At 45.7% G+C, this 53,869-nt stretch overlaps 1 protein-coding gene and 1 long non-coding RNA gene across 6 annotated transcripts; both read right to left on the reverse strand.

The window, feature by feature from the left end:
- Positions 1 to 3,334: 3,334 nt before the first annotated feature.
- LOC138241857 (uncharacterized) lies at positions 3,335 to 15,189 on the reverse strand. 3 transcript variants are annotated; one of them, XR_011191127.1, is made up of 4 exons: positions 15,069 to 15,189; positions 12,827 to 13,608; positions 5,207 to 10,964; positions 3,335 to 4,364 (listed from the first exon to the last, which is right to left on the reverse strand). It is a non-coding gene; the product is annotated as an uncharacterized lncRNA (long non-coding RNA). The 3 variants fall into 3 exon arrangements; XR_011191128.1 differs by having other exon boundaries at positions 12,953 to 13,637; XR_011191126.1 differs by having other exon boundaries at positions 12,827 to 13,637.
- Positions 15,190 to 15,801: 612 nt separating this feature from the next.
- foxo6b (forkhead box O6 b) lies at positions 15,802 to 50,679 on the reverse strand. 3 transcript variants are annotated; one of them, XM_069195502.1, is made up of 6 exons: positions 50,471 to 50,679; positions 48,117 to 48,639; positions 17,516 to 21,719; positions 16,912 to 17,333; positions 16,735 to 16,819; positions 15,802 to 16,434 (listed from the first exon to the last, which is right to left on the reverse strand). In XM_069195502.1, exons 2-3 carry the CDS (start codon positions 48,612 to 48,614, stop codon positions 20,289 to 20,291), a joined length of 1,929 nt encoding a protein of 642 aa, XP_069051603.1. In that variant the 5' UTR covers positions 48,615 to 48,639; positions 50,471 to 50,679; the 3' UTR covers positions 15,802 to 16,434; positions 16,735 to 16,819; positions 16,912 to 17,333; positions 17,516 to 20,288. The 3 variants fall into 3 exon arrangements, with proteins under 3 accessions (XP_069051603.1, XP_069051602.1, XP_069051601.1); XM_069195501.1 differs by having other exon boundaries at positions 48,117 to 48,689; XM_069195500.1 differs by having other exon boundaries at positions 48,117 to 48,905.
- Between the last annotated feature and the right edge of the window lie 3,190 nt (positions 50,680 to 53,869).

Here is a 53,869-nt window from a genome sequence, read left to right on the forward strand (position 1 = left end):
GTTGACACCATGGGATCCTTTAAGCAAGAGACAGGTATTTTGTCTCAGACCATTGATCTATGAGCAAGATGGGCCTGATGGCCTCTTCTCCTTTGTATTTTTTATCTTATCCAACTATCCATTTTTTAACCACTACATTCAATCCAGGGGTTCGGGGAGCTGGACCGTATCTCATAGTTAACCACTTTGCCACTGCACCACCCCTTTTTTATCTTCTGACATTCTTAAATATTACCCTCCAAAGGGTTAAGGAGAGATGCACTATGGGTTCCCCAAACCAAATTTTTAAGTGGTGTTTTTTTCTTTTCTTGTAGATCTGTAGTGATGGATGTAGACCAAGTTTCTTTCAGGGATGTAAAGATCTCCAAATCTCATGATGAGAACAATATTTTGGTTGCTAAAAAGGTTGTGAATTAGACAGACCTTGTATTCCTTTCAGTCTAGTACAGATTGAGTTTCTTGTGATATGCTGCAATCGTTTTGAAGAAAGCCTGGAAGCTATAGAGGATTATTTCTGCAGGCTGGCACAACAGATCCAGTGTGAGACAGTGGCTCAGCCTGTTTCAGGGGAGTCGGCTCACATGCCGACTCTGGCTGGTGAGGGGTTAATGCAGCTACCCCACAGCTCTGACATTTCACCAGCGCTGTGTGGTAATTGATTCTCTCTGTCCCATTAGTCTCTGTGAGAGACACACTGACTGGAGGGGTCCTGTCGCTCAGGGCCTGGCATTGTGCCCAGCTAGACACACACAGAGGAAGATACACACACTGATTCAAACAGATACAGACATGAACACGTATACAAAGTCGCATACAGATGTGTACACAATGTAACACCCACAAAAGAGGTATACACACACTCAGATACACAACCTGAACCTTGAATTGACAGCAGACTGAGGCATACACACTCACAAAAGAAAGACATGTATGTTGTCGCCGATGCACAAACAGATATATCTAGGCCAACAATGGAAAACAGAATTGATTTCTCTGTAGCCAGGAGATTCACTAGCTTTCTCTGGGGACATGTGTAACTTGGTAATTTCTCTCACCTCTTTCTTTGACATTTTCTCCTTCATGCAAAGGATAGCCCAGTTCAGTCTTCACTTCACCTCATCTCATTCCCAGCAACACACAAGCAAGCAGATGAAAGATGTAAGTGAGGTGAGGTTCAGAACACATTGTGTCTCAAACAGCATTAACAAGCTCCTTGAAGTTGCTTGTCGGAACTCAAGCTGTGCCACCCCATGGCTGACAGGCTGAACAGTACAAAAGACCTAACATTAAATTACCAGAGGTAACAAACTCCAAGATCATGGAGAGGCTGTGTCTCGGGGCCAACACATTAGCTAACTCCATCCACCAAATACCAAAAGGGAAGAGGAACGTATTGAGAGTCTCAGAAACTTACGTAATCCAAACTCTTGAAACTGAAGTTTTACTCTAAAACAGGCCATACATGTAGGATCCAAGAATATAGTTTCATTGTCTTTTCCCAGTCAGTGAATATTGTTCCTGAGCCATCGAGAAGATATTTCCCAACCTCAGTGATTTCCTTGCTCAGTGCCTGACCCCAGGTACAAGAGACTACAGTACATGACCAAATCATGTGGGTGATGATTCACTAGAATCTCTTAAGAAACAATTAACAAGATTCCTTGGCTGCTTGACTTACTGAGAACAGAACGAGCAAAGAGGATTAAAGGGCTTCAGTTTGTTGCTCTTAATACTTCAGATGACAGCATTAATAGCAAGCCTACTGAAGGTTGTGTATCTGTGGTACACCATAAGCTACTTAACTGGGATTCAGATTTAATATAATGTTATTCAGTGGTGTTTTTCCTCTGTCAGGTATTTGGTGCTGGAATTTGAGCTGTCATTTCCGCAGTACCTCGTGATAATAAAACACAGTCTAACCAGGTCTGTTGTGTAAACCAGCAGGTTCTATCAGGTATGCACTGTGACTTGTCCATTGTACTCCACTCTTGCCAAATAGTGCCACAACCACAAACATACAGTACACACAATGTCATGACTGGTATCAGAAAGTAAATTATGTCAAGTGTCAAATTCTAAAATTGTGCTCTATTTTTTACTGTTACAGCTACAACGTGACTACCAGCCTTCAACTTACCAACTTAATTAATATGGATTAATTAACATATAATTGATAAATAATAATCCCCTTTCAGGGGATTTTGTGGAAATGCGTCACAATAAGAACAGGAACTTAGAAAATGAGAAAATTTCATCCATCTAGCTTGTGTGATTGTTGCAGCTAATGGGTCAAAGGATCTCATCCAGCTGTTTCTTGGAAGAAGCCTTCATAATGATGGCTGGGAAACTGTTTTATAGTCCCAGAAGACTCAGTGGAATGTAGTTCACCCTGTTCTCTACTTTAAATGACCCTTCACTTTTTTTCTTTTTGTGTCTTCTGGTGTATGTTTCTCTGTATGCACAGATTTCAGAGCATCTATGTATTTTTGTATTGTGGTGACCAAAACTGAGATCTTACTAATACATTGCACAATTAATGTTGCCCTATTTAAATTTTACACTATTAACTAAATATTCTAACATAGTTTCTCCTTTTTATTTCTTCCCCACATTCTATAGAAGATGAAAATTATGTGTCACCATAAACAACCTAAGTTATTTTAACAGGTGGCTTCTTCAAGCTTCATGTTTTACTGTAGATTTGTTGGTACTGGCAAACCAACCTGAACACTATGCACTTAACACTACTGCGTATCTATATGACTTATTTGTATGAAGTCACCTGCCATTTGAATACCCAATATGAGTTTTCTCTACAAAATTTTGAGTTTTTATGCAGCTTCCACAGTGTTAACTGGTCCTTTTTGGTACCACATTTGTGAACATCAGTAGCTTTCTTGTGCAATAATTCAGATCATGGATATACATCAGGAAGAACTGTGATCCTTATACAGTTCCTTGTGGTACTCCACTATTTACAGTTTGAGCACCCACCTGTTATTAATAGACATAATCCTCTAATTCCATAACCTTATGGGACTAAATACAATAAATAAGACTTATTGGTCTGCGATCACTTAGTTTGGTTTTGTTACATATTTTGTGGGTGCAAGTTACATTAGCCATTGTCCAGTCAATGAGAACTGTCCCTGAGTTTTGCTAATTGTCTCTAAATAAATTATCTTGTTTTCTTAATTAAAATTGGTAAAATACCATTAGACCCTGGAGACTGCTTAATATCATGTGCTTCCAGGACCTGTAACACTACCTGTTACATCTTCTATATTATAATTCTAAAATATAGGACTTTGTCTATATTACATAATATTAGCATTATAAAAATTGCCAATGACTATCCAAGTACGATCATCCTCATAATGCAGTGTTTGTCTCCAACACTTATCACTGAGAGGCCCTGTGTCGCTGCAGTGAGTGTAGTGTGGGACAGGCATCTGTAATATAAAACTCAATAGATTTCAAGAGCCAGACTAATGCTGGGCTTTTAATTACAGAATTCAGATCAGCACAGCTGCTGCCTAAGCAGACACCTACAGACACACACCACATTTCCTCATTCCGAATTGTCTTATTTTCTATCTGCATACACGCACACAGATACTGAAGTCTTAAGCCTGGCTTCATCCCCACATCTCTCATGGTTCTACAGACCTGATTTATAGTTTATTTAAAAAGTAACAGCCCTTTATATGCTATTAAAGCCGACAATAAAAAATACACTACAGAAGGCACTTTTTCTTTGCAGGGACAAGTTGTGAAAAACACCAAGGCACTGATGCGGGGATGCCCCCCTAAAGTAAACGTCTCTTTATATAAGTCAAATGACTCCTTCTTTTAAACTTAAAAGCACCTCGATCACTTGAGCGAGGAGTCTGAAAGAGAGGAGATGGGATTGGGGAATAACTGGTGTGTACTATATATCCCTAGTATAGAGGATACAGTGTGAGCGACCCTGGGGTATGGCAATCTGTGTTACATGTACAGATTCAAGCGCTCATCTTCAGCTTTGTTGATTACAGGCACATGCATGTGGTTAGATGTAGCGATGAACTCGCTCTCTCCAGCACTATTGCCTGAATCTGCTGTATTACTGGCTGTGGTGGGTGCACTGGTCGACAGGATGAGCGGCTGGGGGCACTGGTCTCGCTTTCCCTTCCTTCGTCCTCTCTCTCCGCAGGCCTGTCACCCCCTGACAGAATGTGGGCCTGAACACGGCTCTTCGAAATCTCATTAGAGCTAATGAGAGCCTTCGGCTCAGACAATTTCCATCAGTAATCCGATATTAGCGCAATCAAGGCCCAGGACGTACATCCTCTGCACTTCATCGCAGCTCTCCGCACCTAGGTCTTCAGAAATACAGCCTGTAAAAGCACCTTGCAGATTTGCTTTTACTTTTTTTTCTTATCTCATAAAACTAGATATTCAGCGAATATTCTGTCATTGCCCAGCAATGTTTACTGAAGCTTACCGAATGCCGAATGCTTACTGAAAGAGAAATTGCCTATTTTTTCTGAAAGAATTCCAGACCAGAGTGAGATATAAACTGTTCTCAACTGGCCTGGGAACCTGGCTGTTGACATTGGGCTTTTTAAGTCTGCCCTTGTGCTTCAGTCTTTAAACATGTCATATTTGTCTTCAATGTCAAGGGCTGAATACAATAACTCCAGTATGATTTAAAATCGAACCAGGTCATGTGCACAGGACACAGAAAAGGTAGCTCTGTAAGGAGCTGTTTTTGCAAGGTTTTGGATTCTATTATATTTGACAGTGAAGCGTAGTGCATAGATTGAGGGAGAATGAATTAATCTGGTGTTGATTCCGCCTATCATACAACATACATCCCCATTCAGAGCATGCATCCAGGGAGGCCAGGTGAGTGGAACGCACTGGGGTAGAGCTCTGTCCCCCAGGGCTCAAGATCTCAGTAACAACATCTGCTGATTTTATCCAGCTGAGCCGGAATATCACAGAGACACCCATATGCTTTCATTCTGCCTAGCACACACGTGGGTTTCAGACGAGAGGTGAAGCAGAGGGCGTCCTCTTAACAACTGAATTTCTTTGTAGTGACACCCGCCTGCCCTGTCAGCACTGAAGTGAAGTAAAAGCCAAGAAAATGAGCGCTAAAGAAACACAGTTGAAGCAGGTGGATGTCAGCTTTGGAACTGGGGGGGGGGGGCTGTCTCACCTTGTCTCTATCACGTGACGATATGATGTGGTCATTAGCTTCCACACGGGCTGTGATTCCTCCGGTTCTGGAAGCTCTGAACAGCTGTGCATACATCTGGGGACGTGTCCCCATGTCACACAGCAGCTGATCTCCAGGGGGATGGAGAACGAAGAGGCAGCGAGTCGATTCACGCACTGTCAGCTACAACAAATGCAGTGTGCAGAGCTACTCTCAGGGCACAACTAAAGAGAAGACATGGGCAGAGCCACAGAGGAACAGGGCTTTTCAGAGATTTAAACTGCCTGAACTGAAATCACTAACACTTTAAAACTAAAACAAAATTCTCAGATTATTATTTTCAGAATTTTAGATCACTGTAATTGGGGTTACTCTTTTTCATTTTTTAATTATTCGATTTCTTTAATTGCTAATCGATCCGGTTGCCTCTTACCACATTTCCAGCCCACGCAGTTTCTTAATTAAGCTCAAGAGAAAACCATTAATTGCAGGATGAGTTTCATTATTTGCTCTCTGCTGTTCACACAAGCCTTGTGCTGGTGTTGACGCTTAGAGAGAAGGCTGCCCAGTCCAGTTTTAAATACTGCTGTTCACACAATGTCCCAAGTATTCTGAACACCTCCTTACACCCATCTAATTTGACTAATTTATCTATTTTCTTTGACACAGGGGGAATCTTGACATAGCGAAACAAGTACTTAGTCTTACCAATATTACACATCTTTCATTTCATTTCAGAAGCAATACCCTTCACCAATAACCAAAACAGGATCACCCTATCTGTTAATTAGGCAGAGAGCAATGATTCGTGGCTATTTCTGTTTTCATCTGGACCAAAAAAATCCACATTAATCCCCCATTCTGGTAATCTTTTGACAGAAAACTGCGCTACCTGCACTTACTTTTTAAGTGAGCTGAACAGGTGTCTTTTGTCTGTCTTCCCTGTGGAATTCTCCTATAACCCATTGGTTAGAACACCTCTGCGTTTGTAAAAAAAAAAAAACTGCTGTGGTAATGCAAGGTTACCAGACTTTTCAAATATTTTTACTGACCATAAGCATCCTTCTTCTCAACAAACACAACTGAGAAGACCAAAACTCCCTTTCTCCCTTTGTGCATCAGAATGTGTAACAAAATTAATCGACATTTTATGGAATGTAAACAGGACACAGGACATTTTTACTGACAGTGAATTACAGATGGTTGGCAGCTCTGGTTTAATGTCAACCAAAAGATGGCATATTTCATAGTAGCCTCTGGCACCAGATAAAAAAGACGCCACCTACTGGGCCAGTTTCCTATCATTGTGAACTGCCAGAATCACTGAACTAAGCACGAAGAGAGACACAGACACATGTTAACAGCTGCAGTTTTCCACTGGTCTGGGACCCCTGTCCAGTGTGTTTAGACGCTGCTCCTATTTCCAGTTGTCACCTAAAACTTAATTTAGGGGTCAGAGCCATTCAAGCCAGGGCACATGAGTGCTGTCAAATCTCAGTGCAGTGTGGTTTTGAATATTTTATTTGATTTCAGTACCTATCTCTTTCTCTCTGTATACGTATACATATATATATTGCTCCTTCTCTCCTGCTCTCATGTATAATGGATGTGTGTCCTCATGAATATGATAATGCAGCAATAGGCAGAGGGAGGTGAGAGGGCTTCCCCGTTCCATCCTTCTGTCTTTCTGACTGAGGGGGAGTGGGCAAAGGAGGGGGGAGTGTGGGAAAAGGAGAGGAACGAGAGTCTGAGCGGGAGAGGGAAAGGGCGTGTTACCTGTTTGTCGCATTGGAACTCCGGTCTGCTGAGAGGCACTGAATCACAAGGCTGTTACACGCCAAACTCTGGGCATGAACACGCAGCTGGTTGGCTCCACTTGCAGCCCACAGCTTTGCCAGGTGGTCCAGCCGGGCTGTGAAACTTGTTAGGAACATTTTAAGGAAAGAACAACGATGACCGTAGCGGGTGCAGAAAAACAGCAGAGAAAGACTCATAACTCTCACCACAGTCATCAGCCCTGTGAAAAATAATGCAGCCTTTCTCCCAAAACATCTACCAGCCTCACGTCTTTTAAATACCAAACGACATTACAGCTCGTGTTCCAAGGAATCATGGGATATGGACAATATGTGGCATACTGTATTTGAAAATCTCTTCGACGCCTGCAGTTCCCACATAAGTAAAGAATCACTTTATGAAATTACTTAATATGAGCAACATACAAGCAAAAGGACAAAAGTATGCCTCAATTTAATCTAGAAGCGTGTTTTTTGAGTTTTTTATATGGTTAAACAGCAGGAAAGTGGTTTCTAGCAATTTGCTCTTGAAAGCTGTCTGCATAAAACGTGATTATGTAAGTGTGTGTGTATATACACCATTTCTGTTCATAATTTCAAATTATGATGTGTTGGAATTCAGTTGAATTGTAGAATTGGGTGTGCTCCTCAGCTGGCCGAGCTGGCAGCCAATCTGCGCCTCCTGTCATGACACATTTGTCTCTGACAGCTAGCCAGGGCACCACCTCTCCGTGCCCTGCTCCCAAGGGCAACCCTGTCCTTAGGAGTCACATTTCACAGCTGAACGGGCGAAAACTCTCTCCCATCTTCTGCCCGGCATCTGAGCGTGCTCTGGAAAAAAGCTTCTGGCTGCAAAAGATTCAGCATCCATCTTTATCAGTGTGCTGTAATGGACTGACTGATGTTGGAGAGAAGTGCTGTGCACAGACTTCTGAAAGGACATTTCATTTCGTTGACACCTCGGTGCAAGACACAGTCACACAGTGGAAGACCTTGCCCACATCACATGCAGCCTTACCTTCGAATGGCAGTGCTGTAGCCAACAGAGTGCTAATGGGGGTAAAGGCAATAATCTACATATGCAGAAAGTAACACACTGATGAACTCACTATCCAACACTACAGGATCTAAATTCAAAATACACACAAGAACAGTAGATTCAGGGGAAGGGAAGGGATTGCAACTTTATACAAATTAAGTATGAGTGTATACAACAACACCCTCCCATCCATATCGTATGAGATGATTCACTAAGGACCTTGAATAAATCCTTTCCAAGAAATTGAAGTGTTTGGAACCTCATCCTTCTAACAACCAAATGAGCAAGATGCCTATATAGCTTTGTCTGGTTTGTTACCTTTTTTTTTTTTTTTTACTGTTTTGGAAAGACAGGATTACATGTACCAGACAGTGTTATTGTGGTAGGCTTTGCTTACAGTCTGCCATGGCAAGCAAGCAATTTCATTAAATGGCATTCGAATGGAAGAAAATAAAGCCCAAAAAATGTGAAAATTAAACCAGTTTGCCTTGCAGGATTTGCTCCCCCACACCACCTGCCTGTCATTTTACATCAATTAGTCATTAGAAAATAAAAATCGAGATTATGATTCTGACAAGAACAGCCCAGAAAGGCTGATGCACGTCCGCTGAATACATACACATGTACGTACAGTACGCACAGTGTGACCTGAAGCTACTGGGACAGAACACCCCAACTCGAAAAAACATCTCCCAAAGTGCATTTACATCAATTAGTCCCCACGAATGGGAGTTCGGAAAAGCTCGGCAGCGCATGCAGGCAGGCACTGTTAGTGAAGGTGCTGCAGGGTACACAGCTAGCTGGCCTTCAACAGGGAGGGGGCTCTGGCTGTAGGGGGCGTGAGCGAACACGTCGCTTTTTGGAAGCCTGGGCCTACCCACGCCCACTGCGGGCAGACGTCACGAGGAAGACGGAACGTTCTGCCCAGTGCCTAAAACAGGGCTGGCAGGTTAGGTTAAACTGACTGATCAGGATGCAAAACAAATATCCTATAAAAAGTGACATTTGTATCGCACACCTTTTTTGTGACAGGGATTCTTATTTATCGTTTAGCCTAAAAGGCTAAAATAATCTGTAGGACATTAGAAACTAAAAATGCTGTGCCCCCTGGGGCCAGGATGGTTTCTTCAGCGCTGTGTCCACACGGATTATTAGCCTATTTCTAGCGTGCAGGTGAAGGTGCACTCGACAGGTTCGCTCACAGACTTTTGCCAGTTAATGAATCCACTTTTCAAGACAGCACGGTTCTAATTTATTGGGATTTAATTTGCTTGGAAAGAAAAGAAGAAGAAAATGTGCCGCTCTCTGCTGATCCCTGGGCTAAGTGGGATTTGCATAAATTTTTAATCAAAGCAAATTAGATTATCACAAAATTAAATTACACTTCCTGCATCCCCCCCAATATCACCCTCCACTCCCAGCCCCCAGTATTAACAGTAGAAAAAAGCTTACATATCAAACCACACTGAGCAGAACAGGAGACAGAACCAGTGAAACAACAGAGACATAAAATATGCATAAGTATAGCATGACAAACTTTTAACAACTTCTGCACATTTATACATACTTCCTTGGCATCTGGTCCATTTTGTGACAAAAATGCTCAATAACATCAGTGGGCTGTCATAACAAGGTCTTTATAAACAGCATTTACCTAATGTCACTTGGCTTTTCCTGTTGCTTCATTTCCTGTTCTGTTCATAAAGTAGTTGCATAGGTTATTTCAGGTATACCGTTGAACTTTTATATCAAATAAAAATCGATTCACAAATTGGCCAAATGCATATAACAGGAATCAGCAGGAGTCATTCACAAGAGCCACATGTTCGTTTGTTTTCAGTTACCAATTTGAAAACAGCCTGAAAGACTTCAGCTACTGGGGAGTGTTATATACAGTACAGCACTACAGTATTCTATATGCACGACTTGCATATTGCTTGTTCATATGTTCATGTGAAGAGCATAGCCATTGGCCTGTAACTTCGTTTGGTCCAGATCTTACAGGCCTACTGTGATAAGGAACATAAGGACCACATGTTGCCAAAGACATGACCATCAACAAGGGGTCGATCTCTATTTGGGTTGACTTGTAGCCCCCATGATGATCAAGCTGGGACAAATAACCTCCCCTGGTTTAAAACTTCCAGTTTTGTCTTGTCTATGTATGGAACAAAGACAAAAGGATGCTGTAAACTTTTATGAGAAATTCCAGAGCCAGTATCTCTTTAAGAATAGGTGAACAAAGCAAAAAGATGATCTCACACAACTAGGCACCCACGCAATTGAATGGAGACACACAAACACGAAGCAGATACATTTGCACCCACACAGTTACAAACACACATATAACTGATCACATGTACACCTAGTCACACATTTGTGCACGCACTCTCTCTCTCAAGCACGCACACACACAGACATGCAGCGCCTCAAGGCTTATTTGAAATGCAGACTCCTTTGTCACAGTAAATGATATTAAAATTCATATCATGAATAAATCAGCAGGCAATGGATTTCACTCCTGCAACATGACAAATCACATGGAAATAAACTAATATACACAGCATAGGTGGTGTATCTATACTGTTAATATGATTACAGTTGTTATATGTATTACTTTTATTTCATATTAGAAATATGTTAATAGCAAAAGGACCAGAACACCTCTTGAGAAATCAAATGCACTCACCGGTCATGGTAATAGACTGCTTAATTCTTCAGAGGCGGTGCTGCTGGCACATCACACATAAGCACTTACCTTTGATTTCTGGTCTAGCTTGTTGCATTTTCAGTGCTATGTTTTCACTGTGATGCCCTGATGTTGGCTCTCCTTTCTATTGCGGTTTTCCAAGCCTAAGTCTTCCATTAAAAACAGCTGGTGAGACTGGTGAGCTGGTGACTACCTGTTTTGAGGCTTAAAGCTCTGACGTGAAGAGGGAAATAAAAACAAGAAAGTATACAATCAACCCAGAAGCCATATAGGCCACTGCATAAATTAAGTGAAAATTTTGACCTCTACCCACCACTCACAAATTAAAGACCCATCAATACAGCTGTTAGTCTGTCTGAAGCTGTGCACATTCACTCAGTGGAAAGACACCACCAAGAACTATGAAATTTGATATTAGCAGGTGGGCCAAGATTGTGTACTGTGTATTTTGGTGTGTGAATTGTGTATTTTTTATCTCATTTGATTAATCATAAAGTTCTGGCAGAGTTCCTTGTGCGATACAATCGTGTTCTAGCCACATCACTGTGCTTATCCTGTACTCCCTTTTCAGGTAAAACGAGTGTTATAATGCCGAGGAAAGAGCAGTATAACTGAAAACTCCAGCCATTGAGAATTTGTACATCTAATACATACTGTACGTTAACCAAATGCTAATAATTTTGGCATCAATTATAGCATTTTGCACTGAAGAAGAGGGTGATTTGCAAACTTTTGTGCACCAGGATGAGTTGAACTGCCAATAGGTTAAAGCTGCCCGCAGGGTAGGTATCAAACTTTCAGATTTCTTTATCAATAATTCAGGCTTCGTGCTTTTGGGACTCGTCATAGCACTGTGACAGGTGACAGGGACGAGGCTCTAGGGCAACACAAGAGGGTAATTACAAGCACTGCGGAGACACGCACATATAAAGCAGCTTCAAATGCTCATATTAAGCAGGCCGTACTGCATTGTGTTACTACATGTTGCACTATTAAATCCCCCCAATAACTCAAGTGTTTGAGTGATAGTATGTATCTCGTCACATGTAAGAAAATCACAAGACCTATGACTGTTGGGGCTGTATCTGAGGTCAAGTCCATTTTATTACTTGTCCTTTGGATGGAGACTGTCTCTCTTGGTGACCTTTACCAACCTATTGCTAGAGAAGAGCCTGCTATCACTACTGACCTTGACAAAGAGGTCTTGACTTGACTTGATCACTTGACTGACCTTGACCTGCTTCACTTTAAGTGATCCCTGCTGTCATATTTCCAACTAACACAGTCACATACAACTTTGCCTTTCTCCCATTTCTAGTTCCCCGGAGGATGTACAGCTATACAGTCTTGCACAGCCTACCTTTGAAACTCAATCAGAAGAAGAGCCTTAATTGCATCTAAACTACAGGCCACAGCCAAACACATTTGGGGGGAGAGATCCTAAGGAAACTCCATTCAAAGCCATTTTTAAATCCAGGCTAGTATAAATCTGGGCATTGCACAAATCCTGTGCCACACGTTGACCCTAATAAAGTAGCCATAACAACAGAGTACTAGATTCAGCTAGAGACTACTCAATCCATATTTGAGAATTAGATGAGGGAGATACTCAGGCTTTAGGGCATAGTGGTTCCCACTTTACTTCCCTCTGAAAAGCGTAGAGAGGCCCTTTCAGAAAGTGGAAGTCGTTTCTAAAGGCAAGCCTCTCCCTGAAAGGCAACAGTATGTTTCAAAGCAGAACGCACAAAATCCTCTAAGAAACAAGTGAGGAACTGCCAATGACATGAAAGACTCCTTGGAATTCAGAATGCTCTGCAGGTAGCCTTGAAGTCCTGCTGATGAGTAAATTGAGCTGCATTTATCCCACTCAACACTGCCCCACACGTTAACCGGGGAGGGCTTATGCTATGATGAGGCCCATGTCATGACCACCAGGCAGCGGAGATCATCTCGCAAAAGAGCTAACCGGTACCAGCAGCAGTTAATAATAATAACAAGGTAATTGCAGCGCTATTTAAACCATCCTAACCCGCTTCCCGCTGCTCGGTATTGAGTCAACTCCCTGAGAGCTCTACCTGGCGATTCCTAAACCTTGTGTCACTCTGGATTTTGGGCTACCCCTTCTCCCTTCGACCACCATCTCGCCTCTCGATTCGGATTGTTCGCCTCCGGTGTCTGTCTTGGATTTCGACCCTCCTTACTCTCATTGACCACGATCTCGCCTCTCGACTTGGATTGTTTGTTGCCGTGTCTACCGGCTGATCCTGCGGCTGCTCAGGATCCATATCTCCTCATTAGTGTATCCTTACAGCCCAGTCTCTTTGCCCTGCTGTGTGCCCGGGCTTGGGCCGGCCAGCGCTGTCTGTTCCGTGACCGGGGAACCAAAGTGGGCAGAGAGAGAGAGAGAAAGGAGAAAGAGCAGGTTCTCTCTCTCAGCACTCATCTATATTTCATGGCTCTTTCAATTAGCGTCAGTGGAACTGGGGAGTGGGGAAGCTTCTCTGTCTCCACTTGCCGTCTGCGCTGGGTGACTCTGCCCCCTTCACTGGATTGTCCACACTGCACGGACCCTTGCCACCAATCAGGGAGGGATGGGGGAAGCCCACTGCCAACGGGACCGTGGGACGCTGGGGGAAAGCCTGTAGCTCTGAAGGTCACCATCCGCAGTGAGGCCTGGCCTCCACAGCTTGGTCCAGGGCTGGAGCACAGTCTATTGTGGGTTTCAATGTGTCTTCTCTTCATCACGCTGCCCAGGTTTCCTCTGTGATTATAATGCAGCTGTATTTTGTGTTTCAAAACAGCGCACTAAACACTTGGGAATTCTGCAGGACACCGGAATATCTTCCCCTCTGCGCTCCTAGGGGGAAGAGAGTGAGGAGTTGTGGTCTGGTAAAACACAAGGAAGAGATGAACCTGACACTCTGTGGAAAGCATCCGATTGAAAAAAACAAAAGAAAACTAAACAAAACACAGCCGGCAGAGATGTTGTGAGTGAAAAATGAATGATCAGCGACATTATACCTTAAAAAGTAAAGCAGCGAGTCTACCTGTCTGGGTACTGTATGTATGATTTTTTTTTTTATCAGTTCCTTCCCCTGACCTGTTTCTCAGAGCCTGGACAGTGCTGGAGCAGTTAGCTGTGTATGAGGGTCTAATGAGATGTCTATCACCTCAGTCTAGACTGCTCTTCCCTGTGAGTTCAGCCTAAGCAGCCTGAGAGATGATATCAGTGACACCCTGGGAATTGTAAAAAGCCCTGGCAGGGCTGGAGTTGCCTTTTCTGCACTGATTCCGGCGTGATGGATACAGCCTGTCTGCAGCCCAGCATGGCAGGATTTTCTGCCTGCCTGAGAGCAGATCGCGTCGCTCTGCTGGGACTCCGAGGCTCAGAAAAGCAACCCCCGAGCCCACCCCATTGCTCCACGTCCAACACGGAAAGTATCCAGGGAAGCGTCACAGAAGAGGAGCCGGTGGCCCGCTGTTACAAATATGTAAATGATACTCCAAATCCCCATCCCACCCATACATCCTAAATTGGTTTGACAAAGAATTGAGCTGTAAGCCAAATACGGCCTTGTCACAGACGACTGAATTTGTGGTTGCGTTCCAGTCTCGTTATAGCCTGCGTTTCTTTTTCTTCAATAATGTTTTCAAGCCTTTCCTGACAAGGCTGTAATACTCCTTTGCCATTAAAAATAAAAGGAAAGGAAAAAGATGGAGCCCAAAGTTCCCAGTCCTGTTCACAATGGAACCAGACCCAGCCCGTAGTGTCGTAGACTGTCACTAGTGACGGCACGCCGGAGGGGCTGCCGAATGTTAATTCGATCACCTCACACACCCCGTACACATTCTTTACAGCAGCAAACACACACAGGTACAGTTAGTTTAAACTGCGGACCCACCACACAAAACATGAACAGAACCAGCTGGCCAGCACCTGTATCAGTAGGTGTACTGCAATCATAATACACAAATGTGAAGGGTTTCTACACAATGTGTGTCTTGTTTTCACTGAGTTTGGATATACATACTTAAAAGTAATGGTCTGTTCACATGAAGTTGGGAACTGGCATTTATTTATTCTTTGTGAGAGCTTGACCGGAATAACGCAACATTCTAATGTTCTCCATATGATTTAAAACCCTAAGCCATTCTTTATTTACAGAGACTGGACGAGTGACAAGGGCTTCTTCTGAGTATGAGAAACTATCGGGTTATTTTGGTTAGTTATGGGCTATTGGTTATGGGGTAATGGTTTGATGATTTTCTGTTACTCTCTTTCTAATTTGGTCCATGACCGAACTCTCTTCTGCTTACCTGATGCTGCTTGGATCTGAGCCTGTCGCAACAGTATATTCAGTTCCAGGCTTGTTTCATGCTGTTGTGCGTGTCTTTACAGATCATTGTCTACTTTTGCTTCAGGACAGTTCTGCTTGGCACAACTAATGGAAAAAGGACAGTAGAAAGTTATTAGTGTTACACATAGTTTCAGTAGTAATTTTGGGTTCCCCACCATTCTTTTCGAAACAATAAATTCCAGTGTTTTTTAATCCTTTCCTATAGAATTTCCTTTTCAAACAGTAAGCCACATATCATATCAATTTTGCACAAAACTCTCTTCAAAAAGTAAATAATGCAACTAACTGACTCTAGCTCCTGACGTTTAAATAGGAAACTGACAAATCATCAGTGAACAAAAGGAATAAAAACATTAGAACAGACTTTTCAGAAGTTAATTTGTCGCATGTTCAATCATGAGCGTCACATAATGACTCTGTACGCACTACCTGGAAGGGAGTTAGGGACATAATGCTTTTTCAGATTATTCGGACAGAATTTTTTTGTTAATGACAAGAGACATTGAAAAGAGCATAGAACCACAAGGAAAGACCTAACAGATAATTGCACTGTGGAGCCCTAAAACTTCTAATGTTACAGACACCAGTGCACACATTGGGGTTGTCAATGTCTATTCAATAAATGGTAACTAGACCCTCTTAACTAAGTCATGATGGAATTAAGCAATTGAGACACATCTAGTAGAATTTTAGTCTGTGTAATTGGGAGTGAGGGGGGATTTTCTACATGAACAGTTTATTTGCTTGCACGCTCTTGTTTTGTAACAGTAGAATGCACAGCCTCTGATACACTGGCTGCCTGCGTGCCTTTCACACCAGTTCCATCAGTGTGATACTGAGGAAGACGGATGGCAGGGAGCTTGTTAGTGGAGAGTTTCTGATGTTGGAATGGAACAAGAGGGAATGTATCTCTGTCCCTTGTAAGGCCCTTTGGTGCCAGGTGACACATTCATGGTGAGCCGGGCCAGGGACACACAGGGAATGAAACACGTCCCCACACGCTCCTTCATCAGCTGCAGAGACACCGGCGCTCTCTCAGCAAGCGCTCCTGCGTGCCCGGAATAGCACAGGTGAGGATCTACGCAAATCCTTCGCAATCCATTGCCCCTCCCCCTGCAGCACGCCCGGAGGGAAACGGTCCTGTCAGTTTTCCCGTCATTACCAGTCTTGCTCTTCTTTTCGATATCCATGCTCTTTTTGAGTGAACTGCACAGTCTGGAGTGGAGCCTGCAATCTCAGAATCATCAGCATTGCTGTTTATATAGTGTTTATCGGGGGATCTGCTTACAAGCCTGATAAAGTGTATACTCTGAAGAAGAATTGCCCTGTTTAGAAGCAAAAAAAAAAAGATGCCTGTAACACTGAGCTGCTGATATTATGACCTGCCAGTTTTCACTGGGCTCTGCTCTACAAAGTTATCCACTGCGATCAGCCCCACTACTTTGAAGCACTTCTCATTAGTCACAGTTACTAATTACTCTTTAGTAAAAAGTAATTATAGCCGCCACTTGCGTTGTTTTTCCATTACAATGTGTTTGGCTGACAGAGATATTTAATCTGCAGTGAGATTAGGGTTTTGGGACTGGGGATGGGGGGGGAAATGAAAGTTAATACTGGTGTCTTACCAAACGCCATTAATTACATCCTCCCTGCTCTCTTTGATAAACGGCAGTCCACAGGGAGGCACTGATCCAGTTTGTCTTTTCATCTCTGCAAATCAAAGGCAAGAGGAGAGAGACTGGGAGCAGGATGAGACCCACAGTCTAGAGGTTGCAAGTTCAGATCTGGGCTGTGCCACTTACTGCCATCTTGGGTTGGCGTTCGATTGGGGAACTGGTGACATGCTGCGCAGTCTCCCTGGAAGATGCACTCACTGAAACTCCCAAAGTGGTCTGTCTAGGACGGGGATGTACTTTGCCTGTAATTACAGTGTTCTTGATATATTTGCCCAATCTAGGCCCATTTTGTTCCCAAATTCAGCATGATAATTGAGTCCACCTCTGCTGATGTTTTTTTCATCAGCTTCAACGTGCTGTAATTGTGAACTCTCTGAAGTGGTTCTGTTTCGTGTGCGCTGCCATCCTTCCAAGATAACACCAGATACATTTTATCCCTTTCTCGCATAAGAGTGGAAGAGGCACAATGACAGAGCAGAGAATAGGACTGCGTGGAGTACTGAGGAGAAGAGAGATGCTTGTTCTCTGGGTCGGTGCTGGGGAGAGAGCTGAAGCAAAAGGGAATGTTGCTTGTTACAAGAAACATCCCCTTTACAAACAAGATGTAGAAATGTGGTTCACCTTTAATAAATAAAAATGGCAGACAAAGACAAACGCGCCCCCAGACTCGTGATGACTTGACATTCACCACCACCCACCTCAGATGGACTGGTAATGAGTTTACACTGACCTGCGATGAATTCGCACACACATCCTCCGCCCTTAGTAGGAAGATCAGTGATAAAGTTGACTGGATCAGCAGCGGCTTCGCTAGACCTACAGCTCAGGTTCTGGGGGAGAGCTCACAGTACAGCACTACAGACACCGGCTCCCTCTGTGAATGTACACCCACTGGGATACTGACAGCTGTAGCTGCACCACAGCATCAGAGGAGATAACAAGCCTTATTAAAAAGAGCGTCTCACACAAATTCACAGACACACACACACTCACTCAGACTGAACACGTAAACACACAGTGAGAGCATACAAAAGAGCTTAAAAAACCAGCAACTTCTTCTCTTTATTTATTTAACAGTCACCAGATGATTGGATACATTCTCTTAAAAAAAGAAAAAAGAAAGGAAACAATGAAACCGATATTTGTTTTTTTGTTAAAAACTATTATACAATATTCTCCTCAATATAGATTTTGTACAAAAATTAAAGGTTCATAAAGGAAAAAAGTATGATCCAGTAATAAACAAAGGATATAATGTGGAAGGCAGGATACGAAGGGGAGGCTACCACACTTAGGAAGATAAAAACCCATTTCTTTGAATTAATAAATATATAATATGTATATATTTATATAAATACCAGGGCATTTCTTCTCATGGTATTTCCTTTATTTCCATAAATCACTGGGCCACACACAGACATTCACCTGACACTGAGAAAAGCACACAAACCTCAGGAATTTGTCTTAAGAATCAGATCAGATGTATCAGACCCTATTTCTGCATTCAACCTCCACTGCTCCCTGAACAAAAATCCTGAAAGGGGGAAGAACCCCCTCTCTAATTAAGAAAACCTAAAGCATTTGATATCTGAAAAGGTATAATCATCTGTGACTTTATCTCTGTTGCACTTGTTTGACATTCAGGGTACGGGGTGCAGTACAGTTCTCAAGTCAAGTAGCCGTATCTGCCGAGGAACAGTTGATACAGTGTGACGTTTCACAGACATCACAGCCTGGAGAAGAGAGATTTGCCTTTCTAAAAACCTCTGTTCACTTCATAGGGGATGACACGCACTACAATTATTATTATGGGCAAGATAGCTTGTTTTACTTAAAACAGAAAAATAAAAGACAATCCCTGTCTTGCAGGAATAACACCGCAATGGCTGATCAGTTTGCTTGATATGAAAGCCACTGATATGTTAAAGGCAGTTTTCTTTCTTGATGGCTAATCCTGCGATTTGTTCAGATCTTCCCCTGCTCTTGCCGCACAGATAGTTGATCTGCTTTGTAATTATTCCGGTGGGACAAAAAAAGAAGAAGAGAAGAGCATGGGAAAAGGATTGCTCAAAATTCGCAAAGAGGAAACGACAAACAGGCATAACACAAGTTTAAAGGTGCTTTATAAAAGGAGTAAAACAGCAGTATCACCAAACATGAAGCCTGTCAGCGTGACACTGTCCGCTTAGCTAAAACACAATAATTCACAATTTTAGAAAAAAGTTTCTTACAAATTATTTTTGGCTGGAACGTTGCCAATAGCTTGAACTGGGGATAGATTGTCTGAGCTCATCCAATTTAGTTTTTTGTTAGTCTTTTTCCAACTGACCCTTGATCATTCCAGTGACCTTCAGTAGCAGGGTTAATCGAGTGATTAAGAATAAATTAAGCAAACCATGTCCTAGCTGGATCAATGTCTTACTTCCACGCTCACTTGTTCTGTAGGGATTTGCTGATTTGCACAACAAACAGGTTACGCTTGCTTACTCTGTTGCCCTGGGCCACAGGCTGGTTTGGGATCACTCAGGAATTCCAGCAACAGTCACCTAGCAGAAAAGCCTGGATCTCATGTAGCCATTTTTCTTGTTCTAAGCAACAGCAGAGGAATCAGCAGAACACCCATTACAGGAGACACAGCCACATTAAATTTGCAATAATGATGCACTGCCACTGCATCGCTTTGGAGATTAAAAGCAAGATGCTGAATTTCAATCAAGCACATTCATCTGCCAATGAGGAACAATCATCCTGTAACTATGTGAGCATACAGTTGACTTATATGCAACGACAGTCAAAAAGTGGAGTTTACAGATCCCAGACAATTAAAGGGCACCACTGCAGTCAACACATGTCCTGATACTCAGCGAGAAAACTAGAACACATGGAAAATCTAAAAAGGCATATGCATAAGAAAAGTTTGGAACACATTGTATCGTATGTTTTGCACACATCCTAAATTCTGCAAAAGGGTGTTCAAACTTTTGTGACTGTATTTATGCATACAGTACAATATATCATTCTCCTACATTTTGTTATGATTTATACATAATACCATATATATGCATACACACATACAGGCGTATATACATATGAATATATATACATACAGTATATGCATATATAAAGTGCATGAGAATTCAGGGCTGACTGGAGATGAAGCCAGTGAGACTGTCTGAAGGAGTATGGATGGAATATGATAGTAGGTCTCCAGATTCCTGACTGAAAGAAAGAAAAGAAAAGAGCAGCAGTACAATGTGGTTTTGATGAAGTTCAGCGGTACATTTTCACTCAAGGGTTTTTTTTTTCTGCCATGAAACAGGAGGAGGGGGGGAGGGGGCACAACACGAGAGCCTTTAGAGCACGTTTGTATTTCTGCTAGGGAGGAGTCACAGCCAGCTGGTGCACTGGACGCACCAGTTCAGGGTCCTTCGCGCTGCTGGGAGCCATCCAGTGCCAGCCAGGTGGCCTTGCGGGGGAAGGTCTCTGCCAGGTCTCCGTGTGCCTCAGCCTGGCACCCAGCTCTGATTGTTGTGTGCCTGGGGAGGGCCGGTGAGGCTGCCCATGCCCATGCCCATGCCCATCCCCTGCGACACCGCACAGTCGAAATTGAAGTCCATCTCCTCGGAGTCCATGAAGTCGTTGAGGAGGATGGACTCCACGTCACAGTCCAGGCTGCCGTGGAAGATGTCCAAGTCCAGATCCGCTGGCAGCCGATCGTGGGGGTGGTGGTGGTATTGGCGGTGGTGGTGGTGGTGGTGGTGGTAGATGCTGCTCTGCGTGTGGTGGTAGTGCCCATGAGGGGAGTTGGCCAGGCCTTGGTGGTGGCCAGTGTAGGGTGGGTGGCGGGGGTGGGGGGCCGTGGCCAGGTGGCAGGAGTCCTGGGGCATCCCCAGCATGCCGGCAGGGTTGGGGGGCAAGGCAGTGGAGGCAGGGAGATGGGCATGAGCAGGGGGGCTGTACAGATCAGGGGCCTTGAGGCTGTAGGGCTGGAGGAGTCCGCTGTTGACCCTGGGGGAGTGGGACTGGGGCTGGGAGTGGCCGTGGGAATGAGTACGGCTGTGATTGTGGTTGTGATTCTGGCTGTGACTTTGCGAGCCCACGCCAGTGCTGGTGGGAGCCATCAGAGAATCACCATCCTGTCCCATCCTGGGGCAATACTGGGAGCCACCAGTGAGCAGATCCTGCAGGGCGTTAGAGCTGGAGTATGACCTCATACCCCCCTGGAAGCTGGCAGGCTTGTTCTCCTGGATGGTTTGCATGGGTGAGTGGTGGCGAAGCATGGCCAGGGACGGGGGGCTGTAGACAGAGCCACAGTAGGAGCCCTGGGCCTTGGGGGGGGCATAGGGGAAGGCGGGACGCTTATGCCGTGGTTGAGGGGGATACCTCTCCTCCATCAGCCTCTCCTCTAGGCTGATGGCCCCAGTGAGATCAGCCAGCTGCGGCAGCTCCACCGGGGGGCAGTGGCTGCCGGTGCCCAGGGCAGGGGAACGGGCACTGGAGGGGCTGGGGTAGAGGCGGGGCGAGGTGGAGCAGGACAGCCCTTCCTCCGGCTCCTCCAGCTCCCCTTCGGCCAGTATCGGCGACAGCCTCCCGCTCATCGTGGAGGCCGAGGAGCTGGCCCGGGACCGGATGTCAGTCCAGGCGTCGAACTCCTCCGCCCCGCCCCCGGGCCCCTTCTCCCCCGGGCTGCCCCGCTCCGGGGAGCTGCGCAGCGCCGCCGCCAGCCCGCCCCCCGCCGACGTCTTCTTCTTGCTGGCCCGGCCCTTGCTCTTCAGGTACTTGGCGCTGTTGTCCATCGACACCGCCCGCCGACGTGGCGCCTTGCCCGCTTTGCCACCCTCAGGGTTCAGCATCCACCAGGAGCTCTTCCCTGTGCCCTCGTTCTGCACCCGGATGAAGCGCGTGTGCAGAGACAGGTTGTGCCGGATGGAGTTCTGTGGGCAGAGGCAGGGAGAAGATGGAGAGGAAGGGGGAAGAGGAGGAGGGAGAAGGGAATAAAGAGAAAAACAGCCTATTAGAAAGGCTTTTGACGCATTTTCCACACACGGGAGGAACACCAGAGTGACAGCAACAACCCGAAAGATACATCTTCACTCAGGTCTATTACTGCTGCGCCAGGTTCTTAATGGACTATGAACAGCTCCTGCACAAACATGCTGTTAGCTTCAGTTCAAAACAGCCCAGCCAATCAATAATGACAAGCAACCTTCTGATCAATTGGTGATCAGCCTTCTCAAAGTGCTTTACAATGAGTCATGTTGCAACAAGGCTGTAGTAAAAGTGCTTAAAGAGAGTTATATACAACATCATAACAAGAAATACTGGGCTTAATTCCATCCATTCATTTTCTAACCACTTTATCCAGTGCAGTTTTGCAGGGGAGCCGCAGGCTATCCCAGCAATCAACAGGTGTAAGGTAGGACATATAGCCTGGACTGGACGACAGCGGACACACAAGGACCAACTAGACCAGAGCCAATTTTCCCAGAAGCCCATTAACCCACCAGTATGTCTTTCATCTGTGATAAGATATCCGAGCACCCATGTGAACATAGGGAGAAAATCCAAACTCCACACAGAGAGCAAACTAGGTTAGGAACCCAGAGCACCAGCACCGCAAAGCAGGAATGAATGCTAACCACCCTACCACCTTTAAACCATTCACTTTATCAAAACGTTCTCACGGTTGCAAAGGGAACGAGATACGTGTAAGTATACGGGAGAAGACAAATCAGCAGGTGGTGATCTACCTGGGTGGGGACACTCATTCCCATACGGTCCTCCTTCAATCAAAGTGCAGTTTTGTTGTGGTTGAACTGATGCAAACAGAGGTGAAAAAGAGGCTTGGCAGTACATTAAAAAAATGCAACACAGCGAACGATCCGACTGAAATCATGTCCTTTCAAACTAGAAATCATGCAAAAGCTCCCTAACTTCACTCACAGAAAACTTGCAACCTGTCTGTACCTGACCTTGCCAAACAGCTCCCAATCAGCCCAGGGAGACAGCTGCATCAGTCCTTCCCCACCCCCTCTCTTTAACGGTGTGAATGTCAGATAATCCCAGGCTTGTCTCCCTTCACTTCAGTGGTGTTTGAAGCCGATACCAGCCTGGCGTGGGCCCAGCTGACTCTCCAACAGACTGAGAGTGGGCATCAGGCTGACTGAGCTGTGTGCAGGGCTAACAGTGCCCACTGGTCCACACCCCCTCATCGCTGCACCCATATTCTCTCCAGCTCACTGCATAGACTCATAAAGCAGAAGGGTAAAAACAACAAGGGGAAATAGTGTTCTTGCATGGAAAAAAAGCTGATGTCATTCTACTTTTCACCCACATTTCATCGCAAAACCTTTTAAACACATATGTATTGAGAAGGATCCTGTGTTGTCATTTCAGCTGTTATTTTTCTCAGTCGTTTGCCGTTTTTATGGAAAATGACTTTTCAAAAGACATGTCAGGGCTAGGAAAAGTAAAAGGAGTATAAAATGAACGTTGCACTACCCAAAAGCATCGTCACAACAGCCTTTGATGATTCTTGTTCTATTCCGGAATCATCTTTACCTTTTCCATCTCCAAATAAATGCTATCAAAAATCTGGAACATTGAGATTGACAAAAACAAACATTTCCACAGATACTGCGATATCACTTATAACTGCAAAAAAGCACACTTTTATTAAGACAATGTCAAAAAGTATTTTGTAGGAGGTGCACTGACATTTTATTGAACAGTCCTGAAAATTAATTACGGTGATTAACCACTGTCATCAACAGTGTTGATCACCAGAGGACGTGCTGCGAAGTTCTCAGGCTGGTAACCAAGGTGCAGGTGCTGTCTTTTGGGATTCTTATACTAATCCTCTTGTGGAGCCTGGACAAGCATGTGCCTGCTCACTGGTCTCTGAGCCCAACACCCCACATATTGTGCCTGCCCATCCCACACATTTTCAATGGGGCTCTTAACATGGCAGACAGTGCATCCTCAGCATAACTGTCCTAAAAAAGTTGTTGTTTGAAGAACACCATGAGGGCATGAAGAAAACCATGAGTTGTCATGTCATGATGAGTGCACTGGAGGAGCAGGGAGGGGGATTCCAGTACTTGATGAATCAATGCATCACCATGCCGTCAGTTTACCATCGACCACTACAAGTAGTGTACTGTTGTGGCAAGACACACCTTCCCTGACCATTACACTTGGAGCGCCCTACAGAGCTTGGAGACGTGCTGTGTTTTGCGGTCTTCCAGACCAAGGTTGGCTATATCATCTTTCCTGGTTAGAAACTGCTGGCTGTGAACACATGACAAGCAACTGTGTGGTGACTTTGTCAAACCTCCCATATACCACTGGCACAAAGGTATTATTCTCTTGATAAGCATGGTGGTGCATTTCTTTATTTTCACCTGCCTTAGAGATTTGCATATTTTCAGAAAAATGTGAATACATTTTGCTCTGGGCTAAAATGTTTTGAAAATCACATTGTACGTGTACAGGCAAATGTCTTTTTTTGGCTGGAAAAAGTGAATACGCGGAAGTAACAATGGTCATTTCAGTGGCAGCGCCTACCAGCACATGAACCTGAAAATATAGGTCATGAACAGAAGGAGTAAAGACTGAAACAATGGAAAAGCTTACTGTTTTTTAAAAATGATTTTTACAATTCCATGTTAAACCAACGCAGATCTTTTAATGAGTAGACATCCTGCTTCACTTGACAGTGAGGACCCAGCTGTGGCATCTGAGCAAGACATGCCACAGGCGACGAATTGTACCCTTCAGCTTTTGGAGCTCTAACACATTCCCCAGCTCGCACGGAGCCTCAGGTAGCTTTCTCAGAAAGCATGTTATTTCTTCCTGAAGCAGCCAGTCAGAATAGCACACTGCAGTCTTAGGCAGGAGCCAGAAAACAATCACAGTCCAGACCCCAGAAGGCAGGAAGCGGATCAGGTGATTCAGACTCCTCCTCCTTTAGAGGGTCTTACAGTGTGAACTCCAGCTGTGGGTTACCATGACGATGGAGTAAACCAGGAGGGGGAAAAAGATGCTGTTTCATGCAGCAGGTACCTTGAAACAGGCTTTCATCCATTCTGTCAGCCAGAATCACTGGAGTGACTCCATTATCACTGGGCTCTGTGATAGACCTCATTTGCACGGCATACTGTATTTCTCCAACACCTCTGCTCCCTCTGGCCACTTTATTAGGAACTGTCTACTGCAGTCACGCACTGATGAATGTACATATTCCATCTCTCACGATAACAGAAAGGCCCAATGTACTAATCGATACATGGTTCATACTATAAAGTCTAGCCTGTTAAATGTACACAAATGAATCAGTGGCAAATGGAGTATAAAAGTTTTAAGATTGGATAGTCTGTCATTGTCCAAAAGTACCAGTTCCTGCCAGTCTTATGTGTTAATGGCTCTATTAAGGACACACCTGCTTGAAATCATCATCCAGTATTGCCTTCAATTCCTTATCTGTACTTGTATGTAAGAAACAAATGTAGATTACATTCTAGATTTTCAATCTTGTTCTGTAAAACGTTGCTCTTTGTGTTTCTCTATATACACAGAGTGTATTTGTTTAGCTTCATAAATAAGAAGTGAAACTATTCATGAGCCTATTGAAATATATAATGGAATCACCATGTATGATTTATATTTGAACTGCTTACTTGACTCTACTTTAATGGACTCTTTGAAGAGCGTATTATAAATATAAAGTCAAGTCACTTCCCTCTGCTGTGTCTGCGTCAGTAACAGTCTGGTTAATGCTGTCCCTCATATCCCCAGAGGAGGCAATCACACTTAATCCTGCTCCATCCCAGGTAATCCCAGAGAATCCAGGCTAATCCTGGTTAATTCCGGGCACTCCCAGTTGGGTGTCTCCCAAACTGAGCTGAGAAATGAAGGGGTGTTGGTGGAAGGCAGCGGGGGATAACCAGCACATCCTCAGAGAGGGAGAGGTGGGGGGAAGAAGGTTTTATTTCTGAACCCATTAACTGGCCCATTTGATATGCAAATACTAAAATCAAACGAATCAGTCGAAATACCTCAACTAAAAGAATCCAAGAAGTGGATCACAAAGCCTGTGAGGATCCCGTGAGGTCTTAGATCTAAATGGAGCACACTGTGGAATCCAGTAAAAAGGAAACGAGAGGAATTCCCATCCCGAAGAGGAGAAATCCACATTGTCACGCTCCAAGAACCGAGTCCTTCAGATCTGGCAAAGTGTGAGCTAATCTGTTGAGACAGCACCGACACTCACTAATTTAACATGGGCTCCTGAAGTCAAAGCTCGAAAGAAAAGCAGCCATTAAGTTCACGCAGGGTATTATTAGTGACAGCCATGTCCAAAAGCACATAGTTCAGCTTAAAGTTTAACCCTTGTGTTTCCGCGCAGTGGTGAGCCCTGGGACTGAGATGCAGTGCTCCTCCAGTTGAGGCAAGGCCTCCTGGTGGGCACTGGTGGTGCATGAAAAGGTGAAGGAAGCTACAGTGAATATTCACACTCCCCGATCCCCCATGACAGCACTGAAACTAGCTGCTTCCCAAGGACTAGCAATTCCACATTTGGAGGGTATATGCTGGAAAAATAATTCTATTTTTTCCAAACACCGCATATGACTCATCGCAGGCATCATTACACGAACTGTGTCCCCGGTTCCTTGTGCGTTGTCCTGCTTCCACAGATGTACAGTAGGATTTCATTTTTGGGGTCCCCTGGCGGGTGGTGCTTCCGTCTTGCTCTGCATCTGGCGTGTCATGTTTCCAAGGCAAGTTCAAAATCTTGATCATAAGAGATTAAAATAATTCAGAAAGTGCAAGTGTCTTGATTTTGACAGTTGTGCAATCAACAAATTAGATCGAATATACAAATATAATCAAATCAAATATAATAGAATTATAAGCCCTTGGCCAGCTTCAGAATATCAGCCCTTTCGCCTGAACAGTTGTGTCATGATCTCAGCTTTCAGTGCTTTGTACTTAATTTCGCTTTGCGCCTCCTGACTCATGTTTCTGCACTGAGTGAGAAGCATGTTTGAAAATCTCTTCTAGACTGTCTTTGTTTTGCGCTGGAGAGACTGGAACAAAAGAATCAAAGGATATTAGCGCAATATCAGGAACTGTCACCTAAGGCTCAAAAGGCTACTGTTGGGGAGTTTGGTCACATACCAGCGCCACAGTCTTGCCAAACGCGTACCAACACCCATAAGGAGCTCCCTGCCATGCTTTCATTGCCAGCACAAAAACAGAGCGCCGCGCCAGCTCATGAGGCTGGGGCAATGGTTGCCAGCTTGGCACCCTGCCACCCCCTCTCCCCACACCCACAGTCTGTGGCAGAGCGGCAGGGTTGGCGCTTGGCAAGGGGGCTGCCAGGGCAGGCTGTCTGTGTGGGCGTCACAAGCTGGCATGACTGTCAGGGGCAGGCGGAGGAGGTGCAGGGGGGGGACGGGGGGAGGAGCAGTGTGAGAAAGTGTCTAAACAAAAAGGTTCTGCACCCCTCGGATGAGACCCCTTCAGCCTCTCAGCAGCACTTCAGAGGAGAAGCAAGATAGCGGGCTACGTTTCTCTGCAACCTGTACAGGGTCTAATGGAATGGAAACCAGCCGCAATTCTTAAAAAAACTCAATGCATCAGATGCCTTTTTCATAGCATTAGTGCTACAAACGTATTTGTCCTTTGTGAAGCACGACTCGCTCATAAAGCAACTGTAGAAGCAGCAGACAAGCTCCAGAATATCAGGGTGCAATGGTGGTAAAGGCAGCAAAAACAGTGGGAACACGGAGTGTTACAAATGAGACAGCTTGGCACATGAACAAGTAGAGTTTGATTCCACGCTGAAACATGAAAAGAGGGAAAAAAAACATGGCTCACAAAAGGCTTCCATCCATCTGTATAGGTGTCATTGAAATAGCAGGAACATGGAAAAGTGGTTAGGGACGTTGGGCCTATAAACACAAAGATCGTAGGTTCTGTCCAGAGCAGACCCTTCACTCATCCGAGGCTTCTAAATGGGCACAAGCTGTATTCAGTGAGAATCTAGAATGGGGCTGACATCATTCTTTTAGCAATCTTATGCTGTACTCTCCAGTTAACTACAGTTCTTACACAATAAAACCTCTTCAGCTCATGAAGGGCTCGAAAGACCCAAAGCAATACCAGGGTAGGTATTTCCTGAGACAGAAAGCTCATCAGCAGTAAGGTGAAAATAAACTGACTGCATAAAGCTCTTTAAGCCACCACGTGACTTAATTTGAATCGATCAGAAATAAAATGACCCAACAAGCGATGAGTTAAGATTGCAAAATTGATAAACAGTCAAACTGTTGCCAAAAAAACAAAGCTGGGGGAGATTATCTATCAAACAGCCAAAGCATTGCTCTGTACAATAAAAAAAAACTGACTGATTAATTCCATTTAGCTAGAAGCCAGCTAACAAAAAATAGAAGACAATCATCAAAACCTTTTGATCCCAGATAGATTCCTTCACTTTAAAGCCCTGGGGTAAAGGCCTTTCTCTCTTTGTGGAGGGCTGTGTGGAGGGGCCAGGCTGAGTGTCTGGAGGTTTGTGCCAGCCGGAGAGATGGGCAGCGGAGGGGGGGTGCTGTGCCAGGCTGACAGGGCGCTAATTGCAGTCACTGCCCAGCGGGGGGGGGGAGGGGGGGGGCTTGCCGTGCATCCAGGCAGGGGGAGGGCAGCCATGGGCAGATAAAAATAGAGCCGGCAGATTAATGAGCATCTGAAAGTGGGCAGGGGATCGGAACATACACACCGAATGCCAGCACTGCCCAGCCCTGAGGGCACAGGCTGCTCTTGCTGTGCTCCAGGCATGGCACAGACAAACGCCGCACGCACTGGGCACTGAATATGGAACACCACTCGTATCAACACAGTGCACCCCGCCAGCCCTGCAGACACACACACTGAAGACCGCGATACGCAGTCGTGCTTACCAGCATTCACACAACAGGTGTACAAATTCTGCTGCTATTTCCACACTGCACCCACTTCATTTGACACACATCACAAATATAAGATCCATGTGCTTTTTCCTCTACACACTCTTCACATCCCCCTCTTAGTGTGCTCAGTCAGGTAAATATAAGCTTTTACAGGTGCGAGAAACATTTGTGTCAATCTGAATTTTCCCCGCTGTTTTAATGCCAATAAACCACAGGTCCCGAAGTACCTTCTGCCCCCCTGTCTTCATACATGACCTTCACAAGCAAGACATGCACAAGGTTCATTCTCAGGCTCAAGTTTCCAGTTTTGGCAAACTTTGATTCTTGCAGAGGTCCTGTAAAATTAATGAAGACAAATATACTGGCTGTGGACCCATCAAAATTCCTTTAGAGAGCCAAGCCTTATCTCAGCACTGAAAACTGATCTTGCAGAACCTAGTTTTGGCAGAGCAAGCAATTGTTGGATCCACTACGTGAAAGTGAGTGAAAGATCCATCATAAAAGTAAGACGTGTCTTAACTCGTGTAGGATCTCAATTCCCTTATTGGAAACGTTGCCTGCCTTCTACAATTTCAATATCACCCCCTAACCACACACTGTAAGGCTTCTGATGCCTGGTCCTTTGACCTTTGACCATTTTAGCTGGTCTCTCTGGCTGGTTAAATTATCCATTAATTCATGTAACCATGGGACTGATTTGAATTTTCTAATTGTTTTATTCTTCTAAAAAGTTGACAGTTTCCAGCCACTTAAAGATATTTGAAGATTTTTTATTTGCAGAGCTCGAAAGAATTTAAAGATTCCTGATTAAATCTGGCGTTCAATTAAATAATCAAGAGCTCAACAAAAAGCAGTTGTCTCAGGGATCATAAGGATGTGGACTGGGAAAGCCCATTGAGATAGATTCTAGGAAAATGCTGCTTGTAATGTGGCCCAATTTCACAAAACCACAATAGGAACCAACACATGCACATACGTCCCATCTTACGTCATATATCATTTCCTATGATGCTTTTCTGATGAAAATGGGTTTCAGCTTCTAAATTTACCTTACAAAACCCACTAGAAACTCGGTCCATTCCAAACCCTGAGACAAACTGAAACAGTTACTGAGCTAAAACAGATACTCATATGCTGCCACACATACTTCCACGCACAAATATTATAGCAGATTCACAAAGAAGCATTCCTTCGAATGTAGCCTGAGACAGGCATGCAGTCACTCGCACTAAGCCAATTGTGCACATACTTACAATTTGACACACAGTCTCAGGCACCCCTACACACACATACACACACACACAAACACAATTCTCCCTGGTCTGTCAGCCTGGCACACTGGGCACGCTCATTACTGGAATGCCAAGCTACCGGTTGCTAAGGAGACCTACGGGAGAGGGAGGGCTTCTGTTACCATGGCAGCCAGTCTGCTTCCTGCCAACTATCCCTCCTCAAGAGACCTGACCAGACTAAAGAGAAGAAGTGGGGGGGACAGACTGACAGACTCAGAGGGAGAAACAGGCCAAGAACAGATAGAGAGAGAAAGATAGATTCAGAGTGATAGAGGAAAGACAAATGGGAAGGGAAGAGAAGGAAACTGCAAGAGGGCGTAAAAAAAAGAAAGAGGCCAGGCTGAGAAGAAAGGAGATGTAGCGAAGGCTGGGAAACCCAGAAGAGAGGGACAGAGAATGTACTCAGCAGACATCCTTTGGGTATGAAGAGAGAGAGTGAAAGCCCTGCCAATAAAACATCTATGAAATCGCAATTTTCAGTCGAGCCCTCATGGAAATGTACAGCAGTATAAACCACATTCTGTCGTGTTTCATCTCCGTCAGCGTGTGACCAAACGTGGCTGTCAACGGGTTCCTCCAGCCCAACACCCTGAGCCACCGCCAGGCCGCCCCTCCTCTTCACGCCACGGTCCTGCATCCTAACGAGAACTTCCTTCAATCCTTCTAGTCTTACAGTACGTCTCCAAGCAGAATGTGGCACAAGCCAGCATCATTTGCCATGGAGATATAACTCCCTGAGGGTCGGGGGAGGAACAGGGAGAGTAGGATCCTGCTGACATACGGACTAACTTAGCAAGAAGACAGTAGGAACCATGTTTACTCCCAGTCACATGTCCAGCGTGTTAACATATCCATGATACTCTGTATCTACACACACAGTGGCAGCACTGCCAGCCCAGCCTTACAGCAGGAGCGCCTCAGACAACGAGCACACAGGTCTGATGTAGTGCTGCACATGCAAAGAAGGTCTATCTTATTCGTATGCAGACGGTGAGAGATAGGCAAAGAGAAAGATAGAAATTTGACAGACAGAGATTAGGCACAGCCAGATAGAGGGATAGACAGACCGGCGGTGACTATTTAAAGCTGGGCACTGAAATGGAAACACTACAAGCAGCATCAACCTGACATTTTCTTCATACTGTATATTGCAAGTCGAAGCAGAGCTGCCATGAGCAATTCCTATCTACAGTGCGCTTTATGTTTCCTGACTTATTAACCCCTGTGCTCTTCAGCTGGACCTATCTATGGATATCCAGTGCTGACAGGAGGCCGTGTCCGTCTATATTGCCTCCCACACGGATTCAGGCAGGGGTAGACGTCTATCTCCTTCGCCTGCTCTGCCCATCGGAGGTTGGAGTGTACAGGGAAGCAAACCCCCTTTTCAAAAGGGCCCAATTAAGTCAGTTTGAGTTAGGGTCTGGGCGGCGAGAGAGGGAGAAGGCAGAGGAGAAAAGGCAAGCGCCGAGACTTTGTAGCCGAGGCGCGGCAACTCGCTTTCAGCTCCTCAACGGGAGACTATGAAATATTAATAACCGCTTCAGCTGCAGACTTTTGAAGCTCGTCGCTTAAGTAAAACTTAAACCCTAATGAGTGAGGCCTCATGAATCGGTAATGAAGGCGGAGAGAAAAGGGGGGGCGCTGGGGCTGGGGGAGAATGGGGGTAGATTTGTGGTTTAAAGTCTCCTGAAAACTTAATTAAAGAGGTGTCAGGCTCCCTTCATGCTGACAGAGCAAAGCTGAAGGAAAGATTGAGATGTCCATTACATGCTGTATACTAGATCCGGCAACAGATTGCAAACCCTTACAAAATACTTCACCCAACCTTATCCGAAAGGGAAAGCAGCAGAATTACAGAGGGTATTTCAGATCCTAACTCCAAATACATTGACACAGATGTGAAATAAAACATGGAGCAACTTACATTTTCAAAACACTGGAAGAATGATGTTTTGTGAAAAGTGCATTTTCAGATGTGAACAGAACCAGCCCCCGTCAGGGCCTGGCAGGCAGGAGACCAGCCCTGTGAAAGTGGTTTGCCTCTCAACACAACCTGTGCAAACTTACAGACATTGCCTTCCAAGATCTGGGGTTTGTGGTATTGTTTAGGTGCTTTCAAAACGGTGGTGTAGAGTAAGGGACTATTCCCTGGAGAGTTTCATCATTAGAATCATACAAATAAAAATATAAACAATTCTGTGTCCAGGCTCATTATAAGTATCCTACTTGTCCCACTCTCTGCCCTCCTTATTCCCAGAGGCTTTTCAGACGCTGCTTCTTGAATGTACACATAACAGGGACTATGCCTCTTTTGCAGTGCAGCAGGGAGACTGGAGTCTGACTAAGGTCTTCAAAATCACGAAGGTATAGCAGTAAATCGAGCAACTCCTCTTTCTTATAGCACAACTCATTCCTGCTGGGCAGTTAAGTGAGCCACTTGTTGGGAGGGTTCCGGGTTCGAGCCCCAGCTGTGCCATTGATTCATTGCGTGTGGCTCTGGGCAAGCTACACTACGCTTCGTCTCTGTGCTCCATCACTGGGGGAACCTGTAACCACATTTATCTGAAACTCTGCAGCATCAAATAATGTCTCAATGTACATTTTCAACCTTCTAGCCGCCAAATGACTTTGGGTAGAAGTGTCTACTAAATGGAGATTATAACACATGTTCACACTTCCGCCCGCCTACATATAGAAGTCTCGCACCCAGGACTTCCCTTCGCGGATCTCTCTCGCACTCCCCTGCCACCCCAGCAACACCCTTGCAGCAGTCCCCCTAGCTCAATCCTCTCAAGAGGGGGGGGTCTATATATTCTATAAATATTCTACATATATATTTCATCCTTCTGTCGCATTCATTAGGATCCAACCACACAACTGCAATGGCCGCTTATGACCAAGATTGCAGGTTTTCTCCAGGCATCAGTCTAGTGAGAACAGCAGCTCTCCCATGCATAGCACACGGTGAAAACACAAACTGCAGAAAGACCAGGGAGTTAAAAATGGACGAGTCCAATTAGTTTAATTAAGGCATAGAGAAGGCAAACCACAAGGCTACGTTGCTCCTTGAGGACTACCAACACCCTCACGCTAAACCCAGTGTCAGCTGCCTGGTCCACAGTGGATTTCAAAGGGAGCAGTGTGAGACATCAAGGGCTACATGTGGTTGTACTCTTGGAACACAGACTGCAACTCCTAGCAATGCCCAGACAGCAATCTCTGGTAGAGTGGCTTTTTGCAAGTCTTCTTCATATCCCAGAGATTCAACGCCTATGTAAATCATTTCTTTACACCAAGAGGGTTTAAAATTCATCCTCAAGCCTGTCTTTTATTTTGGAGGACGCTTGCAAATAAACCGTTACAAATGCTCTCAGCGGGGATCTTTGATCAGTGATGTTCTTGCGACGCACAGATTTTGGTGTACCACATTCATAACCTCTCTTCGTTCGGGTCACTGCTGGTGGTTCAGACTTTCCCACCGTGGTAGAAGAACTTCCTGCACATCAGAAAGAGGCAGGAAAGACAAAGCTGTGGCTTGTCCTGTCAAAGGGAGAGCCAGCGCAGCCCCAGTGTTCAGCGTGGATGTAAATGCTGTGCTGTGTGCTGAGGGCAGGCCACAGTGTTTCTGCATGAGTGCCACTGTCAGTAGGCATCACTCAGCCAGGCAGCACCAGGACACGAAGCTCATTAGCAGAGACAGAGAGAGAGAGATGGAAGTGTGTGTGTGCTGGAGAGGGGGGGGTGGGTTCGGCCACACGCCTGTTAATATCTGCCTTGAGAGCATTACACACACCGCACTGAGCACAACCCTTAGTCACGCAATCACCCGGCCACACAGACACAACATACACCCTCCCTCGTGCTCTCTGTGCACGTCACCGCTGGAAAAACCACACTGTATGCACTGTCCACCCTCATCGCACTTCATCTTCCTCGGCAATTCCTCTCGGTCTCTATTCATACTCTCCTCTCTTATCTCATTCTTCCTTTTATCTCACTCGCTGCACTGAGGCTCTAAGGACATTTTCTCTTTCTCTCTCTGCCTTCCTTTCATCACACGATTCTCCTCAGTCGTTACAGTTTTGAACATACAACACATCAACCTGATATTCTTCCTTCTTCCCCTTGACTTCCACCCCAGAGCTCTACTTGAGCTACAGCACGACAGACTCAATCTAGACCCAAATTACCACCGTTAGAAGTTACAACAAGAAAACATTCAAACTTTCAGAGTTCCACGGATATTAAGAGTAACAGATACCTTTGGTGCAGACTGATCGATATATGCAAATACCGCACATTAATAAATAGCCTCTGTATATAATGAGACATGCTGCTACACGGGTCTACAACTGCTATAGAGCAAGAAGGAGACAGACATGGCGGAGCTGAGATAAACAGGCAGGGAGAGGGGAAGCTTGCTGAGCCATTATGGAGCTGCGTGCCTTCAACATACCCCTCCCCAGAGAGAATGTGAGTCTCAGCTGTGCCCCCCCCCAGTGCTGGCTGCCCTGGGGGGGCTCACACACATCTCACAGTCTGGTAGCCCCCTGCCAGCCCCTCCCCCCAGCTGCCTGCCCCACCTCTGGCACTGCGCCTGCCCCCAAACTGGCAGTGACCTACTTCCTGTGCCTGACTGCCTGCCCTCTCTAGGCATCCACACCATTAAACAAGCTAATCCTATCAGCTACCTGCCCCTCTAACCCCCTTTTATTGTTTATTGCATATCCAATTCTGTGCCTTTCTGCATGATTTTCCCCTTACTCCTTCTGTCCCTTGATCATAAAGGATTCAAAGAACTTTGCAAAGCTGATTGTTGGGGGAAGTAATTTCTCGTTGCGCAATCGCATAAAGCCCTCTGGGTCAGCAGGATACAGTTGGGCATGTGCCTAACTGATATTCCTTCCCTGCTTCCTCTGGTTTCTCATTGAGGCAGTTAGCTGGGATGGATGAGGATTGTGCAGGGAGAGGGAGAGGGAATTAGCAGGCACACACTCGTTCTGAAGTGCACTGGGGTTGTAGCCAAGCCCTTTGCTGCTTTGGGAGCCGATACATTGAGATCTTTTCTGGAAACAGCTTTCTGAGGTTCCAGGATCAATAGTCTATGAGAAGCCAGGCTAGTAAGAAGAAGCCAAATAGCCTCTTCCGTTAACCTTTCTCATGTTCTCACTATTTTGTGACACAGATAAAGATGGAATAAAATAAAGCCAGCAATTCAAACAGTTCTTTAAATTAAGTCTTACTGGCATATTAAACCATTACATTTTCTTCCTCTGCCTGGGAACACCCTTAAGAGGCAGCTCACAGAATATACTTAAACAGACTGATCCTTATGTGACGAAATACACTATGATTTCTTCCACAGCAGGGTTTTCTATCTACAGCATGGATATACCCCTCGAGCTGTATCCCTGTAAACGCCAATGACAGATGACCTCTGAACTCCTGTTTGAGGCCAACAATCAGAAAGGCTTTTCAGGAAAGTTCAGCATCAGGCTTTTGTTGAAATGAAGCTGACACGATTGAGAGAGAAAGATAAGTTTGATGGTATTTCCTGGTTAAATTGTTGTAAACTGTAATTTGGATTCATAAATTACCTATTAATTTTATTCTCCATCATTTTTGGCAATTCTTAAGGAATGCATATCGCCACTGGACCCCCACACACCATCACAGAAGAGCTAAAGACAGCATTCAAGAACCTTCCAAAATGTGCATTATCTGACCGGCCCATTTCTCTTTGTGTTGGACAAAGCCCGACAACAGATGAACGACAGCCATTACTCATACTGATAGCACTGCAAGTTAACAGGCTGGCTACAGAGCATGTTCTACTGTAGGAATAGGAGGATACAATGGCCAGCAAAAAAACACCCACTCAACACAGCCAGTGCATGGCCAAATGAGTTCTGTCATTTTGGAAAGATCACAGCAGAGCAATCACTTAGCTTAGATCTGGACTGCAAGGCCCCAGTTGCATTAAGAATGAGCACTCTTACCTGCTGGACCACTCAGAGTACTCATTAATGGCCTCCTTTATATTCTTATGTGAAATCCACTTTAATGAGCGTGGTGAGTATTGCTCGGGAGCCATCACCTCACCTGACGAATGTCAAAAAATGTTTTCCTGGATTTCCATCTGATCAAACTACCTTCAGATATTTATGTGGGAAAATGTATTTTAGAGGCATCTATGACTTGCAGCTTCAGGTTAGTCCACTTAAGCATCTTAAGGGGAGTGAGGCACTGTGTCAGAACAAAGGGAGATTGTAAGGAGTGAATGGAAAGAGGGGAAGAAATCTGAGGGCCAGTAACAGGCAGATGTTGTTACAGGAAGGGTGAAAATCAAGAAGGAGGAGCTCAGGAGTGAGAAGAAAGTTCAGGAGAGAAGTAAAAAAAGAGAGGAGAATGCAGGCAGGAGATTAATAGATGTGGCCAGTGCAGGATGGTGAGAAAAATGAGGGAGAGGGTTGCACAGAAGAAGAAAGCAAGAGCTGTCCTGGTAGACAGAAAGGGGAAGAGAGAGAGTTTTTCTGTGCAGGCATGTGTCTGTGAGTGCGAGACAGCAGTGGGGTTCATTTCGGGCCATCAGTTGGCTCTCTTGAACAGTATTCACATGGCTGGAATACTAAACACACAGCCCTGCATCCTGACCTACTTTCCCCAAACTAACACACAGAAGTGGAGCTCCTTGTGGTAAGTTCTCCAAGTTCATTAAATGTTCACTCATGCTAGTTTGTGATGGTGAAGACATACTAATGAACTATCAGCTCTCAGACATACAGTGTTAAAACATGCATCTTCAGCTGCAAGATAGTCATTTCCATGCTGTTTCCTAACTTGCAACTTCTGCTTCATTATTCTTCATTGATCCTCCTGCTTAGATTTGTGAACTCCACCATTATTAATTATCCCAACAAACAAAGAGAGAAACAAACTGAGGACCGAGATGAGTAAGACGGGACACCGGGCAAGTATAAAACTGATGCATCAAGGCACTTAACGGGCAAAAGGACCTGTTACGATATTAAGTCCCACAACATGAAATGTAATTTCTGGAACTGGTTACCTGTCCTCCCAAGCAATCATCTGAACCAGATCAACTGATTTGTCATCTGGTTTGAGCAAAACCGAAGTAATCTGGCTCTGGCAACAGGTGTCAAGGGGAAAGGAAACAAAAAAAAATGTTTGTGGAAAAAAACACAGATTCTCCCTCTCAACGATGAGCATAACCCTCCCCACCTTAGATAGCGTGCAGTCTAGCACTCAGGGAAATATAGTCTAACTGATGAATAACTGAAGCAGCTCTATTCATTCCTTTCACTCAACAGGGGTCATGCACTGATTTTTAATTGCGTTACTGATTTTATTACACACTCCACACTTAGTACTGAATGGGTGGTAGTCACTCAGAACATACACTTTTTTAAGACTGAATTAAGCTACTGGTGTCAGACTTTGATCACCTTACAGCATTCTGTAAAAGTGTCAGGGGTCAGTGAAACATCACTGGTATGAGGTCAGCGAGGGTCAGATTAAAGGTGACATGGTTGATGGGGTTGTTGTGTGTGTGTGCAATGTTGTATGGCACTAATTTCCAGTCCTAAACTAACTCGCTTCACACAGAGAGACTGTGCAATCCTGCACGGTGTGACTGCAAGGTGTCTGAATGCAGCAATCTGCCTGCAATTAGGGTGAAATCAGGGAGAAATCTGCACTGCCACAATAATGAGCCTCGTTTGAATTATTAACGAGAGATATTCCCCCTGGACTCAGACTCCCGTTGGGCCTATCACGGTAGACACACACATGCACACACGTTAAAGCAGATGCACAAATGTAACACAACATAACAGACGCAGAGACATAACAAATAACAGACACACAAAAAATCCAAACAGACAGTTTGCACAGTAGGGCCCATCAGCTATGGCTCCAAATACTCCAACACAGTTTTTGAAAGCTGTTAGCACCTGGCTAGTAAGAAACGCTCCCACTTCTGTCTTCTTCCCAGAAGAGCGGTGTGTGAACTGGTCTCCATAGGGGGCTGTTGACTAAGATGACTACAGCATAGGTCCCTGGAGTGGTTGTGTAACAACCATATCAACAGGCAGCCAAAGCCTCAGGCTGGTGTGCAGGAAGATCACAACAAAGTGGAGATCTCAGGTGCCACCCCAGCTGTGTACCCCACCAATTGGGCCTCAAAGCCTTGGTGGAGAACTCACGGCCTGTGGTAGCTAATTGCTAGGTTTGTACCCAGTAAGTCATCCAGGCAATGCAAATGTATTAGGTACAGGCCCTACCAAGATACAAACTACTGTTTTGTGTGCACACTAGTCACAAATCTTGAATTATCCAAGCAGTGTATAGTGTGTGTACTATACATAATGTACTGTATATATTATACTGTAACTGTTTACAGTATAAGATTTTAATCCTAAAATGATACCCAGACAGGGTTGATATAATAGGATCAAAATCCAATTAAGCATCCAAGCAGGTTATATATAATCCTTTTCATTCCTCTTTTATTGAGTTTATGAGCATAAGACAGATTGTCTATTACAGCCCTCATTGACCTTTTAGGTTCTGCCCAGTGTTTTTTTCTACTTTTCCTACCCCCAAACCCACCCCCCCACCCCCTTGGCTTGGGGATAAAAGCCTGGCACAGCATCAAGGTCTGCCCTGGCCCAGTTTCCCTGGTATTGCACACTGCAGCTCCCTTGGTGCCCAGACTCAGAAGGTGTGGTGCAGAGAGCACTATACCATTTCAGTAAGGCAGTAAATCCAATAGCATGGCCTTTATTGAGAACTCTTACAGGCTTCTCCTGAAAGAGTGATGACCTCAAATCAAGGTGTGTGTGGGGAAGGGGGGAGGTGGCAAAGCCGGAGAATGCAAACCCACATTGTGAGATGATCAGCAGTTTCCAAATGAAGGACATTTTAACTTGTGCTAGAAGGAGGCTGGAGGAGGAAAACCAAAACCATCTCAGAGCCGAGAGGAAGCTCATGGACAGGCTAAAGGTTTTAGTGAGAATCTGATTTCAGGTAGATTAACACAGTTTACCTATTATCTACATCCAGCTTAACACGGAGACAAGGACCAGAGGGACATGTTGGAGGAGCAGAAGGGGAGGAGGCATGTCTTTACATATACTGTATATAGGGAGCTTCCCAGTGTCCCCACTGCAGATGAGCTCTCTTCAAGAAAACAGCTTTATGATGCTGTAAGCAACAAACAACCAGACATACTGCCACTTGTCCTAATATAAATCTACAGACAGGCAAACAGCTGATACTTATGTCTGTGGTGCTGAGCTAATCATTATCATTATTTTTGTCTATTTGGTTTACTACGTGCGTTGCACCTTATAAAATTCTGAACGCGCGTTTTCCACTTCCCAGTTGGAGCCTCTGGCATTAACCTTCCTCCTGCTTTTCGCAGTTTTAAGCCACAGCTAGAGCTTGACCATCAAATTGAACTGTTCCCCTTAATCCGATATGACTGTCATATTACAGAGCTCCAGACCTGCAGTTCTGCCAGGGAAGGCCATTAAGAGGCCGTTTACAGAGCACACTGAATCTGCTGCGATTTGCTTGACATGCCCCTTCAGAATTAGCCCAGCAAAAGCGAAAGGCAGTTGATTGGAGCTTCAGGCATCTCTTCTGAGATCCTCCTTTGCCTTTATGGGTGGGCAGCACTTTGGGAAATGGAAAGAATAAAAAGCAGCACAAAATAAATAGGCACTTGTTTGATCTGAAGCAAAGAAGACTGAAGCACCCTACTTTGAACTAGTGTGGCCACCTCTCGAACAATGATGGCCAACACCTATATCCTCCCACCTAGAGTCTGCGTGCATGGAGTCAGTGCATTGCACAATGATACAGTCACTAGCTACAGTATATCACTCTTACTGTGATCCACCCCCTGTACCAGGAGCCACTTCTCCCTCCTTGTCCGCGTCGAAGATCTGATTTCACACGTGGGGGCCGGCTGGGCTTTTTGTTTCGTGGTTCTTGACGTTTCGGTGCAGGAGGTTTAAGGATCATTTCCAGTTTCTCACTCCCCTCTCCCTCTGCTGCCTCTGCCAAGAACGCCAGCACAAGAACTCTCTCGCTCCTTCTGCTGTGCTTTTGTGTAATAACAATAACAGAAGAGAGGGCTTTCCACACAGTCCGTGCCAGGCTGGCAGCCTCTCCCACTGGCATCCAGAAGCACGGTGAAATACTACTACTACTATTTCCATTACTGTGGCAGCAGGTACTACGATCTGTAGTAGAACTACAAATAAAACAAATGATCATTTCCGGCATTGGAACAAGGCTTTTCATACCCAAAAGCCCCAAAACACACTTCGCATGTAAGAAGGGACCCACTGTTTCTATCGCTGTTTCTGCTTCACATGGCAGTAGCACTGGTACTGTTTCTAACAGGGGAGAAGTACTGGGACCTGGGAGGTGGATGAGGATAAGCAATATTCTTCTGGAGGGGGGGGCACGGGCAAGGTTTCATTGCCCAAGGTTTATCCTTCCACAAGTCTGGTTGTTTCCCATGTGAACAATTTCTTCTTTCCGAGAAACTTCTTATCATAAGGCGAATACTGTCCAGCCCTTATCCCCTGTTCCCTCTTTATCCCTCAGTTCAAGCCCGGCCTGCTTGCTCTGCTACTGCGATTCTTGCTAATTATACTGCTCAAACCTTCAGCACACATACCCCTTGAGAGGTGCTGTTGAAGGACAGCCAACCGGATGCCCAGTGCTGACAGCACCTACCATTGTGAACACTTTAAGATTGAGGTTGCACAACCTTGCTTTTTACAGAATCTTTGGAATCTGGAATAAATTAACAGAGCATTAAAACTGTCACGAGCCTGGGGCTTATTGTTACCTCTGTTAAAGATGAACAGCTCTTCTATTAACAAATCATGGGTCACTCTCACAGATGGTATTAAATGTAAAATCCCTTGTTAACAGCTTAGTTATGATACCTTTATAAAGCACCATTTGCCACCTCGAATCTAAGCCATTACTGTTCAATTATACAGGGCAAAGCTCCCCTGCTCTCTCTCACTCTCACTCTCTCCGGTCATGCTGTCTCCCCAGATCAGATCGATCCACAGAGTCTCATTCCCTGTCCAGACAGAAGACAGCACTCTCAGATGGAGAGGCTAGCGGGCATCCAGAGGGCTCCGGCTACTGTGGCCGTGGGAATCACTAACAGCCTCTAAGCTCTCCGACACACACTGCTGGTCCCTCCAGACTTCCACAACGCCTGGCTGCCCATTCTGTCAGGGCCTGTCTTTGCTCACTCCACAACTGGCACACATAAGAACATTAGAAAGGTTGGAAATGGGAGGAGGCCATTCATCTCAGCTGGCTCATGTGGTTTCTAGAAGATGATTAATCCAAAGGCCTCATAACAGCCATTTCTTGCAGGCTGTATGAGACAATCACTTCTCCAACTTGGCTGTTTGTGGTGTTCCAGAAGGACCTCCCATTCCCAGTCTTAAATGCGCCACCCTTTCGTTTCTTCTTGCATACTGACATACAGTGACGGGCCGGTTAGTCTTGGAACTCTCCCCTGTTCCCCTACTCCCATTCTTTACTACGGCTAACTTCTCTCTTTTTCCTCCACTAGAGGTTACTTCATTCGTCTTTCGTCCCCCCATTTGTCACATCATCTACTCTTCTTATCTTCTTCCTTCCTCGTTCACCTCCTGCCTTTTTCTCCCTCTTCGAAAACAGCAGATAAAAAGAAAGACAAACAAGCCGCCCAACACCAATCCAAAGCCAGTCCTCTGCAAGACCCACAAGGCTGGTGTGGGTGATGCACACGGAGACGATCACTGGAAAGGCAATAATGAGACAATGAGACCAGAGGACAGAGTACAATTATCAGCCAGCTGCAGGTGTCTACAAGCCCAATCAGGTGATGAGGTATTTTACTAAAGCAACCCTGTTTAATCAACACAAACATCAGTCTCTCTCCCTCTCCTCCTGCTTTTTTTTACTTCCATCCCCACTCTCTGCCAGGCACCACTCTCAACTGTCTTGCCTTCTCTCTCCCAGCTCATTATTCTATCTCTTATTCTCTTTCCCTCCTCTCCTCTCGGTTGGAGCTCGGCTGATTGCAATTTGCTAAAAAAATGCCTGCTCCTAAATCCTGCTAAAATCCTTGCTCTCCCTTTCTCAGTACTCTCTCTCTCTTTCTCTCTCTCTCTCTCTCTCTCAAGCTGTTTAGTTCTCTTCCCCTCCCTCCCTTCCAGCAGAATTTCAGCCAAGGAGCCTAGCAGAACGAACTCTTGACCCGGTGCCCTTCTGCCCCCTGTTTTACCTAAAGACAACCTCTATATAAATGTGCCGTCGCTTCGGATTATTGTGTCTGAGTTACTGCCGGGCACCAGCACCGCCCCACATTGCAATCCCCTGGCACGCGGCCACCCAGCGTGCCACGCATGGCACTGGCACTCTGCCACTCGCACACGCCAAGACAATAACATACAGACACGCAAACGAGCAAAACAACATGCTCTCTTAGCACTGAACACGCAGCCTCCCAGTGAGCAGGGAGTCATGCCCTCTCGGACTGATTCAGAAAATACAGTGCAGAAATGTGCAACGCGTCAGACACACCACCCTGAGCCTCACTGACACAGAAGCACTCCATGGTGGGCCACTGTTGGGTTAGCTGCAGAGATACCAAGTGCTGGAACCATGAAGCCAGCACAATGCCCTGCTGTGGTACACGTGTGACAGTGGAGAACACATTTAAATAAGCATTACGGAAGATATTTCCCAGATTAAGGCTAGGCTGTACTTGAGAGCCTAGTCTTCCTAGAACTCAGGCTGGATAAAAATAGCAGCTCTCCAGTAAAGGCCTCCCCTCTGCCCAGAATAGCAATCCCTGGTCTTAATATACTACCTGTCTTCAGACGGGATTATCTCTAGCTATTATTCAGTGCTTTGTATAGCCATCTTCAACACTGTTTTATACCGGACTGGATTCTCAGAATGAATCAGAGGAAGGACTCAAAATCAAGAGTCAATACAAAGGTCTGTTTAGGGATCTCCTGGATTGTTTTCTGTGACATAAAGCATTTGGGTCAATCTTCACACTTTTGAATTGAATTCTGGCACAAACCCATTTTGAAAAAACAGGGGGTTCTAAGCAGGAAAGAGGTGGGGTTCAAGTGCACCTATAGACCTTGTTCCTCATTATCATTGGTTTGACCGTGACGGATTTTATTTCTTTACTGCTAATGAGCTCTGCTTGCAAAATTAAGTGCGCTCGCGTGCAGAACAATAATTTCTGCAGTCGACGTTCTGAAAAGAGCGTGCTTCCGTGTTTGATCTGAGTTGTGGTCCTTCCCCAATTTTTTGGGGAATGCAAACTGTGTGTCTTGTCTTAAATAGTTTTTAAAAGGTTAGTGTGCTCATGAAAAAAAACAATCACTATAGCGAAGCCCCACTCATCCGGCATTGTAAACCAAAGAGAAGTCCTCTGAAAGTCTTTCATTTCAGATCTCCTGCTTTCATTCAACAGTGGGAGCTCTGTAGCTCATTCTAGATTTTGCAGGAATAGCTAGTTAGCTTGTGGCATAACAGATCCCTGAAGAAATGGCAGCGGAAGGAATACAAAAGGAGTAAGAAATTTAGGAACAAGGAAATGCTGCTGACATGAAGTAGTCCTTTAATACAGTGGCTGTCTTCAGACAGGATTAACTCACGGGCACTGATGAGCTATTACTGCTAGCTACCTGTTTTAAATAGAGATCTTAATACCCCTTATTACCAAGGAAGTGCCATGTCTCGACAGGCTCTGAAAATAACCTCAGTGTGCTGAGTGATCCTCTGAGACAGCATTGTGTCAAACCCCTCATTAACACTGTGGAAGGCTTTCTGGAACTGTCACGAAGATGGGATGCAGATCTCACACTAAAGAGAGGAGGCCTATTCTCAGATTACCTCCCACTGCTGGGCCAGTATTAGTAATTATGCCAGCGACTACACTGGTAGGGTTTTTGGTGTCAGATAGTTACCACAGGGCCAGTTCTAGTTCATCCCTGCTAAATTATTTATAGTAAAATTGGCTGGTAATTGAGCATTTCTCTTGCCTTATATGTTTCTTGTGTATCCAGTTTGCCTAGTTTTCACATGCTCCATTTCAAGGGCAATTTGACAGAGCTAGCACCATTGCCTCAATGTGTTCCGAGTGAGAGGCGGCCTGGAACTGCACTTCTCTGATCTGAGAGGCTACGCCGTGAGCCAAATGCCCGTGCACTCGAGACAGCAAGGCTGTGTTTCCGAGATCCTGCGTGAGGTTCCCCCACAACAACCGGAGCATCTCTGTAAATTCCACTGCTGCATTGAATCTCCAGATACGCATACAGCATTGAGCTCTCTGCTTCAGAACACGCATGCATTTTACAAAATTATGCATGGATAAAATACAAAAAACACAGTAAACCAGTGATTCTATTTCTGTAAATACTGTATAATAGGCAATAAGACTAATTGCAGGGATTACTATGGCACAGTACTCTTAATCCATTGCGCTATAATTAGCTGGTTTGTTCCAAGCACAGTAAACAAGGCCAATTAACTGTCTGGCCATTTTATTAGGACCCGCGCTTTTTGGAGGCTTACATCCAGCCTGTCGTGAACGCCTTCATAGGAGATCTCAGTCTGCTGGCCTGAGCAGGACCCTGCACCGCTGTGGAAATGAAGATGACTGAGTGATATGACTGGTGATCCATGCAGCACAACAAGGCATCAAAACAGAACACAAATGATGATAGATAGGTGGATAGATATCCATCTACATATGCATACACACTCATAAATATAAGCTCTTAATAAAGTGCCCCAGCAGTGTGTATAAGCTTGGCCGATGTCCAGACACTATGTAATAAGATCCCACAGTGAACTCCCTCTCTCTGTCTGTGGTGCATTAAGCCCTGTGGAGGGGCACACATGGTAGTGATAACTAAGGCAGTTTTTCACACACTGCTCAGCTCCCTGCAGTCTTGAGTCTGGGCCCAAGGAACTCGGTGTGCTTCTCAGAAACCCGCTGAGCGGAGCCAGCAGTGCGCAGCCTGGCTCGGCTCCCCTGCGGCTCTCAGCCACTGACCACGGCCCCCAGCGCAGCCCCCAGCGCAGCACGTCCTGCAGGTGTGACACGCACACCCCTCAGCGCAGCACATCTCACCTCCCCTGGGGAGCGGACCTGCCTTGTAAATAGACAGGCTTCCCACTGCCTGCAGTGAACCTTCGCAGTGGACAAGACGCAGAGCTCCCGCGGCCTGTGCATTTTTGCAGAAAGATTTATTTTGCAGATGTTTTCTAGGTGGACAGGCAGATAGATCGCCCTGATCACACAGGATGGCTGCTACAGGACAGGCGCTCTATGGACACGTGAGACAATTCGAATGTCATCACGAGCAATCCGGCCTCCTTCACCGTAAATGAAAGCCACCAAATCATGTTCAAATGGATAAGCTACAGCCTCCTGACAACAATAGCAGATGCCTGTGGACGTTGCTCCAAGCCACACCGTCCACCCAGGCTAACCCAGTCCCGTCCCCAAGAGACCTCAGGAATTCCAACATGGAGAGAACGGGCTAGTGGCAGCCCAAAGTACTGAAGGGACGTTTTTTATGGAAAAGCTTGTGGCTTCCAAATAATTAATCTTAGGGCGGGACGCCTCTTTGACTGTGCCAAAGGTACGCCATACTCCTGCTCTGCAGCACAGTCTCTCCCGCAACTGTGAGAAAGAAGCACATTTCGAGTCACGCGTTCGGCCGAGAGGACAACGTGGCCGGGCCATCCTGGGACAATCCCACAGTTCCTGAAGCAGGAAGAGGGATGATGGGGGAGGCAGTGCCTCTCTCACAATAGCCCACTACTTCCACAACCCCACCTGCACGCTCAAGGATGGACACTCTGTGCGAAGCTAACAGGCTATGGGGACAGGAGAAGAGTGGGATGGGTCCCTAAAATGTAGTGACAAATTTTCACTTTTCCTCCACACTCCCATCTTCTCAAAAAAGCTCAACCCCTTGGTCCCTGACTCTACCTTTAAAAGCAAAGCCTGTCGTTCTTTATTTATGGTGCTGCATGCCTCCTCAATCGAACATCCTGCAGGAAACCAGGCTTCCTCACTTGCTAGTCATCCCAAATTTACAAACCCAAACTGCTGGCCCACATCTAACAACCTCTTGTTTCAGGGCCTCCTGAAAGAACGAAACACCAATGTGCTACTGTCCAGACGATGGACACCGAGACAGAGGAGTCACTGCTGAGTGACACCTCTGGGTCTCCCAGGATAGCACTCCTTCACCATCCAGCTCACCGATAGTTCAGCACTCAGGACTCCTCGTTTTGGACACAGACCCGCCACCTCTGGACTCCTGGCTCACCTAGTTCTGCGGACGGAGCCTTGTGGATTCCTCAGTCTGCCTCACAATCTCAAAGACAGACTGTATCTGAAATGACTGCGCAGTTCTCAGCAGAATTGTACATCTGTACAAACTGTACATTGTAGATCTACATCGTACATCTACAATAGCTGTCTGGGCTTAAGAACCTGGGAATTTCACAAAGGGTCTCCAGACTCATGCAGTACTTTAGACGGAAGAATAGGCATTTGTACTCTGAAAAGCCACCTTCCTGACATTTTGACACATCTGCGATAGGGTAGGTACTGTACCATTGTCTTTCTGAGAAAGATAGGTACCTGTACGTTTCCCTACACAACTTTGCTAACAACACACATCAAGCAGACTCGAAACAGATTCGCAGAGGATATATAATTGAATACTCAACAGGTATTAGAAAGTGTACAATGCAGACTGTACGGTGCATTCCACTAAGCAATCCGACGCGTATTGTACAGCGCCAGTTACCAAGAGTACAGAGGGAGCGAACAGCCGGACTTGGGGTAAAACTTGGTTCATTTAAGCAGAAGACAAGCTAAAGTCTTCAAATCACATTAAGGATTTGAAATAGAATAGACACTCATACATATTCTTTCAAACGTTTTAAAACGCTGCAGATCGATGGGTAGGCAGACCAGTAGTTCTGTTTTAAAAAACACCCTCGCTAGCTTTATCGCTATTACTTAGTCGTGTGTGTCCCCCCCCAAAAAAAGCTCTGTTAAAGTGAATTTTGTGTTCTTTTCGCAAGATACCGAAACAATTCACCTCTGCGGGTCTAACAACACACGCACGCAACACACCCCACCCACAATTTGCTTCTAAAAAAAAGTTGGCCGAGGTTCAAGCAGGGTTAATCAAGGCTACAGAACGAGACGGGCGGCGGTGGCTCGCTCAGTTCTGGAACCCAGCTTTCTCGCTTGGCTTCCAGAGCTGACCCAAGTCAAAATGTCACCCCCGGTAGCGCCAGCTGTCCCCAGGATGACCCGCTGTCCCTCACTGCGCTAAACACGCGAGGAATGAAACCAGAATCTGTAGTTAAGGTGGAAATCGTAATCGCTATATTTAATTCCCAGCCTGGTTTTAGTCTAACGGTGTGCCTGAGGTCGGAGAGATGCACCTAACTCCAAATGACCGAAGGCGCACTGGTGTCACACACGATATACCGGCATCTACCTGCTGTTGGTGTCCGTACAGTGCAGCCAAAAGCTGCCTTAGGATTGTTATTCACTAATCCGCTGCAGAGTTGCCCAGCCCCTTCATTCTAGTAAGAATTGTTCATTGTTTCATTCTGACAAAGGTTTATTTTTAAAAATACGAAGCTCGCTTCTCTGCCCCCCTCCCCTCCACGAAAAAAGAACAGCGCGTCTAATGTTCTCTTAACAGACAGTGTCGGGTTAGGAAACCGGCGGTTTCACAGTCTGGAGGGACTGCTAACAATACGAGTACCCAGACTGTACAAAATGTGTAGGTCTGCATATAGCAGACAAGGCGATTTTTGAGGCTGCGGTGTGCGTTAACACGAAACTACTGTTATTGAATTATTCATTGCCATTAAATAATTATTTCGAATACAGTATATGCTTGTTATGAATACAATAGCATTAGTGTTGCCGTCTGTAACACAGGCAACTTACCTTCCAGCCCGCCGAGCTGTTACTGTCGCCTTTATCTTTGAAATAAGGTACATATCGGACCATCCAGTCGTATATCTGTGACAGTGTAAGTCTCTTTTCCGGGGTGCTTTCAATGGCCCTGGTGATGAGGTCCGCGTAGGACTGGTTACCCCACGCGTTTCGCCTGGAGGACTTCGCCTTGCGCAGCTGACCGGCTACATCGAGCGCAGCCCCCGCCAGGCAAGGGAGCGCAGCGGCCGAGGGTGCCGGGGCGCCGGCTGGGTGTTTGTGCTCCGCCGGGGCGCCGCCGCTTCTCTCAGCCCTGCAGGCAGCCACGTTGTCCGGCTCCTGCTTCACGGAAGACGCGGGGAAAGCTCCATTTTCCTCCTCCCCTCCGGGGAAGTCTTCTGGGCACGGCAGCGGCCAGGTGCATGAGCGCGGCCGGCTCTGGGGCTGGAAATCCGAATCGATTTCAACCTGATGCGCTTCCAGTTCGTTGTCCTCCTCCATCATAAGCATTTATCCCGATGCGTCCGGGACCCGGCTGCGAAAGTGGACACGAAATGAATCCGAGTGTGGTCTTTGCGTCCCTTTCTAAATGTTGATGACAAAACAAAAGGGGTGTCCGATCCCCGTCAGGAGCTGCTGCGAGTCTGTCGCGATCAAGAAGCCGGCGAAGACTGTCTCAGAAAAGCCGGTAGCTGTGTGAACAGACCATTCTGTGCGACCAGCCCGCAATATCAGAACCGAGCGTGCAAGGATAATAGTAGCAACAAAAGCAATAATAGTCTTTCTCCCGTTTCCATTAGCCTGAGCGATCCACAATAGGGGGGAAAAGAGGAAAAATTAAAAGGCTGTGTACAGCCAATCCATCTCTCAGTTATGCCCAACTGGAGACACGAATCCAGGGCTGCATCAGAGTAGGGAGGGCTTTTTTTTTCTTCTCCTAATCAAGCCGTGCAGCAACAGATGATCGCTATGACAGCAGGGCTAAGCAATAATCACAGACAGACGAAATTCGACCAAAATCTGAAAAGGGGGAAATCGATGGAGTTTTTTTTATCACCCCCTCCCCGCCCCTCAAAAAATGGGGGCTGATTCCAATTTCCCACGTCTAACAAAAAAAAGACTCGTCTTTTCGGGCGATTTGTACCCCCGCTACACACACACGCGCGCAACTGATAATATCCCACTGCGAGCACAATTACTCTCTTAAAAAATCAGGTCGCATGAATCATTTATAAAGCGGCAGAATTCCAGACGAAATCAGCCGCGCAGCCCCAGTGCTCTTCCTTCCCTTTGCCTTCCAGTTCCCCACCAGACAGTCCTTTTTATAATTCTTACTTATGGTATTGTAGCTCTCTCTTTTTTATTTTTATGAGCCCCCTTTTCCCCGTTCGTTCACTCCAGCTTCGCAGTAGTAAGAAAATGACGCGCCGGGGCTTTTGGCGTTTAATACAGCTTGCTATCCAATAACCGGGCGAAGCAGTCACAGAATCACTCCCCCTACAGAACAGGTTTCGCAGGGGGGGGGAAAAAGGCGATCAGCCACGCTAGCGCCCCTACTCCGCACGGCACGGTGGCAACAGGGGCAAAAGGGAATGATTAGGGGCTGATCTCCTTCTCCTGCTCTTGTTGCAGATCAACACCTCGCAGTGGGTCGGGAAATGCGCCCCAGACGCCGCGAAGTCCAGTGGCCAGGTCTCGCTCAAGCACCTCCCCTGTAAAGAATTACAACTAACCTGCTTACCGATGGCTGTTAAGAACCTCGGACTTGAGAGCCGGGTCTCAGCTAATACTTCTGAACTGCGAGTTTAAAAATAACAGCCTGACGCCTTCGCAGGCAGCGTGCGTACACCCGTTTATTGTATTATCTGCTTATATTTCTCCATTCGCCCCCACCCAGGTACTGTTAGTCCCGCTTCCAACAAGTGTGTCGATCTCGCCACCTGTTGCGGTGAGTCAGTCGCTCGGTGCGGGAGCTGCCCTTCCCACTGGTCGCAATGACCCGTAGTTTCCCTTGGCCGGCGGGACACCGAACCGGGCTCTGCCGTAACAGTACCGGGCCCCAGGGAAACAGGTCATCCAGCTCTCCGAAAACCTCAGCCACTCGGGCGGGGTGCAAGATGATGGAAGAGGGCGTGGGCTGACTGGTTTTGGTCCAGTCTAGATACCCGATACTAATTACGAGAATGAAAGACGGCACCAGGGGTTGTGACACAGTTAACAGAAAGAGCAATCGCCGGGCTCTGTGCGTGTAGTAACTGTTGCGCCGCCTGCGTGCCTGTCTGCCTCTTGCTCTCAAGAACCGGGTGGGTTTGTTGTGGATGTCACATTCAATAGCAGCCCGTGTTTGACCCACGTGTGTTACTCACTCAGATTGCTACATTGACCGAGGGGATTCCGCCCACGCCGCGACCACAGCGCCCGCCTCCTCATTGGGCTCTAAGGACAACCGGGAGGACCCACAAGGCCGGTCCTGTGAGCTGATTGGTCATCGTCTGACACTTGCATCCGTCCATTGGCTGGCATTGCGTCAGATGGGGCGGAGACCTTTGCCACGCATTTCGCTGTATATTTTTTTTGGTGGAAAATCCCCCCAGCGGTGACGTCACTCATTTACTATTGACAGTTGGTTGTCAGGGGCGACCGTAACCTCAAATGCTCCGCCGTGGAGTGTTTTCATCATGACTAAACTAGTCTCAAGTCTTTCACAACATAGAAATGTAAAAAAAAAAAAGAGAGAGACAAAATATGTAGTAAATAAGAACAAACACGGGGGATAATTCGAAACACATGGGCCTGCGGCTTCAGAAAGTAGATTTTTAGGCACCGCAGTTAAGTTGTAACAAGAATGCAGCGTGACTCCCACCCAAAAGAATGAAAACAGGAACTTTAGCCAGCCGGCCAAGTCGTCTTTCGTGAACCCTCGATTTTCAGGCAGAAATGACCCATGGGGACCGACTTCCCTGATCACTGCATTGGGCTTTAAAAGGATTTAAAACGCAGCAAGAGTCAAAACAATAACTCGCGCCCCTCCGCGCTGTCTGAAAGGAATATACTTACACATAGTAATACCGTCCTTCGCTCTTCCAGCATTTCGATACTTTCTTGAGCAGTAAGAAGTACAGTAAGCTGTTAAATCAATACGCGGACTGGGATACAACTATTCGCCCTGTTAAGTATAGTTTTACCAAAGAAAACACCACATAAAATGTCATTTTACTCTCGCCTCCGCGCTTGCGTGGAAACTAGCTTTGGTACTGAAACGCATAAAGCGCTTATCACAGCGTGCTTTAACAGACAAACAAAGGTTGATGTTTTAAGGCAGAGGGCTTGTTAATATGGGCCTCAACATTGATACTTACAAATACTTGAAATAACCCTTTCTGTGCTTTGCTCAATAGCTTTCTTCTATACTGGGAATGGCCATTGGCTTGCATCAAATCAAGTCAAATGTTTTGTGTTGTTTAAAAGTTTCCATGTACCGCATTGTGAAAAAAAAAGTTTACTCCACTGAAAACAGACACTAGTAGATAGCATCAAATGCTACATTTATAGCGCCCTTATTTTGGGTATCTAAGGTACAGTAGATTGACAGGTGACACTGAGCAGTTTTGCTCACTGCTTTCCATGTTCACTCTGGTTTCAAAGGGTCTCTAGAAGTTAAGTCATGGCTGACAGTAGGCATATCCCATAGCTTAGCTTGGTTGTCCTCCATGATTGTCTTGTCTGTGGGGACAAAGACGAGAGCTGAGGCTAATCTGGGATAAATTGACTGGTGGAGTTTTTAGGCACAGGTTTTTAAGTAGAATGGACGATTAGAATAGAGATGTGGCTTGGGTCCATGACACACTATTTCTGTTGTTCCTGCTGTTAATTGGGAGTGTGTTCATGGACGAACCTTATTTAAGGGAGCAAACAGTGACAATACGATTTTTTTTGCACGCCTCAGTAAATCAAGTGAGCACACACAGCATCATCACTTTACTGTAGCGCGATGACTGAAGTCAGGATGGTCTTGTTCTGGATAGGAGTCAGCTGAGGCTAAATATCTTACCTACTCTTCAGTAGTTTAGGTTGGCTGGGTGCTATTTAAGTTGTCTAAGTTGTCTGAAACTGAAGGAACCCCTGCTGAAGCCTTCAGACAGGGGGGAGTAGACCTCACAACACACAGCTCCACACCCTTCTTCTGCAGGTTGGGAATAACACAGGCCAGGAAGTACTTTTTCAAGTCAAGCCAACAAGGCATTACATTTAAGTGAAGGCTGTTAAGTTTGTTAGACCCCAGGTAACCCCTTGCCTTGAACACAGCCTTGATTTGATGGGTGACTTTGTGGGAAAGCACTTTTAGAACACTATCTTCCACTTTGCTTTCCAAAGACCTTTTCACCATATCCAAATTGTTATCACGGGGTCATGTCTTAAGTAAATTTAACAACTTAAAAATAACCCAAACTATTGCACAGCAGGTTTGGTACCAGCTTATATAAACAAGTAGTAGCCTGCGTAGAAGAGCCATTATCAAATATATTTAGTGCCAGTAGGCAACCTTGAAACCATAGGTCCTTATTCCTGTGCCACAGACAGCACCTGTCTCTTTGTTCTTTCTCTAATTGGGTTTGCATACACCTGTACAATCTGGCACGGCACCCACTTGGTATACCATAAGTCATTTTTTTGGCAGGCTAGGTTGTGTTTACTCTTTGAAGCACCACGTACAGAAAAACGCAGAGCAGGTGAGCGTACCTGTGTGCTGTGCTCGGGGAGTGAGGTGGGTGGTGTGGAATGCATCTGTGTGTGGGTGACTCACTCTGACTACCTTAAATCCCTCTATCTCTCTCATATACACACATGTCAAGACACACTGGGGGCTTTCCTGGCCTCTGTTCTGGTACCTGCCTGAGCCCAGCCCAGGGATTAAGGATTGCTGTTGACAAGACGTGTTGTGGCTCCGGGACACTTGCTGTACTTTCCTGTAAAACCCCTGAAGTTCTTGCAGCGACCCACACAGAAAGTAATGTACTGTACCACACACAGACCTAAAGCACCATATCACCACCTAAACCCCAGAGAAAAAAAACAGCTGGTCACAACCCTGCAATGACAGAGACACCATCTCCAACACCTCCAGTGAGCTATTTAATGCATTTTTCATGTACACATTGAGTTACGAAACATTACACACACACACGGGCACAATATCACACAGCATCATGTGATGAAAGCATGCATACTATTACCTGATTGATTGAAGAACCTCAAGCTTCTTAAAAGTAATAGCAAGTTAAGGTAATGGGGGAAAGTGACCTAAAAAAGCACACAACAGCGTTGCATACTGAATTCTGTCATCACAGAGAAGGATCAAGACTCACATGCCACACCAATACCCATCTAGAATGTGTATGGTGTTTGTAGAGTGCACTGTTGGGCAAACATAGCTTGTGAGCAGGCTTCACATTGCTCTCTAGGGACTGGTGCACACCAATATCACAGAAGATAGTCAAAGAAAGGCTTTGTTTGATGTTTGATAACCAAACAAAAGAATTGCTGCACTGGAGCCTGCTTATGCCCAATTCCCACCCCATGATGCTCCTCACGGTCTGACTCCAGGAAGCTCCTGAAAACCTGCAGTTCTGCAGCCTTCTTATCCCAAAGTGCAACACACACACACACACACACAAACAGGAGCGCAGAGAACAAGAAAGGAATAACACAAAAGGAGAAACGGTGGAAAGGATCTATTTAAACCACTGGATGTGTGGAGGCCGCGC

Source organism: Lepisosteus oculatus, chromosome 11 (genome assembly GCF_040954835.1).
Source record: "Lepisosteus oculatus isolate fLepOcu1 chromosome 11, fLepOcu1.hap2, whole genome shotgun sequence".
Classification (NCBI taxonomy): Eukaryota; Metazoa; Chordata; class Actinopteri; order Semionotiformes; family Lepisosteidae; genus Lepisosteus; species Lepisosteus oculatus.

Coding starts and splice junctions, on each gene's coding strand:
- foxo6b (XM_069195502.1), bottom strand. CDS start 48,614: ATGCTTATGATGGAGGAGGACAACGAACTGGAAGCGCATCAGGTTGAA. Junction 21,720..48,116: donor ACAGCTCGGCGGGCTGGAAG/GTAAGTTGCCTG, acceptor CTCTGCCCACAG/AACTCCATCCGGCACAACCT.